This window comes from Coregonus clupeaformis, chromosome 18 (genome assembly GCF_020615455.1).
Source record: "Coregonus clupeaformis isolate EN_2021a chromosome 18, ASM2061545v1, whole genome shotgun sequence".
In the NCBI taxonomy this organism is placed as follows: Eukaryota; Metazoa; Chordata; class Actinopteri; order Salmoniformes; family Salmonidae; genus Coregonus; species Coregonus clupeaformis.
In genome coordinates, this window is record NC_059209.1 from 17,769,726 (window position 1) to 17,841,814 (window position 72,089).

At 44.5% G+C, this 72,089-nt stretch overlaps 1 protein-coding gene and 1 pseudogene across 1 annotated transcript; both read right to left on the reverse strand.

The window, feature by feature from the left end:
* Nucleotides 1-1,764: 1,764 nt before the first annotated feature.
* On the reverse strand, nucleotides 1,765-4,984 carry LOC121550697 (annotated as a pseudogene).
* A 1,403-nt stretch (nucleotides 4,985-6,387) lies between these two features.
* Nucleotides 6,388-51,380, reverse strand: LOC121551934 (neurogenic locus notch homolog protein 1-like). Its single transcript, XM_045226786.1, has 34 exons — nucleotides 51,098-51,380; nucleotides 49,180-49,261; nucleotides 36,905-37,167; nucleotides 36,365-36,703; nucleotides 30,301-30,423; nucleotides 29,731-29,964; nucleotides 29,284-29,439; nucleotides 28,875-29,060; nucleotides 25,597-25,710; nucleotides 23,652-23,765; nucleotides 23,288-23,521; nucleotides 23,041-23,151; nucleotides 22,054-22,246; nucleotides 21,679-21,824; nucleotides 21,425-21,538; nucleotides 20,452-20,571; nucleotides 20,126-20,278; nucleotides 19,645-19,873; nucleotides 19,156-19,357; nucleotides 18,741-18,894; nucleotides 18,413-18,597; nucleotides 17,850-17,982; nucleotides 17,062-17,319; nucleotides 16,583-16,695; nucleotides 15,837-16,408; nucleotides 15,149-15,580; nucleotides 14,710-14,858; nucleotides 13,478-13,691; nucleotides 13,031-13,121; nucleotides 12,445-12,610; nucleotides 10,801-11,099; nucleotides 10,511-10,658; nucleotides 10,112-10,209; nucleotides 6,388-8,921 (listed from the first exon to the last, which is right to left on the reverse strand). Exons 1-34 carry the CDS (start codon nucleotides 51,153-51,155, stop codon nucleotides 7,533-7,535), a joined length of 7,572 nt encoding a protein of 2,523 aa, XP_045082721.1. The 5' UTR covers nucleotides 51,156-51,380; the 3' UTR covers nucleotides 6,388-7,532.
* Between the last annotated feature and the right edge of the window lie 20,709 nt (nucleotides 51,381-72,089).

A 72,089-nucleotide genomic window follows, 5' to 3' on the forward strand; every position in this document is an offset into this window, starting at 1 on the left:
TCTGCTTTTTGTATTTTTACCCATTTATCAATAGGTGCCCTTCTTTGCGAGGCATTGGAAAACCTCCCTGGTCTTTGTGGTTGAATCTGTTTGAAATTCACTGCTCGACTGAGGGACCTTCCAATTATCTGTATGTGTGGGGTACAGAGATTAGGTAATCATGTTAAACACTTATTGCACACAAAGCAAGTCCATGCAACTTATGTGACTTGTTAAGCAAATTTTTACTCCTGAACTTATTCAGGCTTGCCATGACAAAAGGGGTTGAATACTTGACTCAAGACATTTTAAACTCAGGCTGTAACACAACAAAATGTGGAAAAAGTAAAGGAGTGTGAATACTTTCTGAAGGCACTGTATATCTGGATAGGCTGTAGCTCCCATACTTCACCATCATTCTTGTAAATATCTATTGCGAATGTAATATGCACATTTTCACTCTGATGATTCTATTTGTAGTGGTCTTTTATTTAAGAGTTTTTGAGACCACATTCAACATCCTAGGTGTATAGTGTGAGATGTAGTTTTCTTCCCATTTTGAATGTTCAGCTCTCCCCTCCTTCAGTGTTGTTTCACTTGTGCCTTCAACGTTGCTCTGGACAACATTATGAAACTATTTTGACATATCATTCATAAATTGCTGTTTTGTTATTGAAATGTATATAGTTGCTGTGGATTTTTTTTTTTTTTACATATTCAGTGTGTGGTTGTGGAATAAGCAATGTCATTTTCCAACAGTCTTTCAACCATGTGGATATACTTCCATAACTTTCAAACTATGCATAAACTTTATAGTACATATCATGAAACTAAGGGCTATGAGCTTCCTTTCCCTCTTTCACATCTCTGATCAGTTAGTATACTGCTGGTCGGATTTCTGATTCCTTTTTTAGAACTCAGATGTTTCTCAAAATGGATTCTAAACTTTTATAAACCAAAGATATACTGGTTATTACAATAACTGGAACCTGGAATTATTCTACCCATCATTCTGTGAGGAATGACAAAATAAGCCATTTTCCTAAGCCATGTTTTATAACAATGAAAATTAAATACTATTGGAGATTTTGATACAGCATCTGAAGTCAGCTGCTGCATGCTGACAGCTGTTAGTTAACCAAGGTCAACAGCGTGTTAATACTGTCTTGGTTAATCAAGTCTGCTGTTCTGATTCACTCAGCCCTCAAGCTGTGGAGGAACATTTTATTTCCAACCACTAATGCCATATACCCAACTGTGGCACCCGCCTGGGACCTCAAGGCAAAATAAGAAATAGAAATAAGTTATTGTATTTTTCTTGCAATATTGTAGATATTTGCAATCAATGTATCACTTTGGTCAGATTCTTGCAATATTGTGGACATTTACAATCAATGTATCACATTGGTCAGAATCTCTTCATTTTAATTAAACTATGCGCCTGTGTCATTTGCGACAGTGTATTTCGGAATAGCCTGTGTGATGAGAGACTGCAATACCAGTGACTCAGCTGGAAAGTAGTACACCCATGTCTTGATTTAATTATCTTTCAACTTGGGCATGAACATGCTAAACCAAGGGCTGGGAGCTAATGGGACCAGTGTTTCTGGGTCAATGAACTGTTTAAATCATGAACTTTCAAAATGTGTCACAAATCATGTCACTTGGTTTACGATAAAACGATGGACCTGCTTTAATTTTGTATATGTCAACATTAAAACACTTATTGAACAACATTTTACAACTCTGTCACTGTCGATCATTACAATCCATGTTGAAGGCATTTCATCTGTATCTGTCCCTCTCCATTTTCACCCACTGGGCGATGGTGTCTGACTCCATCTTACAGGCCTTTTATAACTGATGCCGGATCAGCGACATTGGCCTCTCTGGGAGGTAAGATCACATAGGATAATATTAGCATTGAATTGCAACCATGCCTGTGGTTGTACTGTATATTACTAAGTAATATTATAGAGTAAATAATTGTATACTGTTTGAATTTACAGTAGTTGATTGTGGAGTGGAAGAAAGTCAAGTGTGATTTTAATGACAAGTCCTCTCACCTCAAATCCAAATGGTGAGCCCCCTCTGAGATGTTGATTGCAATTAGTGATGAGCTCAAGGACTTTCTCACCTACAGAACAGAAATCTTACAAATTGGATTAATATCTTACCCTTCCATTTGCCCATGGGTCCAGATCTCCATTGGAGAAAAGGATGTTGCTGGCTGTGGAGAGGGCTGATCAAGGCAAAAAAGAACAGAAACATAAACTGAGGAAACCGTACTATGGAAAAAACAAGCAGACTAGGGTGGCACTACAGAGAAGTGTTCTAGAAGCAAGCCATGTGTACTGTGTGGGAATTTCAAATTATGTTGAAATGAGCAAGGCAGCAGGGTCGTTCCACCAATCAGGTGCCATCTCAAGAGGTTAAATAAAATTTTAAAAAGACTATAGTAAGTGCCTATTAAGTGCCAAATAAAGTAACAGGGTTGATGACTTCATCTTAAATCAGCCATAAATCCCCTGGTGACAGGGAGTGGCAATTGAATGTGGCAATTTTTTTTATTTAAATTAATTATCTGTGGGAACGGGGTTGACGTATTCTGCTTGACCCGCTCAGTTTTACACCAGAAAATTGCCAAAAAGAATAGAACCAGCTCACATGCTGAGCAAAGAGCAAGTGACAACCGTTTGGTGATGTACAGTGTGCCTGGTAGTCCCAGGTCAGACTATTGAAGTCCATAGCCAGTTGGGTCAGCACACTCCACATACAGGGTGTAGAGGTCAAAGAAGGTAAAATCTCCTGTAGAGTTGTACACTATTCCTGTAGGAGATTCAGCATAAAAAAACATATTACACCATTACAGTTGCTGGTAGACCTAACATAGAATTTTGATGAGGAAATGTGAGCACCTGCTATACAGATAATCAGTTCTACAGTGATTTCTGGGTTGATTGGGAATGATGCTTTATAGCCATTCTGCCTGAGGAGCAGCTGGGGGAAGTGTAGGAGGAGCACCCTCTAGTGAACACTGATATGAAATGCCTCTGAGTGATACAAAAGTCAAATGGTAGGATCCTTGAAGGATTCATTGAGAACTTACTGGACAGTCCTGTCGCCTACTTACCTGCAGTGTCTGAGGGAATGCAGCATATCAGCTCCACCCAACATGGTATCACAGGCCTCCCTACAATAATAACAAGCACATAGAGTTCTCACTTTAGTTCAACACAAACAACATAGTATGGGTTGAACGACATAGTAGGGGTGAAATTCCAATGAGTTGGTGTTAGTGAGCAACAGTACCTTGACTGGGTTGGCAGGCATGCTACCCATTAAGTGGGTGCTGTAGGGGTAGTCCAGTATGACCATAAGGGTGAAGGCATTACGTAGGAACCCATTCAGCTGGTGGATGTCCTTATGGGAGCAGGGAGTCTTGCACAGGGAGAACTCTGACTGGATACGACCATAGTCTGAAGTGGGACAAACATGGAAAGGAGACAACCATGCACCATTACTGTAATGATGGAAGATCACACAGTGCTTCTGTAGTTTCAAAGCTATACTGAACAAAAATATAAACGCAACATGCAACAATTTCAAAGATTTTACTGAGTTACAGTTCATATAAGGAAATCAGTCAATTGAAATAAATTAAATAGGCCCTAATCTATGGATTTCACATGACTGGGCAGGGGTGCAGCCATGGGTGGGCCTGGGAGGACATAGGCCCACCCACTTCGTAGCCAGGCCCAGCCAATCACAATACGTTTTTCCCCACCAAAGGGCTTTATTACAGACATAAATACTCCGGAGCAGCCAGAGCCCCTGCTACGATGTTGAGGTACCTCACCGACAGCATTCCTCCATAACTGAAGGTGAGACAGAGAAAAGACAACCTTTGTATGAGAGACTAGCCTATCTCTACTGAAGTTGATGATGTTGTCTCATTGAGTATCAGACTAATACTTAGGAAGCACAGAATTTGGAATTAATTGGATCTGTAGAGAATCATAATGCCTTTATTATTGGAGAATATATTTGGCACCGCAATTACTTAGGATTCTTATCTAAATGCATTGTAACAGTTTGCTTTGTACCAAAAAAGTGGAACTTGAGTTTAGCTATGAATAATAAAAATTACCTTAGATTTTAGATCACTGTAACCAATACTGAAATCATTCAATATGATTTCCAATGGCCTGTTATTGAGCTCTTACCTCCCACCAAAGACAACTGGGTATGCTGAGGCTCCTAGCTGCTGTTTCAGTTCTGTGATTATGACAGCATAGTCTGCCAGGGCCTGTTCCACCTTCAGTAACCCAACCTCTGGGATGTTGAACGAGTCCTGGCCAAACGGGAGTGATTTGCCATAGTATCTCTGGAGAGAAACGTGTAACATTATTCAAATATTCAAGGTAACTGTATGCATCATGTTGCAGCTACCAGCTCTGCTTGAGTTTTGTCCTGCCCTTTTCAAGTACATTCTGTAGTCTGGTATCAAAATGATCATAACAGAGAGAGGTTGACTAAGCACAAACTTATCTGATACCAGAGCCCATATCCATAAAGCATCTCAGAGTAGGAGTGCTGATCTAGGATCTGTACATACAATCTACTCTTGAGACGCTTTTTGGATACGAGAGCAGGCTATTTCTGTGACATAGTTGAGTAACTTCCACAGTTCTGTCATGGTCACAAGCTTCAACATGAACATGTGACACATCATGGCCTCTTCTTACATGCTCAGCAAAGTAAGGATCAGGGCAAGCTCCCAGATGTCTCCCTCGTTTCCTGTGTAGAGGAAGTTGGGTCCATAGCCTCTCTTCCAGTACTCATCTAGAAGGACACAGAGCATGACAATAGTCAAAAGTGGGCATGCAGGTTGGACAGAATAAGATAGGTCAGTATGAAGTGTGTGAAATGTCAATTGATGGATGCTCATTGCTCATTGCTCACCTGTGATTAGGTACTGCTGCTCATAGGTGCCATTGCCCATGCTGTTGAAGTTGAAGTGGTTCAGTATTTGGGGAAAGTATTTATCTTTAAACTGGGGTTTTGGGTAATTGCTGTGCCCATGATTCTTGACCTAATAAGCATGAGATGTTCAGAGGAAAACACCTGTGTGGAAGCCCCTGCGTCTTGGAGTAGAGGGAGAGCAACAAAACAATGCTAATAAACCACAGAGTTGGCATCTTGAAAGGCCTGTTTGTGAAAGCCTCTGCAAATAACTGTTTTTATGAAATGTTAATTGTCTGAATCACATAACATAGGTTTGTTTATTGACCTCTGAACCCAGGCAACGTATTGGGCCCTGTGCACACTGGGAGTTGTAGTTCTTTCAATCGACTCAGCTGTGAAGTCCTAAAAGGCACTATCACAAGGGAGACACACTACTAAATATTGCCCCACTAAGGTATCCCATTATGGCAGCTACAGCATCGGACTCATGGGGGAATAAATTAATTTTCAATATTTGACTAATTTGTCCAGATACTGTCAATAGATACCAATAAGATGTGAATGTTGGTGGGAAAAAAGTATAGTCTTTGAAGACAATGTGAAAATCTCTGTAATTCATTAGAGATGACTGTTGAGTGTGAAAACTCTCCTAATAACGTTAAGTATCAATTTGGAGAGGCATGTCATGATTGTTTGTCTCCCTCCCTCCCACACACACACACACACACACACACACACTGTCGCTTTCTGTTTTTCTGTAACAGTATATTCAATTGAGTTTGATTGTGCTTGCATGGTTGCAGAGTCCAAATTGGTCAACTACAGCAGACCGGGTTTAGTAGACCAATGTGTATATATTGAGATGAACTGTAAGACTTGGTATACTTTACAAGGTGGAGTTATTACCTCCAGTCAATTGATTTTCAGAAAGCAAAGACCACAGAGGACAAGTTCAAATCAAGATGCAATGATGTCTTTTATTATAAGATTTTTTTTATTTCTTTTTTTTTTTTACAGATTGACAGTCAGGTAGAGGAAGAAAAATACATTTTATGCAAATTACAACTTTGCAGGAAGGTAACATTTTATTGCAGTACTACAGCCTAGGATTTCAATGAATAAAATGGAGAACTTATACCATTCAGAGTGTCTCACAAAGTATCAGGGAAGGACACGATATAGAACCAGGACACCTCAGTCTTCCTTTTTACAGAGTAAAAATTCATCCAACAATGGTCCAAATAGTTATCTGCGAATTATTTTGTATCACAGAAACAGTCAATAAATAATACTTTTATAACGCCTCAATATTTCTGTTATTCTTTATCTGTAAGGGCTTAAAATATCTATATTTATGTTGTTTGTATACATCTTTCAGACTTCTTTTCCTCAGTGATACTGAGTAAAATATATGTTCTGTATGTATATATATTTTTTTATTACTGTGGATCATTGTGAAACCTCTTATCCGAATGGCATGCTTAAGACTTAAGATTTCTGAAACAAAATCCTGCTTACAAGGGAAATGCATATTCATATTTACATTGAAACACCAGCCACAGGCTCAAACAATTGGAGAGCGAGGGAAAGTTCATTTCCAAATGATCCCTCAGAATAACATCTGAAACATTTTGACCACCTGGCCATTTCTTGAACGACTAAAAGTAACAAGGGACACAAACTTACAGAGACTCGAGCCCAGTCTATTAACTGCCAATCTCCAAGCTTGCGTTATGCTGTACATTACCCCACCATACTCCCTACCCCCAACTTATACAAACACATGCACGCGCCACATACATTCAAACAATCAAATCAAGAAGCTTATGCTCCATTGATCCAATAACTACCTACACCTACGAGCACCTAATTTAGCTGAATCTTGCTTTTGGTCAGAGGACCTGTTTGAAATGTGAACATGGAAACCAGCTAATGTAGTATATATACTATTCATACATACAGCATCCCTGACCACAAATGGGAAAAATAAGACTGACGTCTATGAACGTTTGCTCTTTCGACAAATAAATGCAGTTCTTGAATTCACTAGAGTATTTAACAAAACTCAAACACATTGACATAACACTGGATTTAAGAATGTGCTCTATAGAATGCCTTAAATCATGGTTGTTTTTACAAGATTATATATATATAAAAAAAGTACAAATATAAACAAGATATTGATGAAAAATGTGATGAAAATTAAAAGGCAAAAATTCTACAAAAATAAATACCCAGTGTACGTCAGAATAACTTGGTATACTGCAGACAAAAGCACTACATAAAAAAATAAGCTAAGCTAGAGTATGCCTACAAGTTTCACTTTCTTTCCCCTGACTATGGCCTGACACCTTGGATCCAACATTTCTGTAAGCACATGAAAAAAAAAAGTATAAATAAGACATTAATAAATAAAAACAGAATGAATAAAACATAGGTAATTCTTACTGTTAGTATAAAAGCATTTAAAAAGATCCTTCGGTCAAATCAGTTCATAGCTCTGTCTTTTTGTTCTGTTTTCTCAAGAGTGCCTTTTCATACAAAAATATCAAAATCAGTCCATCTTGTCATAACGATACAGTTCTCTACTTAAACTGGTCGGGGATATGTCCGATCTGAGACTGCATGCTGCTGGTTGGTGGACTCGAGATGCCCTCCGACCAGTCAGACATGTTAGAATGCGGGGAGGAGCTGGACCATTGGTCGGGAGACCCGGGGGAAGGGGTCAGAAAGGGGTGGTCGGGGACCTGTAGCTGGTGGTTGGGGGTGTTGTCCATAGGGCCAGAGTAGCTGTGCTGGGAGGGAGGGGTGAGGTACTGGGTGCTGGGCAGGTTCTGGCTCATGATTTGGGTCTCCTGGGGTAGGATGGTGTGGATGGGCATGGAGCCCTGGTTCCCTGTGCCCTGCTGGAGCTCTGAGCCACTCAGCTCACTGCTGATGAAGTTCTGGCTGATGGAATTGCCACTGGTGCCAGTATTAGAGTTCTGGTGCTGCAGCTGGATGCTCTGTTGCTGTTGTTGGAGCTGCTGCTGCAGGTTCTGTTGGTGCTGCATCTGCTGCTGCATCTGCTGCTGGGCCTGCTGCAGAAGGTGGGGCTGCGAGACCAGCCGGGTGTTCTGCAGGCCCTGGTAGCTCATCATCTGGGACAGGCTGGTGGTGGGGAGCCCGTTGTGGAGAGAGGTCATCATGCCTTGCTGCCCACCCCCCTGGTGCAGACCGCCCTGCCCCCCGACAGGACCAACCCTCATGGGATTGAACTGGCTGGGCTGGCCCATGCTGGCGTGCATCCTGGAGAGCCAATCACACTGGCCATTCATGCCCCCCGAGCCGTTGGAGCCTGACACGGGAAGGTGGGTGAGACGGGGCGGCAGTGGGTCGAACTGCATGTGTGCCAGCTCCTGCTTGTTGGGCATGCCCATGTGGTTGACCCCCATGTGGGGGTCGGACATCCCCTGGAGGTGGTTGAGTGACATGGACGGGGACTGCTGGAAGGGGGACGTCATCATGGGAGGGGATGCCACGTCAGAGATATACCCGTGTGGAGACTCCAGGGAGTCCACAGGGGACAGAACAGCTGAGCTATCCAGCAGACTTCCTCCCTTACCATCCTGGGAGGCTTTCTTCTTGTTCTTCATGTCCTTGCCGTCCTTGCAGCCGATGCCCTTGGCACTGGGCTTGCGGGCCTTCTTGCCCTGGACCTTCATGCTGCCCAGATAGCCGTTGGGGGAGCAGAGAGGGGGGGACAAGGTGGTGCCCATGGAGCCTCCATGGGCATGGCTGTGCATGGGCGGGCTGCGGACCAGGTTGTACTCGTCCATGAGACGGACAATGTCGTGGTGCATCCTCTCTTGCGCAATGTCTCGGGGCAACCGGTCCAAGTGATCAGTTATCTCGCGGTTAGCAAAGTGCTCCAGCAGGACCTTGGCGGTCTCGTAGCTTCCTTCCCTGGCAGCAAGGAACAGAGGGGTCTCCTCCTGAGGAAGACACAGACACACAGTGAGAAACATGTTTACAGTGGGCCACAGACAGACCGCTCTCTCTTGCAAAATAGATTTAATCTCAGTAACCACGTTTCCATCCTTAGTTTTTATGCGAGTAAAGTCATACCATGTAAAAAAAAAATCACGACAGTTGTGATGGAAATAGGAAGTTTCGGTACAATTTGAGAAATGCCGACAGATAATTTGTTCGTTCGACATGGTGGGATATTTTTGTGTTGGTAAAAGTAATTATGCGAGAAATGGCGGTGGAAACGCCATTATAACCATCATATAGAAGTAAACTTCACGCAATGATATGGTGTGTGGTCCTCCCACTATGACTCGGGAAAGCATGCAGTTTATTAGGCTACAGATGAAATAATAATAATATAATAATATGCCATTTAAATAAAATAAAAAATTATAGCAGACGCTTTTATCCAAAGCGACTTACAGTCGTGCGTGCATACATTTTTGTGTATGGGTGGTCCCGGGGATTGAACCCACTACCTTGGCGTTACAAGCGCCGTGCTCTACCAGCTGAGCTACAGAGGACCAACAAGGATAAGATATAAGATATGATGAACTTCACAGGGTGGTGAATGTGCAAGGTGATGAGCTTGATGTTCCTTTCCAATAAATATCGAGGGTCTTATTCTGGGGACATGATGATCGATGCTTAGCTGCCGTTTGACAAATACAAATACTCTCGCTCTTATCCATAATAATCTCATCATGTAGACTAGACTAGCCTACCTGCACAGCCTACCCACACTGTATCTGCGAGCTGTTGGCTAGAGCGCACGTAACAAAACCAGATTAGGCACATTTGCTATTTAACGCAAAAGTTTTTGTGACAGAACTATCGGTAGAGTTGAACTTCCGATCTTTTTTCGGTAGATGAAAATGTAGGAGAAAAAGTACTGTACATTTGTGTGCACTACGTCATCACGCACTGATTTTTAATCGCAACAAGTCAGTTTGGTGGAAACACACCACTGGTGGGAAAATATGCATATTTTCTTAATGCGGATTTTAGAATATTTGCATGAAAATGTCGGCAATTGGATGGAAACCTAGCTACTGAGAATAACCTGTATAAATGAAGGTTAAATGGAAAAGGAATGTAGCTTATGGAGATATCTTATTCTATGGTAATTTATCAGGCGGCAGAGATTCCTTACCTTGTTGTTCTGCATGTCCTTGTTGGCTCCGTTCTTCAGTAGTACGATAGCTGCATCCACGTTGTTCACTGCTGCTGCCCAGTGCAGAGCAGATTTGCCTGGTGAAAGAGAGACATGGAGAGACAAACGTTCAGTCCACATCAACCCATGCCTGTCTAAACTGACCTAAAGGAACCTGACTATCATTATTTTTCCAAACCCCACGTTATTTAAACATTTTGTAAAAGGACATGGATTAGAATTACATTTCTTATTTTATTCTGCCCGTTTCCAATTACAAATGTAACGTTTGATTACATTTCTGGATCGAAAGTGCTTCACCTCTACTCTAGCTCTGATTGAAAGAGTGGATGAGGCCAAGGAGCCAATAGAGATACAACATTGATATAAGAGCCCTACCAAAGTCATCGATAGCGTTGACGTCAGCGTGGCAGTTGATGAGCTCCTCCACCATGCCCTCCACTGCCAGACGGGCTGCCAGGATCAGAGGGGTGGTGCCATCGTGCATGCGGGCATCCAGGTCTGTGGCACGATTTCTGATCAAAATCTACAGAAAGACACAATGAGTTGGTTAACCTTGTATGAGATTATCTATGGAGATACTAAGGAAGAAAGTGCACATTGCCAATCCAATACAGTAGATCTCTTCGCTACTCAAAAACACAAATTAATCTGCATTTGACCCCAACCTGGAAGACGCCCTGAGCATCAGCAGCCACGGCAGCATGTAGCGGGGTCTTGCCCATGTTGTCCTGGATGTTTGCATCTGCACTGGCCTCCAGGAGACGCTTGGCAGCGTCAGAGCGGGCGTAGCGGGCAGCGAGATGGAGGGCGGTCTCCCCTGTGCGGTCCGTCTGACTGTGGAGTTTGGCACCCTGGTAAATGAAATCATTGATCACGTTGGCAGAAGCATCTTCCTCCTCCTCGCTGTTGCCTGTTTCTAGACCTCCACCACTGCAGGAGGCGATCATCAGGGGGGTGAAGCCATCTGGGCAGAGGGAGGGAGGGAGGGACCATACTTTAGTACCAGGGGAGTTAACTATACTTCAGCATTGGCAGTCAGTGCACTAGTGCAGGGTCAGCATGAGACAGAGCCCAGTTCCTGCTACAAACGGTAAGAGTCAGTACTTCAAAGCATGGGGAAGATCAAAACAAAGCAACAAACAAATCGAATGTGGATTTGATGCGTTTGCCTGGGTGAATCATCACAGCTCTCTTTTCGATAACGGATTCTGATCGAGCCCGGCTTTGGGGAGCTTGGGGAAACGGGCCAGTGTATGTGAAACCTAGGCAGCTGGAAAACTGAGCATTATCATCTCTGAGGGGAGGCTCAGCCAGTCGACCTGGATGGGTTTCTCCTCTTCAAAAGAATAGCGAGCCCCAGATCTCACAGATTCGATTCAGGCTCATTGATCGGTTAGGGAGAGAAAACGTGTGTGTATGCTGTGCTTTAGTTCGAGGAGCGTGTTACTGTTGATTTTCTTAAACACTCTTCAGGGGGTTTGACACTTAATAAAAGTGTGTTCTTGTATTTTGGTCCGTTATTGGTTTTATTAATAAAGCATTTGAAGAAAAATGCCTATTAGTGGTCCAATAATGAATGTAAGCAGGAATGAGGAAGGGAGTTTTCCCCTGGGCTCAGGGCTTCAAGCCGCATGCTTTGATCTGGATCCTCTTACCCTGAGGACACAGGGCTTTAGCTACTCCTACCCACACACACACGCTCTCTCTCTTGCCATTGCTCACTCAGAGGTGTAAATTAATCAGCTAATATTTTAGGCAGAATAATATCTTAAAACATGACCATAAGTTTAGTTTGACGTCTATACAAAGCAAGATTTGAAGGTAATATAATACAATTAAATAGGAATAAATATTTAGTGAGTAATACAAATTATTATATTGATAATATTTGAATACTTTGTTAATATTTTTTTAAATATTTGTATCCACATTTTTCCTGCCACTTCTGATGACTCATAATTATGAAGACCTTTCATCTCTCCTTTTTCTAACTTTGCACTCTGTACCAGTACTGACAACTGAAATGTGACGCAAAAATAATATTGGAACATGAACCTTAAATATAAGAACAGCAATTCCACAAAACAGTTTTACTGAAGTCCTACACACCTGATACACACCAAATTAAATGGTCATACATTCTGTATTCACCCAAAATAATACAATTTCATGAAATGTAATAATCAACTCAATCCTTGTCAGTAGACATAAAAATTAAAATAGATTATAATCACCCCAAAATCAGTCAAGTTCACAGCTAAAATCTGTCCTAATTTCCCTAATGATGAAACGAGCGGCTGTGTACACACCTGGTCCCCGTACGTTGACGTCCATGCAGTCGTTCTCGATCTCCCCCTGAGGGGGTGTGGGGGCGATGGAGGGGATACGGAGGTCAGCCGCGTCCAGGTGCTGCTGGGTCCACTGGCGGTGGTCCGTCTGGTCATCCAAGTCCAGCATCACCTGCTCCTCAAACTGCTGTAATCAGACCAGGGGGTGGACGGACAATCAATTAGCTCACACCGCATCTAAAGCATTTAATCTCAAACCTATTTGAAAACTAAGGTTTAACTAACCAACTTTTATGTATTAAAATGCTGACATTCTGGACAATAAAACCAAAAATCAACACAAAGGAGACTCTACATTTTCAATATCTTAATATTGGTGGATATTAAATTAAAGCTAATTAAATTGAATAGCCTATGTAAATGCATAAATCTTGAAACAAAACTGGAATCAAGTGATATTTGAAGGCCATTATCAATGAAGAAAAATAGAAAATCTTCATATATTTCTTTACGTATTTCTTAAGAAGTCTATGTTCTATTCTAATTCCTGTCTTTCTCTCCAACAGTAGGTCCCAATGCCAGTATGTGGGGTCCTTAGACTCCTTACCCTAAAGCGCTTGGCGTCTGAAGGCTCCTCTTCTCCCCATTCATTCTGGTTGTCGTCCATCAGTGATATGTCCAAGGAGTTTTTCAGTGGCCTGTGGTCAGAGAGAAATCCCATTGAAAATCCTGATGCAGCAAGTGAGCTAGCCAACTATCCCAGCTGAGCCCTCTTCCTCAGTGGCAGTGCACCAACACCGAAACAAAAGCATTGATTGAGCCCCCCCATCCTGTCCCGTCCCAACACTATCACTCCGACAAGTCAATTAATGTGCCCGTTACCTAAACCTGCTGCATCATTATCATTAATGATCCGAACGAACGCCGTTTCCCCCTCAGCCCCAAAAACTCTCGTCACCGCTCCACACCCTGCTACGACCAAATCCATGACAAACAAACTGTGACCCATGGTGGGAAGACGATGTGGTGCCGCATGGAAACCCAGGAAACTTACTTCAATCCCACCGAATCCTCCCCGACGGGCTCCCTCCTCTTCTTCTTGTTGGGCTCACTGGTCTTGAAACCCTCCGGGAACCACAATTGGCCGTGCTCGCGACGACGCTTCCGTGAGGCGACCATCCCCACGCCCACAAAGGCCAGGAAAGCCAGCCCGGCTAGGACCACGTAGATGGGGTAGAGCTCCGACGGAAGCTGGGGGTCAACCTCACCTGGAGGGGAAAGGGACAACATGGTAAGGCGGACAGCAGCGGAGCCTGAGAACCCAGGCAGGCAGACAGGTGTTGGGTTGGTCGCAGGAGGACTGCAAGTCCAGCTCCTCTAGTCTAGTGCAACCCCCTCCTGGAGCCTAGTCCTAGTTGTCCACAGCCAGAGCTACAATGGGAATGAGGAGCGCCGTTTGTAAAACAAGGTTGGTCCTATTCTGTAATAATCAGAATTGCTAACCACTTCTCATCAAATATAAAAAACCACCACCACCTCCTCTCCCCTCTCAGCCCAGGGTACCAGGAGACAACTCTACCATTTCTTCTTTAAGGGGAAAAAAGGGAGGGATTAATGAACTTCAAATTACTGCACGCGCTTTAAGCTGTAAAGACCAAGGATTTATTAGGATTTTCAAGATAACAAAGACTCCCAACTTCTAGCACACTCCCGATCAATTCTTCCCCTTCGCTTTTTTTCCACTAACGATTTTGAAATGATAAACTCTCTCAACCCAAACCCTTAGAGATGCATTAAGTCCTGGTATTACATTCAGCGAGGTGAAGGTTGCAGCAGCCTCACAGTGTGGGATGAAGTGTGTGTGTGTGTGTGTGTGTGTGTGTGTGTGTGTGTGTGTGTGTGTGTGTGTGTGTGTGTGTGCGCATTAGAATGGTATGTGGATGGGGTAGGGGGCTGGATGAGTTGATTTACGACAATTAACCATTTTGGAGCCTGAAGCCATTGGATTTAAACACAGACTGCTGCATTGATTGTTTAGTCCATGTGATTCACAAGTACATTTGTTCCATTGTTGAATACCAAATACACAATCAAAGAACACCCCGTCATCCCTTTGTGGTGTTGGAGGGTTAAGACCTAGGGGATGAATACCTTCACAGTGTGTGTGTGTGTCTGTATGTAGGCCTGGGGTATGAGTAGGGTGGCATTAGGGGTGCAGTCCGGGGGTGTTGCAGCAGTACTCTTGGCCCCTGGTGACTGTTAGAATGGAAGAAGAGAGAAACTCACTGTGAACTGCCTCTATGATGTAGGGAACGTTGAGGTTTCCACTGGAGGCCAGGGCCCCTAGGAAGGCTGCTACATCAGTGGCACTCTGGAAGCACTCTGTGGACTGCTGGACGCACTGGCGGTTGTCAATCTCCAGGTACACTATGCAGCTGTGGCGGACAGAGTCACATTACACACATTAGACCTGATCTAAAACCCAGAGGGAAGAAAGGACAGCACCATGGTTTCTGTTCAGGGAACTAGCAGCAGTTCTTAAAAAGCCAGACACTGGTTTTCCATCACAACGGATGATCATACAACAAATCGCTACCGAATATGTGGAAGGGCAGTTTACTTCACACAGAAACTAGTTAGACTTTCACGTAAATGTGAGGTTTGCATGAAAATTCCATTGAAATCCAGATTCCAATGAAGATTGTTTCCAGAACATTTGTCTCACCCTTTGATCTGCATGGGGTCCAGCTCCCTGCGTCTGCGGCTGCTTCCATTGGCTATAGTATACATGCTGTTCTTCATGGAGTTGAGCACAGTGTCAGGGATCTCTGTCCAGCCCACCGAGCGCTTCATGTTGTGTTTCTTCAGCTCCTGCTCACTGCCGTAATACGGGTAGATCATCATCTGTCCCTTAGCGTCCTGCTGGAACACCACATTAGTGTGGATCACGCGGCTCAGCTCTCGCAGGAAGCCAAACGAGTTGTTCCGGAGCTGGTCGGGCATGATGTGGACCACGATGACCAGGCGGCCCACAGCGAGCTTCTCTGGCATGTTGTTGGCACAGTCCAGACCGTCCCACTCACACTCTGCGTTGTTGCAGCCCTGGTCACAGTGGCCGTCCGCATAGTGGTCTTTACAGTACTGGTCGTACAGAGGACTGGAGAGACAGAGTAAAGAGCATTATTCAGTATGGCTTTTAATGGGATGTATATTGTTTAAAGAAAAGCTCAGACTGTTGTTCAGGCCTTGAACTGCTACTCAGACTTGATGTACTATCTACAGCATTAGCGGAATCAGGTGAGTTAAAGTAGGTCTGGAGCAGAACCCTGCATAGCCAGTAGGTCTCAAGGTGGATTGGCCTACCCTTATCGATTATTCAGTATTCAGACCCTGATGGCAAGCGTCTCACTCACTTGCACTGGCCCTCCAGGCTCTGACAGTCGAAGCCATCGTAGAGACACCCGGCGTTGTTACACTGCTCGTCACACTTCCCGTCGTTGAAGTAGCGCCAGCACTGCAGGGATGTCGTGCAGTTCTTCCACGGGTCATTGAAGTTGAGCGAGCAGTCGCCCCCGTCCCAGCCACACGCGTGGTTGTTACACAAGATATCACAGAACTTGTTCCCCTTCCTCTCCTCACACTGGGGGATCTCACAGCTCACCTCCACCTCCGGCGGGGGCGTGATGTCACGGCCGAACCCGCCCAGGAAGCTGTAGTCCAGGATGTGACATAGCAGGCCGTTGAAGTTGGTGGGGCATACGCAGTGGTAGTATGGAGCCTCTGAGCTGTACTCACAGGTTCCCCCATTGTAGCAGGGGTTGGTGTTACAAGGGTTGTCTGTGGGGTATTCACACTCTGGCCCCGTGAACGAGGAGGTACAGAGACACTTTGGGCTCTTGTGTCCAGAGATGCAGGTGCCACCGTTCCGACAGTGAAGAGTGCCACAGGAGTGGGCATCGTACTCACAGGTGGAGCCAGTGTAGCCCTGTAGAGGAGAAGGAGAGGAAATGTGTCAATGTTAATATTCCTATGAAATGTATTACAGTATGTTGAATGAATGAAAACACAGTGCAACATCTGCTGAATGTCTTTATACATGTCTCTTATACAGTGTCTTTGGCAGAACTACGCCAGCAGCTGTGGTTGTGTGTGAACTTACAGGTGGACACTTGCAGATGAAGCCGTGAGGAGTGTTGCTGGCTACGGCACATGTCCCTCCGTTACGACAGGGTTTGCCCTTACAGCCGTCAAACACTGTGTCACAACGCTGTCCTGTAGGATCACATAGAGAGCAGGTTACATCAAGGACTGAAATGTTCCCTTATCAATAAGCCAATCACAGGTTAACATGTAATGCCATAGAGCAGGAGTCTCCAACCCTGTTCGTGGAGAGATACCCTCCTGTAGGTTTTTACTCCAACCCTAGTTGTAACATTTCTCCTGCAAGTCCAAGGTGATTCGTCTCGAAAAAGACAGGAATGTCAATTATTTAAAAAAAAGTCTACATTATTTTCCCCTAGTCTTTGCTTTCCCATACTCAACCCCATGAAATAACTAATTGACATGAAACTAAACCCAACCCTGCAGTCACTCTCCAGCCAGATCCAACATATCTGCCTCCTCTACGTTAAATGCTACCTGTGTATCCAGTGCGGCAATCGCAGCGGTAGTTGTTGGTGAGCTGGATGCAGTTGTGTGTCCCGCGGGGGTCACATGGGTTGGACAGGCACTCGTTGACGTCCCCCTCACAGCGCTCCCCTACGTAGCCCGCGGGACAGATGCAGTGGTAACCTCCCACCCTGTCCACACACTTCCCCTTGTTGAAGCACTTGGGCTCGTTGGTGACTTGGTCTGTGAAGGGGTTGCAGTCGTCTATGTTGATCTCACAGTGAACGCCTGAGAGGTAGAGGGGAGGAACAGTCAGCCTAAACACTCAGATGGGACACCATCAGGGGATCATAGGAGGATAGATGTATGACCTGCAATGGTTCAATACACATTTTAATTTACCGTTTCACAATGTTTTCTCTTGTTTGCTCCTTTTTTTGGCAACATTAATTTCAACAGTACTTCAGCTGACCTACAAGAAACACACCCTTTATGTCCAAGAGATAAATCAATCCTGCATTTGACGGGCAGGGAGTAGAGTTTCAGGCATGTGCTGGACGCTGTTAAGCCCTAATTAATGAAGTGTGGAGGATTGAGAGAGGTAGAGGTAGAGAGAGAGAGAGAGCGAGAGAGAGACAGATAGAGTGGGAGTGCGGAGAGGAACCTAGGAGACCAGAGGAGCGAGGGATAGAGAGTAAGAAAGAGTGGGAGGGTGGAGAGGAGCAGAGGAGATGGGGATAGAGAAAGGTAGAAGAGACCAGAGGAGAGGATAGAAGGAGGGAGAGGATGTGTGTGGAGGTGGGTGGTCGGGCCCTGACCTTGGGTTCCCCTGGGACAGGAGCATTTGTAGGTATTGATCAGGTCAATGCAGGTGCCCCCGTTCTGGCAAGGCTGGGAGAAACACTCATTGATCTCGTTGGAGCAGTTGGTCCCGACGTATCCTGGCACGCACTGAGAGAGGAGAGAAAAATCAACGACTGACATGAAACAAGGCAGTTTCTGTTTACCTGGCTGTTTTTGCCAGTTTTACGCACAGGTCAGCAAATTCTCTTTCATCAGAGAGCTCCATAAATGAGCAGTTTGTGGGTCTGTTTATAAACAGCCTTCATCAGTAGGGTTTTAATAGGGAGAATCATTTAGAAAGGATACCAACACACTTATTTACACTACCCAAAAATGTGACAATAATTTCAAAGTGAGAATGTCTGACAATGCTTCTACCAGACCAAGACCAGGAAACACTTATAAATAAACATGTTTGGGGGTGTAGAATCACTGTTGAGCCTAGGTATCGTTTCAACATTAGGCTACATTTGTTATGCGTTTCACCCAGGACCTGAGAAATAAGTGGAGCATGCTGTGTTCATAGTGAGCAGCCTACCTTGCAGGAGTACCCTCCTAGGAAGTCAGTGCAGGTGGCTCCATTCTGACACGGGTTGGGGGTGCACTCATCCACCTGCTCCTCACAGTAGCTGCCTGTGTAGCCCGCCTGGCAGTGGCAGTAGTGGGTGTTCCCAGCGTCCAGACACTGGCCTGAGTTAAGACACAGAGCAACTACCTCCACACCTGGAGGGGGGAGGGCAGAGAGATGGAGAACATGTAGTCAAGTGTTTTTGTTACAGGTATGAGATTGATACTAACACCAAAAAAAAACACACACACGCAGACGTTCACACACACACACACACACCCTCCTTAACTAGTGTTACCTCTTTGTTTGGCTGCCACCTCGCAAGAGACGCTTGGCACATCGCAGTAGAGCCCTGTCCAGCCGGTCTGGCACTCACAGCTGTAAGTGGTGCCAGTCTGCCAACAGGTGCCCCCGTTCTTACAGGGAGACGAGTCACACCAGCGTACCAGATTCTGAGGAGAAACACACACCATAGACACAGTTAGTCACTAGGTGAGTAGACAGGTGAAAGTAGCTAGAAATGTACACGTTTGTTTCACAGCTACAAACATCATTATAGCTACCGTTTGTAGTGCGTGTTAACTTAAATGTCTTCATACCACCTTTGTTTAGCCAAATATTTGATTAATAAAAGCACATTTTATATGACGATAGCAACATGGTATATTGCCTACAGCCAGTATAAAGTCAGTGTCACTGGGCATACACTGTACCTGGCAGTTGAGTCCAATGTAGCCCTGGGGACAAGTACACTTGTAGGTTCCATAGCTGTCCTGGCAGGTGCCTCCGTTCAAGCAGGGCCTGGAGTCACACTCGTTGATGTCGTGTTGGCAGTAGCTGCCAGTGAAGCCAGGTGGGCACAGGCAGGTGTAGGTGTTGATGCCGTCCAGACACGTCCCACCATTGAAACAAGAGCTGGGGAAAAAAGAACATCAAAACATCAATAAAGCAATACCAGATGTATCATGTTAAAGCCGGATTCAATGTTTTTATTAGTCCAATTAGTAAAGTGACTTAAGTGTGAATATCTTGGGCTATAATGGGATTGTCGTTTAGTGTTATTATACTTTCTGCCACAGGGGGCAGAAGTGGACAAGAGAACAGTGTTAGGTATGAGCTACATTCATCGTTTGTGACAGAGATGCAACAGGCCATGTGAGGAAGATAAATCAAAAAGAAATAGGAATTCAAGCTCTCTTCACCTCTCAGTGCAGTCAGGTGTGTTGTTCTCACAGTGTATCCCACCGAAGCCAGAGGGACAGGTGCAGGTGTAGCTGTTGACACAGTCTGTACAGTTGGCGCCATTCTTACATGGGTTACTGTCACACTCGTTGATGTCCTCCTCACACTTAGTGCCACGGAAACCAGGCAGGCAGGTGCACACAAAGTTGTCCACCTCGTCCCGACAGAAACCTCCATTGCTGCAGGGGTCTAAGGCGGAGAGACAAGAGAGAGTAGGGAGAAAAGTTAGCTGATAGCTTAGCACACTGGCTGCGGCTTAATAGTCTTGACTAGCTTCTTTCTTTTTTCCCACTGATAACAAGGCAGATGTTATAGCGATGTTTTCGAGGCCTATCTAGTCTTTAACCTATCAGTCATAAAAGAAAAGAGCCAATGAGAGGGAGCAACTTTAGAGTATTGAGACATGGCCACTGTCTCATATCAACCTGAAAGGAGACTTACTGGGCTTGCAGTCGTCAATGTTGGTTTCGCAGTTGCGGCCAGTGTAGCCGGCCTTGCAGCCACAGCGGTAGTTGCCTTTGGTGTTCTCGCAGGTGGCCCCATTGCGACAGGGGTTCTTCACACACTCATTAATGTCCACCTCACAGGTCTGGCCTATAGAGGGTAAGGCAGAGGAGGGAGGGGGAAGGCTTACTACACACACATCACTGAGATCATTTGGCCATTTTCTGAGATATTTTGCCTATTTTCATATATTGATATACTGACATATGTGTATATAAATGCATAAGAATGACCATTCTACTATAAAGATATTGCTCCCTCACCTTGCCAGCCCTCTGGACACACACAGGAGAAGTTCTCGTAGTCCTCAGACTCCTGACACACACCTGTGTTCTTACAGGGCTTGGTGCTGCAGGGTGCTAGCAGGGTCTCACAGTTCTCACCTATCTCACACACAAACAAACTTTTAGATAATGGACATTAACTATGCTCAATATTAATATTCTCATATTAATATAATGTCTAATACTATTGTTTTTCGGAACCAGAGTATCATGACTGGAAGTAGTGGGTGTCTGGATAGACTGCCCTACATACATAATGCTTTTATTGGACATTTAAACACACACTTCATTCAGGAGGATATCAGGAGGCTTCTTGACCACAGTGTAAAGGTCTGTGAGTGTTAGAGAGCAGAGCTGTTTGGGCCTGTGGAGACAATTCCCTTTCTGTTTTCACGACACCCAGCGCGGACAGGAAGCAGGCTGGCGTTTCCTGCTATTGTCAAGGCATTTGCTGTTCTGTGAGACAGGAAGTCTGCAAACAGGAAATGTGTCAAGCAGCCGGGCCGTTCGTTCCCCACCCCGTCCGTCACACAACCAAAGCCGCTATTATTCCAGCTCCCAAAGCTGTGTGGAGTTTTCCAAAAAGAAGACTCAGGGAATAAATAAAAAATGTGCTTGCCCAAAGGCAGTCCATCATTATCTGTTTTTTCAAATGATACGACAAGGGAGGAAAGGAAAGGACGTGAGGACTGCTGAAAAATATTGGGTTGTTATCAGGGACACTTGTCATGGAGGTCCAAGGTCAACACAACAGACACAAGAGTCTTTTAGCCAAGAGGAAGTATTGCTGCTGAACTTTCATCGACAGCTTGGTCTTCCGGAGCATGTTTTTCCTGTATGTCCAATGCCTTGAAGAAGATACAACTTAGAGCCCCACAGCAAGGGAAAACAAAACACCACACTTAGACAGACACTCAGACAACTATTTCACAATAGCCAAATATGTTCATACCGGTATATGGCAGTAGGCAGTTGCACTTGTAGCCAGCGACATCATCGATGCAGGTCCCTTGGTTCAGGCAGGGATTGGAGGCACATTCGTTGATGTTGGTCTGACAGCTTGGACCTGGAATCAAAAGGTCAAGAAGATATGAAGCACATGAGTTGGAGTTTGAGTCAGGGTCAAATAGATCAAAACAGTACAATGTATTGATGGTGGGAGTGCAATGTAGAGGACCACACACACACACAAACACACTCACTCACCAGTGAAGCCCACTCTACAGGAGCAGACGTATCCGCTGGTCATATCCTTGCAGGTGCCTCCGTTCATGCAGGGGTTGGACTCACACTCATTGTTGTTGATGTCACAATTCTTGCCACTCCAGCCATTGTCACACAGACAGTTGTAACTAAAGACAACATAGAAAAGCTAAATATTAGAGAAAGACATTAACTTTCACTTTGATTCCTCACACAAAATCCACACCTTTTATGAATGCTTAGGGATTTACTGTAGATACTGTATATTCATAGTTCCATACCATACATGTAGGGAAGATTTCTAGATGTAAATGAAACACAACTATGTAATTTTCTTGGCAGAGGAGCTATGGAGACAGATGAGAGAGGCAGACTCACCCGTTGACTTTGTCTTGACAGTGGCCATGGATACAGGGGTTGCTAAGGCACTCGTTGACTTGGGAGAAGCAGGTGGTGTCCTGGTAACCCTCTGGGCACATACAGGTGAAGCTGTTGGTGCCATCGATGCAGGTACCACCGTTGTGACACGGGTTGAGGGCACACTCATCAATGTTGATGTTGCACATTGTCCCTGTGAACCAGAACCCATGAACATGTTTACTTCTCCGACCCATCATACAGTAGTGTCTCAACTTTTTAGCACTAGGAACGTTTATAGTTTACAAACGCATTAAATTGGTTTAACAAAAATTATACAAATTAATAATACTTTATGGTTAGAACTAACATAATATTATTTGGTAGTCTTTGGAGTTTGGACTTGGTTAGATTTCTATGAAGATATCATTTTGAAGTAGAACGCAAAGCACAACCCATACTACACCAGACAACGGACCAGACAATGGCCTCTATATCCCCACAGTAAATGCATCCACCTCGAGAAACATGGGGTTTTTAAGTCTGCTTTTGTCGGTCAATTGAAGCACCGCAGCCATTCAGCCGGTGCCACGCATAACATAAAGAGAGGCCATCTAGCCCTAAAGCAGGGACCAACTTCTCCCCTTCTAAAAGATCAACTTTCGGGAATATTTCAGGGGATCTTTTCTCCTATAAAATCCCCAGTGAGTGTTGGTCCTTTCAGAGCCTGGTGAGAGAGGCCAGTTTGTGTGTCTAGGCAGCAGGTTGTGGACAGGGAGGGGCTGGAAAGTGACACCGCCACTGATGGCCTCAAAAGGAGTGCATTCGCTCACCATCTGTTACCCCTCCCTCTCTTCCATCCCTTCATCCTGCCCGCTACGCCCTTGTTGTCCTGCCCTCGCCTGAGAGGTCTGAATAGGAGACAGACTCGCGTGGAGGTAGGAGTACCCTCTTCAAACCTCAACCTGGGTTGCCACAGTCAGACAAACTGCTACAGTAGCTACTTACCGCTGTAGCCGGGCTCGCAGGCACACTCGTAACCGTTGATCTTGTCGATGCATGTCCCATAGTCACATGGCTTGCTCTTGCAGTCGTCCAGGTTGATTTCACAGTTTATACCTGGGAGCAAAGAAATTAGCATCAAAGTTTCTATAATAACATTTTCACAGATGAAAATACATCTGGGTGATTTTATTGTCAAGGACAATTTTGAGTTGAGAGGAGAAGTCTTTTAGTGTGTGTATGTGTGTCTGACCTGTGGTGCCCTTGGGGCAGGTGCAGATGTAGGAGTTCTCGCGGTCCTGGCAGATGCCTCCGTTCCGACAGGGCTGACTAAGACACTCGTTAATGTTGGTCTCACACAGCCGGCCTGTGTAACCAGGGCGACAGTAACAGGTGAAGGAGGCCAGGCCGTCCTTACAGGTACCATAGTGACAGGGGGCCGAGAAACACTCATTGATGTCAGTCTCACAGTGTTGCCCCGTGTAACCTGGTAGAAAGAGATGAAGTTGGTCACTTTTGTCTAATTTCTCCCCATTCTGTTCAGGATCCATAAAACATTCAATCAGTGTTGGTATATTTTTTTATCTTTGTTGTTGCTTTGTTGTTGTTTTGTATACCCTCAGTGCATTCGCAGGTGTACTTGTTGGGGCCGTCCGTGCACTTGGCGCCATTCTTGCAAGGCGTGCTGGCGCACTCATCAATATCTATCTGGCAGAGATTCCCAGCAAAGCCTAGAAAAACAAGAAGAGGTGGGGGTAAGTTTGTGTGCGTGAGTGAGTGTGTGTGTGGTGGTGCTTGGGGGGGTCGTTAGAGTGATCTCACCAAGCCCAAACTATTCCCACTCTTTCCCTGGAAGCCTACATACATTATGAGAGCCCTCAACGACAGAGGTGGCTGCATATTAATCAACATCCCCGTTTTCCCTTTTCTTTTCTTTCTACTCCTTTTCACCACTTCTCCCAAAAAGAAACTGCATCTGAGGGGGGGGTGAAAAGAAGGGGAGAAAAACTTCCAAGGCCTCATGACCAGGAGTGAGAGACAAAGGGGGGACTGTCTGCTCAATGCAACGCGAAGCCGAGCCGGTTGCCTCTTTTGTCCCCCAAAACTTTTCCATCACAATGTGCATTCTCCCGTCTTGCTTTCGCCCCTCTCCCCGCCCACCTCTCCCAAAAGGGCCAGCTTGACCTCTGAACTCAGCTATTCAAATCCCTCATCATTCAAAATCAACCAGCAGGCTCCCTTTTTTTCTCTAGTTATTCTAATCTGTATTTTTTTTTTCTTCTTCCAACTTCTGTCGCTGGAGCACATTTGAATTCTAAGCGGTAAGGAGATGGATTCTGTTTGATAAAGAGATGAAGCTTCCCCCCCCCCTATTGGAACACACAGGGGTTCTAAGCCAAGCAGCCAGCCAGACATCCCAGTGGTCACTAACCCAGATAGGAAGTGGCTACATGTCTAGCTGTTAGCTCTGCTCCCAGTGGATTCACAACACAGGGCCCCTTTCGCTTTAGACTGTCCATGTTAACGTTACCTCACACACAACACAGAGAGGGGATTTAGCCCAGGTTTCTGTAATCACACATTTCAAACCGCCCCAGTGGGGTTTCCATGGAGATGGTGTGTACAGAAATGAAAGGCGAGGACCCTACCCTACCCCAGCCTGGGCTTACACAAGAACAAATTTACATCTCAAGAAGGCAATTCCCCTCTGATCCCCCCCTAGAGCATAACCGTCTGTGTGTCTCAGTCCCCTCCAGTACCCCAACACTGCCTCCCACCTCCTTCCACTTTCACCACTGTCTCATTCAGGCCCCCCTCACCCCTGTCCCATATACATGGTGGGGGGGTGCTTTTCAGCAGCTAAGCTCTTGTGTTCTCTGCTGTACCTCCCTACAATTAATTCCTCAGCTTCCTAACTGCACTTTCTCAACACAAGAAGCCTCCTGCCTTTCTCTCTGAACTGTCTTTGATCCGATTCGACTGAGAACTGCACTCAATTCCTCCACAATTACTTCCACCTCAGTAGGCCTGGTGAAAGAGGGTGAGAAACCTTCCTCTGTGTCGGTCGGCCTCACGTTTTTCTATCAGAGCATTCCTCTGCTAACAAAACCCTCAATGCCTCTCGTCACATAGTCTAACCCCAATGGAACCCCTGGAGAAATACCTAATGAAATCATCTAAATTCAAAACTTCACTACACACAAAACTAGAGGCTCACCACAACAGCTTCTCCAACTACACAGAAATGCAATACGTGGAAACACAACACTATTTCAGCTGCTATTCTTAGTCCTTCTTTCCTTAGTTCTCTCTCAATTAACGTTATTGTGGCTAGCTACATCCAAACCAAGTTTAAGTGCACACTCATCAGAGTTGAGAGTAAAAACTTGTTCAAAGTGTAAACTTCCTCAAGCCCTTCTTTATGGATTTTCCTCCTCGTCGGGCGCTGGCCTGGTAAAGCCTGCCTGAGGCAAGGATTAGAGTCCGCCTCCCGCGCCCGTCCTGTCCGGGGGGGGGGGGTGATCGACCCCCCTCCTCCCGCTGCGGCGCACCGGGGCTCACCTGTGGGGCACTGGCAGTGGAAGGTGTTGATCTTGTCGATACACTTCCCATTGTTCAGGCAGGGGTTGTTGGCGCACTCGTCCGTATTGATCTGGCAGAACAGTCCCTCGTAGCCTGTAACCAATTAGCAAGGGAAACAAGGGCCGGTTAGTTAGTGTACAATAACTATGCCAGATTTCCTGACTTCACAGCTATACGTTTAGATTGTTGTCATCCTTTTTTTCTTTTTTAGGGGATAGAGCAGCTTGAATATTTCAGATAGATTGTAACTTCCATCAATGTAATTGTCTGCATCACTTCCAATCCCCCATATGGTTTTTTTCTCGCAAATATATACACTGCTCAAAAAAATTAAGGGAACACTAAAATAACACATCCTAGATCTGAATGAATGAAATAATCTTATTAAATACTTTTTTCTTTACATAGTTGAATGTGCTGACAACAAAATCACGCAAAAATTACCAATGGAAATCAAATTTATCAACCCATGGAGGTCTGGATTTGGAGTCACCCTCAAAATTAAAGTGGAAAACCACACTACAGGCTGATCCAACTTTGATGTAATGTCCTTAAAAGAAGTCAAAATGAGGCTCAGTAGTGTGTGTGGCCTCCACGTGCCTGTATGACCTCCCTACAACGCCTGGGCATGCTCTTGATGAGGTGGCGGATGGTCTCCTGAGGGATCTCCTCCCAGACCTGGACTAAAGCATCCGCCAACTCCTGGACAGTCTGTGGTGCAACGTGGCGTTGGTGGATGGAGTGAGACATGATGTCCCAGATGTGCTCAATTGGATTCAGGTCTGGGGAACGGGCGGGCCAGTCCATAGCATCAATGCCTTCCTCTTGCAGGAACTGCTGACAAACTCCAGCCACATGAGGTCTAGCATTGTCTTGCATTAGGAGGAACCCAGGGACAACCGCACCAGCATATGGTCTCACAAGGGGTCTGAGGATCTCATCTCGGTACCTAATGGCAGTCAGGCTACCTCTGGCGAGCACATGGAGGGCTGTGCGGCCCCCCAAAGAAATGCCACCCCACACCATGACTGACCCACCGCCAAACCGGTCATGCTGGAGGATGTTGCAGGCAGCAGAACGTTCTCCACGGCGTCTCCAGACTCTGTCACGTCTGTCACATGTGCTCAGTGTGAACCTGCTTTCATCTGTGAAGAGCACAGGGTGCCAGTGGCAAATTTGCCAATCTTGGTGTTCTCTGGCAAATGCCAAAGGTCCTGCACGGTGTTGGGCTATAAGCACAACCCCCACCTGTGGACGTCGGGCCCTCATACCACCCTCATGGAGTCTGTTTCTGACCGTTTGAGCAGACACGCTTAGGCCTCTACTTCTAGCCCATACATACTATATACATTTTATGGACACAGTCAAATTCTACAATAATTATGCACATTTGTGGCCTGCTGGAGGTCATTTTGCAGGGCTCTGGCAGTGCTCCTCCTGCTCCTCCTTGCACAAAGGCGGAGGTAGCAGTCCTGCTGCTGGGTTGTTGCCCTCCTACGCCCTCCTCCACGTCTCCTGATGTACTGGCCTGTCTCCTGGTAGCGCCTCCATGCTCTGGACACTACGCTGACAGACACAGCAAACCTTCTTGCCACAGCTCGCATTGATGTGCCATCCTGGATGAGCTGCACTACCTGAGCCACTTGTGTGGGTTGTAGACTCCGTCTCATGCTACCACTAGAGTGAAAGCACCGCCAGCATTCAAAAGTGACCAAAACATCAGCCAGGAAGCATAGGAACTGAGAAGCGGTCTGTGGTCACCACCTTCAAAACCAGTCCTTTATTGGGGGTGTCTTGCTAATTGCCTATAATTTCCACCTGTTGTCTATTCCATTTGCACAACAGCATGTGACATTTATTGTCAATCAGTGTTGCTTCCTAAGTGGACAGTTTGATTTCACAGAAGCGTGATTGACTTGGAGTTACATTGTGTTGTTTAAGTGTTCCCTTTATTTTTTTGAGCAGTGTATATACATACATATATATATATATATACACACACACACACACACACACACACACACACACACACATATATATATACACACATACACACATATATACATGCATCCATACACACACACATATCCTTTTTTAAATTATATTTCCCTTCATATACCACCACCCCTTCCCAAATTGGAGTAAACTAGTGAACAACAACGCTTAGGCCTCTACTTCTAGCCCATTCATACTATATACATTTTATGGACACAGTCAAATTCTACAATAATTATATTTTGTTTGTTTTTACTCCTGAACTTCCTCCGATCATTTTCATGATGTCCATCTGGTTTGCTTCTATATGCCATATTTTTCTAACTGTGCTCTTTCACAAAAGCTCTCAACCTATAACCTATATACTTATTATGGACACAGTATACTTTACATTAGTTATCTTGTTGTTATTAGTTGTTGTTATTAGTCCCATCCTTCAGCTCCATTCAACACCTCCCATCTATATCTTAACACCATCCATATTGGATTTCTATTTGCCATATATTTTTCAACTGTACTGTGATGTTTTACAAAAGTTCTGAACCTTTCTATTCTCATTGTTTCTACAGATCGTAAATTGAATATAAACATTTTTGCTAAAAGTATTATCATATTATTGATCGATTGACTATGACTTTTCAGATCACCCAGTAGTGCTATCTGCAGGGTTAGCTCCAGGTAAATATTGCAATCCTTTAGCCATTCCTGGACCTGTGTCCAAAAACAAGCTAAAAATGGACAGTACCAAAACAAATGATCTAATGATTCTGTCTCTTCGCAGCAAAATCTGCAGAGCTGGGAAGATTGTATCCCCCATATAAATAACATTCTATTGGTAGCAAGAATTGTATAAAATAATTTTAATTGAAAAATTTAGATTTTTAAATAAAATATTTTTGAATCCGGCGTCGTTTTGCATATCAATTCATAAACACTATGCCATGGAATCGGTACGTCAAAAATCTCTTCCCAACTATTTTGCAATCTATATGGGACGGCTGTCAATCCTTTGGTCCTTAAATGAAACTGGTATACTTTTTTATTTATCACAATTTTCTTTAACACATTATATTCTTTAATGCAAGGCCGACAGACAAGTTCCTTACTTTTTCCCCCTTCTACTTTCCTTTTCCATTTGTTGTCATCCTTTGATTAAAAAGGGGCCTTTAAACTTGCTAACAAGAAGAACTTATACTGATGTCGGTAATTAGCTGTGTGTGTGTGCTTGCGTGCGAGCGTGTGTGTTTGTGTGTGTCAGTTACCTGGCATACAGATGCAGTGGAAGCCTCCTATCTGGTCGAGGCAGGTGGCTTCGTTCTGGCAGGGGTTGGAAAGGCACTCATTTACGTCATGTTCACAGCGAGCCCCAGAGAAGCCGGGCTGACACCTACACTGGAATGAACCCTTGGTGTTCAGGCACTTCCCTCCGTGCTCACAGGGGTTGCCACCTAGACACAGAGGGAGACATGGAGTGTACCTTAAGTAACATGTTACAGGGCGTGCTCCTTCATGCTGCTGTGTAGTGGTTGCTACCTGTCTGTCTGTCTGTGTCTCTGCCCTCTCTGATGTTGAGTGATTCACATTTCTAGTTAATGACTAACAAAACCTATTCCTGTAATGATCTAATGTGTGTTTATGAAAAGCATCCCTCACTGGTCTGAGTCTACTTACCCAGCGAGCACTCGTCAACATCCTGGTCACAGGCGGCGCCAAAGTAGCCCAGGGGACAGGTGCAGATGGCCTTGCCGTTGACGGGGTTGGTGTCACAGTTGGAGCCTTTCTGACAGGGGTTACTGATACAGGCGTCATCCAGGTGACACAGCAAACCTGGCACAGCACAAGAACAACAGGAGACCTTGATTGGTTCAATCGTTGCAGTTATTTACTTCGTTAAAGGTATTTATTTAGTTGTTGCTTTTCAACCATATAATAACTAGCTACTGTTAATGCAGTGAAACTATCTGTGCTGCTGGCACTGGACAAGGAAACGCTATTTAGTATCACTAGTGACCACAAGAGATTTAGCATAAATTAGTAGATATACAAGTGTGCAAAGCTCAGGGTCAGATAAATGGAAAATCTATGAGAAATTAAGAAGACCAAAGTTCATCGGCTCACCTGTGCGACCATGGGGACACTCGCAAAAGAAGGACGCCACACGGTCGTGGCAGATGGCACCCTGATTGCAGGCAGCATTGGCGCAGTCGTCAATATTCTCTCCACAGTCATCCCCCGTCCACCCGTTGACACACACACACTGGTAGGCACCGTAGATGTTGTGGCACGTTCCTCCATTCTGGCATGCATTGGGCATCAGTTGGCACTCGTCAACGTCCTCTGTACAGAACTGGCCTATAGAGGAGAACATGGGTTAAAATGCACTTGTCAACAGGCCACAGTGCACACAAACAAGTCAAAAGAGTCAAAGAGAGCAAAATATTAATAGTAATCATAAGAGTCAAAAGAAAGGAGGCTTCCATTATAGAGATCGGAGTCGGGTAAAAGTTACCCCCTAATCACTGATGCAAGGTCAGATATGTTTTTATTCGCCCAATGGTCTTGGTTAGGATCGAGGGTTAGAAATCTGATCCTAGATCTGTATTTATGAGAAACTTCTACCATGAGCGTAGAAATGAGTTGGTTGGTGGTGGGGTGGGGTGGGGTGGGGGGGGGTTACTGTATAGTTACCTGTGAATTCAGGTTTGCATTGGCAGTTATAAGTGTTAACCCCGTCCACACAGGTTCCTCCATTCTGACAATCGTGTCTTGGACAGTCATCAATGTTGGCGTCACAGTTCTGACCTGAGAAGCCTGGAGAGGACAGGACATAATGTTAAATGCACATATATTACACACTGTAGTTTTTAAATCAGCCCCATCTCAACAGAAGGGGTCATGTTACATTTTCATGAACAGAGGAGCAATATTTCCTTGGCTTCAAGTTCCTTGTTGTCCACATCATTAAGGACCTATCATGGTCCAAACACACCAACACAGTCGTGAAGAGGGCTCGACAATGCCTATTCCCCTCAGGAGGCTGAAAAGGTTTGGCATGGGACCTCAGATCCTCAAAAAGTTCTACAGCTGCAGCATCAAGAGCATCCTGACTGGTTGCATCACCGCTTGGTATGGCAACTGCTCTGCATTCGACTGCAAGGCTCTACAGAGGGTAGTGAGTACAGCCCAGTACAGCACTGTGGCTGAGCTTCCTGCCATCCAGGACCTCTGCCAGGCGGTGTCAGAGAAAGGCAATAAAAATTGTCAAAGACTCCAGCTACCCAAGTCATAGACTGTTCTCTCTGCTACCGCACAGCAAGCGGTACCGGAGCGCCAAGTCTGGGACCAAAAGGCTCCTTAACAGCTTCTACCCCAAGCCATAAGACAGCTGCACAGTTAATCAAATGGTTACCCGGACTATTTGCATTGACCCCCATATTTTATTAGTATTTACTCTTATTTTTTTCACTGACTCGCACAGGCTAGATGTACACTCACTTGACTCTAACCACACACTCACACATACTACACTGACACTCCAACACACACACGGACCACACACACATGCATATTGACGCCACAAACACACATTCCTTCACGCTCTTCACATATACTGCTGCTACTCTCTGTTTATTATCTATGCATAGTCACTTTACCCCTACCTACATGTACATATTACCTCGACTAACCCATACCCCTGCACATTGACTCGGTACTGGTACCCCTAGAATATAGCCTCATTATTGCTATTTTATTGTGTTACTATTTTTCCTTTAGTTTATTTAGCACATTTTTCTTACTTACTTTTTAAAACCTCTGCATTGTTGGTTAAGGGTTCGTAAGTAAGCATTTCACGGTAAGGTAAACACCTGTTGTATTCGGAGCATGTGACAAATACAATTTGATATCAAGGAAGCTTATTCTATATCTGAGTATTTTTGTCTCTTTGCATCACTCTCTCACACAGCCCCGCCAAAATTGCTTTGTTTTTCCTAGTTTCAAAATTGCCTGGTTGGATCCTTTCAAAACAAGGGGAAACTATTTTACAGTTAAAGCAGTCAACGGCCTCCTTCTTCAGAGGGGAACGAATGGCAGCGGCGGCAGCCCTCCTTTGGTCTGTATCAGTCAGAACAAACAGCCAGCCAGACCACAGCTTCCCTTCATATAACAGCAACAATCCTGCTCTGGCATTACACAACACACCACCACAGTATTGTCTGGACATTTAGGAGGTTATACTGCCAATTTTGTGTAGGTAGAATCTGAGCACCATTGGATTGTTGACAATGCTACTACTTCTCTTGATTCACAATTATTTATCTTTGGCAGTGGCGTTTCTGTGAGAGCCATGTTTAACGGCCAAAACAGTGTGTGAGGCACAAAGAGAGTGGAGCAGGGCAGGTTGGAAGTGGTGACGTGTGGGGAGTAGAGAGAGGGGAGAGGACGACCAGTCGTGGTAACCCTGTCTACAGGACTAGAAGGCTCTGTTCCGAGGATGTTTTCATTCAGCCATTTCCTCACGATAAGGCCCAATGGCTTCCTGCTCCCCTCTGTTCACACAACTCGCACTGTGGAGCCACTACAAACAGCTCACTAGGCCTGGGTGATCTATCAAATTCATTTGAATGTATGTTTTTGCGCGATATTCCAAATGCCTGCATCGGAAGAATCTAGTTCTGTAAAAAATGTTGAGCGTTTATGTCCACTTGTTCTCATGTTGTCTTTTTGGTCTCGTCTCCTTCGTTCCTTCTGTGCCATGTGCAATGACTGTAGGCTGTGCGCACCTTCCCATTTACACACGCACACCAAGCCCCTCCACCTGCCACTCACAACAACAAAGATGAGAGATCACTTCTTCCTCTCTGGCAAGCGGTTTCAACTCGCTATTTGCATTTGAGGTTTGGTCCAACAGAATCGGTCATATGGACACCGAAACACATTGAGACATAATTTTACTGTAATAGAGGAGAAGTTAACCTTTCTAACGATAACCTTTTTGTGTTTCAACTCTTCAAATTGCACACAGGGCAGACACCACTAAAACAGGACAATCAATGAACATTGATTCAGGAATATGTATCCTCAGTTTGTTGCGTGTGGCATTGTGGTACCACTAGCAGCATTTTAGCCAAAGACTGTTATACTAGCAGTCTAGTCTGTGTTTTATAAATGTGCAATAAGCATAAAACACAACTATATAAGGAATTTGCAACTCATTCTCATTCTGAGAAATAAGGTAGGCCACTTGATTTCAACATCATAGCATGCTGTTCAAACAGTTGGAGACGGCCATAAGGGTGTGTTCATAATAATTCAACTATTCTACCTTGTTAGCTAGCAAATAGATCCAAGTTAGCTAAACTTGAAATATAAAGATTAGCTGGCCACTCACTAGCATGTGGGCTTGTGCTTGAGAGAGAGTTTATGAGACCTGTGTTAATTTTCTATAATACCCGTTATAAGAAGTTAGTTATTATTAGTGAATGTGCATTATGCATGGTTCTGGTTACATTTGTAACAAAAAGGGCATTTTCATAGACAGACTTGAAAGCCAGATCGGTGATTATTGCAAAAAAGCCGGTTACACTATTTTGATAAAATAATTACATTATTAGTGGACCTTATGGTTGTGGAAGGCTTATATTTATATAATTTCACAAGCGGACTGGGATATGTTCCGGGTAGATGGCGAAAATAATTTGGACGAATACACTGAAACGGTGACTGAGTTTATCAGGAAGTGTATAGGAGATGTTGTTCCCACTGTGACTATTAAAACCTACCCTAACCAGAAACCGTGGATAGATGGCAGCATTTGCGCAAATTTGAAAGCACGAACACACCGCATTTAACCATGGCAAGGTGACTGGGAATATGGAAGAATACAAACAGTGTAGCTACTCACTCCGCAAGGTAATTAAACGGAGAAAACATCAGTATAGAGACAAAGTGGAGTCGCAATTCAACGGCTCAGACACGAGACGTATGTGGCAGGGTCTACAGACAATCACGGACTACAAAAGGAAAACCAGCCACATCGCTGACACCGACGTCTCGCTTCCAGACAAGCTAAACACCTTATTTGCCAGCTTTGAGGATAACACAGTGCCACCGACACGGCCCACTACCAAGGACTGTGGGCTCTCCTTCTCCGTAGCCGACATGAGTAAGACATTCAAGCTTGTTAACCCCCGCAAGGCTGCCGGCCCAGACGGCATCCCTAGCCGCGTCCTCAGAACATGCGCAGACCAACTGGCTGGTGTGTTTACGGACATATTCAATCTCTCCCTATCCCAGACTGCTGTCCCCACATGCTTCAAGATGGCCACCATTGTTCCTGTACCCAAGAAAGCAAAGGTAACTGAACTAAATGACTATCGCCCCGTAGCACTCACCTCTGTCATCATGAAGTGCTTTGAGAGACTAGTCAAGGATCACATCACCTCAACCTTCCCTGTCACCTTAGACCCACTTCAATTGGCTTACCACCCCAATAGATCCACAGACGATGCAATCGCCATCACACTGCACACTGCCCTATCCCATCTGGACAAGAGGAATACCCATGCAAGAATGCTGTTCATTGACTACAGCTCAGCATTCAACACCATAGCACCCTCCAAGCTCATCATTAAGCTCGAGGCCCTGGGTCTGAACCATGCCCTGTGCAACTGGGTCCTGGACTTCCTGACGGGCCGCCCCCAGGTGGTGAAGGTAGGAAACAACATCTCCACTTCGCTAATCCTCAACACTGGGGCCCCACAAGGGTGCGTGCTCAGCCCCCTCCTGTACTCCCTGTTCACCCATGACTGCGTGGCCAAGCACGCCTCCAACTCAATCATCAAGTTTGCAGACAACACAACAGTAGTAGGCTTGATTACCAACAATGACTAGACAGCCTACAGGGAGGAGGTGAGGGCTCTGGGAGTGTGGTGCCAGTAAAATAACCTCTCACTCAACGTCAACAAAACAAAGGAGATGATCGTGGACTTCAGGAAACAGAAGAGGGTGCACCCCACTATCCACATCGACAGGACCGCAGTGAAGAAGGTGGAAAGCTTCAAGTTCCTTGGTGTACACATCACTGACAAACTGAAATGGTCCACCCACGCAGACAGTGTGGTGAAGAAGGCGCAACAGAGCCTCTTCAACCTCAGGAGGCTGAAGAAATTTGTCTTGGCACCTAAAACCCTCACAAACTTTTACAGATGCACAATTGAGAGCATCCTGTCGGGCTGTATCACCGCCTGGTACGGCGACTGCACCGCCCGCAACCGCAGGGCTCTCCAGAGGGTGGTGCGGTCTGCCGAACGCATTCCCGGGGGCAAACTACCCGCCCTCCAGGACACCTACAGCACCCACAATAACATCTGATACACACGTGTATGTGACAAATACAATTTGATTTGATTTGATTTATTTGACCTTTAATTGTACAACAAAGCTTATTTAGAGAAAACATTGAGATATATATTGTGAATCGACCATATATTATTTTTTTTTGCAATTATTTTTAGGCCATATCACCCAGCCCTACAGCTCACACACACACATCACTGTGGAGCCACTACACACAGCTCACACACACAGCACTGTGGAAGCACTACACAAAGCTCACACACACAGCACTGTGGAACCACTACACAAAGCTCACACACACAGCACTGTGGAGCCACTACACAAAGCTCACACACACAGCACTGTGGAGCCACTACACAAAGCTCACACACACAGCACTGTGGAACCACTACACAAAGCTCACACACAGCACTGTGGAACCACTACACAAAGCTCACACACACAGCACTGTGGAGCCACTACACAAAGCTCACACACACAGCACTCTGGAGCCACTACACAAAGCTCACACACACAGCACTCTGGAGCCACTACACACAGCTCACACACACAGCACTGTGGAGCCACTACACAAAGCTCACACACACAGCACTGTGGAACCACTACACAAAGCTCACATACACACAGCACTGTGGAACCACTACACAAAGCTCACACACACACAGCACTGTGGAACCACTACACAAAGCTCACACACACAGCATTGTATAACCACTACACAAAGCTCCCTCCGCCCGTACTCACATCATAACATCATCCTGACCAGCCACTAGAGAACCGTACCACTAGTTTATTTCACAGCTGTTTTAGATGTTTGGCTTAAGTTGGATAGACTGGTGGAGAAAACACTAAAGCAGCCCCTAAGTGGAAATGGATTGCACAACTTGAAAGTTCATACATGGTCAAATCCTAACTTAATATAATCTCACATAACTCAAAATGTCCCATAGTTAAATGGCCTGATTGTTAATCGTTCTGGATACAATCGTCTGCTTAATGACTAAAATGTAATGTACAGTGCCTTCAGAAGGTATTCATACCCCTTGACTTATTCCACATTTGTTGTTACAGCCTGAATTCTAAATGAATTAAATATATTTGTTTTCTCACCCATCTACACACAATACCCCATAATGACAATTTGAAAACATGTTTTAGAAATGTCTTGAAAATGAAATACAGAAATATCAACATTTGCCCAAAACATAATTCCACTTGGACATTATGAGGTATTATGTGTAGGCCAGTGACCAAAAATCTCAATGTAATCCATTTTAAATTCAGGCTGTAAAACAACAACATTTTGAAAAGGGGTAGAAATACTTTCTGAAGGCACTGTAAATGTAGGCTTCGGCCCATAGTGGATCAGATGGGACAACATTAAACAGAACAGTACCTGGAACACAGGAGCATTCATAGGTGGTGTCTCCCTTCTGGACGCAAGTGCCCCCATTGTGGCAGGGGGAGGGATTGCATGGTAGGTAGCGGGTATCGCAGTGCTTGCCCGTATACTCCTGGGGACACTGGCAGCGGTAGGTGCCCACCTCGTTCACACACACGCCTCCATTCTTGCAGGGTGAGGGGCTCTGGGCACACTCATTGACGTCCTGCTTGCAGGTCTGGCCATAGAAGAACGGGGTGCAGGAGCAGATAGAGTGGGACTCAAAGGGGGTGCACTGCCCGCCGTTGGCACAGGGATTAGAGGCACAGGGGTCTGCCTGCTGGCACTGCTTCCCTGAAAGAGACAGACACACATCTTGTAAATAAAATCATGATTTTGATCTTTATTTACATAGACAGCTCCTTGTTTTGTTTTATGTGCTACAATTAGTTGTAACCATGGTCAGTTTTAATCTTTTAAAGAACAGAAGACCGGTTAGTAATGCTATTTGTTACTACTAGAGTATTCAGCAGTAGTAAATATGACAGTGTTTACCTGACCAGCCAGGGGGACATCTACACTTGTACTCTCTGAGGTTGACCAGGTCGCAAGTGCCACCATTCCGGCAGGGTGAACTGAGACAGGTGTTGTCGATGGGCGTCAGACATAGGCGGTCCGTGAAGCCTGGCCGGCAGAAACACGTGAAGTCCACTGAATTCCCACGGGGCACCACGCGACACGAGCCGCCATTTTTACATGGAGAGTAGGTGCAGGGGTCCCTGTGCTGACAACTGTTCCCCACGTAACCATCCCGACACCTGGAAAGAGAGAGAGAGAGAGAGAGAGAGAGAGAGAGAGAGAGAGAGAGAGAGAGAGAGAGAGAGAGAAAGGCAGGGTGAGTCAGCAAATAATAATAGCACTAAGGGTTAAGGAAAAGTTGTATTCAACAGGTATGGACTGACAACAAAACCCATAGCGCTAAATGTATTTTTTTAAGTTAACACGAGTCAAGCATGTGTGGCCAGTGCAATGCAACCTGTCTTTGTCTGTTTTAGCAGATGGAAGATATGGGAAAGCAGCAAGAGTGAAAGCAAATACGTACTAGTTGGCATCCACTTTATTACTTTCACCTCTGATGTTTTCAGAGGTCAGTGCAAACAAGGAGAGGAAGCCACTTTAGGCTATTGAGATGTTCCTATTGTGTGCTCATCAATATAAACCTTCAGCAGCCTGGGAAACAGCATCAGCCTGATACTAACTAAGTAACTAACTAGTCCCTAAGTAACTAACTAGTCCCTGCTCTCTGTGAAAGACGATCTGAGGGCTCAGTCAGGATGTTCTCTCTCTCTATCCAGCCCACTGTTTTTACAACGCAGCCATGAGAAACTATGCAGCTAAACAGCACATTTGCCTTTTCACTGTTGTCCTTTCAGACAATGTGTTTTAGGCCATAAAACATTGACTGCAGGACATGGGGGGCAGGGGGTGGGACAGGAGGCATCATCCACCCCTGTGATGTTTCTCACAGGTCCTCTTAGAGTCGTAAAGTGGCCCCCAGCAAACGGTTCCCAGAGAGAATGAGAGAGGTGAAATTCCACAGTGTGCCATCACAGCAGCAAGATTTGTGACCTGTTGCCACAAAAAAACAAGCAACCTGTGAAGCATAAACACCATTGTAAATACAACCCATATTTATGTTGATTTATTTTCCCTTTTGTACTTAAACTATTTGCACATCATTACAACATTGTACATAGCCATAATATAACATTTGAAATGTCTCTATTCTTTTGAAACTTTTGTGAGTGTAATGTTTACTGTTAATTTCTGATTGTTTATTATCTATTTAACTTGCTTTGACAATGTAAACATATGTTTCCTATGCCAATAAAGCCCCTTGAATCGAAATTGAATTGAGAGAGAGAGAGAGAAAGAGAGAGGCAAAGAGAGAAGAAGAGAGGGAGGAAGAGAGTGGGGGACAGCGTTCTCCGCGTCAGTGGAGATGGATTCACACATTTACTATTACAATGACAGGGCATGGAGAGTCCCCCGAGGCGACACAAGGTCAAATCCCAACAAAGGGCCACACACACAATGTGCACACAGACTGCACAGACACACAAGCACACGCACACACAGAGAAGTGGTCAGAGAGGTTAGTGAGATCAGGGAGGTGGTCAGGGTCAGTGGAAAGAGATAACCCACCACTGTCAGTTTGGAACCTCACTGCTACCAAATGCTCCCATTTGTCATCCAGAGGGTTTCTGTACTGTTTTCCACATGGTTGGAGGGTGGGGGTTGGTCATTATGGATAGACTGACTCCCTTCATCAACACTACACAACAACATTGAACTGGACTCTGACGAGCTGACTGAATTTTTGTACATATTCCAGTCTCATTTTTGACAAAAGTAGCCACCATGGCTCCCTTCAACAGCTCTTAGCGAGAAATATGCTCCACTCCACTTTTTTCAGGCTCATTCATTCAAAAGGACAAGGCAGTGTCTATGCCTGTCTTTGAACTCAGAGATAACATTATGGAGACTTCAAAGCAGTGTTCCTCCACCTCAATGCCCTGTATTCTTCTACTGTATAGTCTCTTTCTCTCTCTCGCTCTCTGACAGCCAGAGACAAGGGATATAGAGAGATAGCACTGCAAACTCTAGAGCCACACAGACACTTTTGGTATCAGTCATCCTCCTAGTGAAACTTTCACTAATTCCTTGTCAATTCCTCCAAGGCAAAACAAAGAAAAATTAAACACAAAAACAATGTTTTAAGTGAGAAGTAGGGATTGTTCTGAAGCCGAAAAAGAAAGGAAACTCAATACAGTCCCTAAAAAGCTGAGTCATTTTTATTGGAGGTTGTTGATTATAGCTCCTGTGTCTCATTCTGGGGGATTCCATAGTATTAGAATGTCTCAGCAACCTTTAAATACCGTTAAAAGTTCTGTCACTCCAAAATACTATAACATAGACAGCTATGAGTCTATTACTATTAGCCTTAATGGGGCTGACTAAATCACCTCCCCAAACATTCCCAGGGGGCCGTTGGTTGTGTGAGCGGGGCTGGGGGCCCAGGGCCAAGCAGAGGCCCCCTGTGGGGACAGACGTGTGTTTAGACAGGGTCTCTCTCTCACGGGATTAGGGTGGCCAGGGAAAGAAAACATCACATGCTAGGCTGGGCACTAGCTACACAAACATTAAGGGCCCGATGGCATGTCACGCTGCTTTAATGGTAGCCTAGGCTACCTCTAGTTTCCAAGCACTGGGATATACTATGGAATCATCCCTCTTGGGTTACAGGGAGCATGTTTGTCAGGTTTTTTCTAGAGAGATCTGGAGTGCAAAGGAGGAGAAAAGGCCATCTACTAATGTCCCAACATCACCATATGCTATTTTAGGACTATTCTAAATCTAAACATGATCAAATGTATTTTCCTGTGGTGAGAAGAACACATGCTCAGTTCATCCTTGCTCTCCAGAGTTTCACTACAAGCCCTTTAATTGTTCAGATAATTCACTATCTTTTTTAATTATGACAGAGATGTATAAGATTGTAGAAGCATTCTGCCAGGCAGCATTCATAGCAATGCAGTTCTGAAATAGTGAGAGTCTATAAGCCAATCCAGGTCTCCCAGAGAGGGGGACAGTGCAGACATAGCGGGAGCCTGGTGCTGGGGTCGTGAGGCAGAGCATGCGTCACACCATCGTTCCCAAAAGGCTGCAGCCACGGAGCAGGTGTTCATGTAAATGAGGGGACGGCAGCTGCTGCCTGGCCACCGCTCACTCACCCCTCCCTCCATCACCCATTTCTGCGCCCTCCATGCCCCTCTTCATCCCCCCAGGAGAATAGCTGGGGACTGGGCTTCAGGCATCTGAATGCCCCCCCTAACCCTCAGCCCTGGAGCAGTGGAGGGGGTAGGATGAGTGGCTCCATTGTTTCTCCTCCTCATTCAGATCTGACCACAGGCAGGCCGGGAGCCTCCAAGCTGAGAGTGTGCATTCAGCTGTTAAACCTTCTCCTCTCTGTTCCTTCTTCCCTCTGTCCACAAACAAGTTTTTCCTCTCTCCTTTCCATCTGGCCTCTCTCTCTCTCTCTTTTTTTGGTCCTTCGTTCGGTCTTCTTTTCACTTCCTCCTTATGGAGCCTTCGTACGACTGACCGTCCTTTTACTCCCCCCTCCTCCATGTACCTTTTTTCACTCTCTTTCCCGCCAACTGTTCCCCCCCCCCTCTCTCTTTTCATGGCGTCCATAGGGTTGACTGGTTTTGTAAGCCACCATATTAGGATTTATGACTCTCTCTCGACTGGGTCTTGGCTTCAAAAACCTCAGTTTGAACCTGGGTGTTACTTTTCACTGGTCAACCCAAACACACTTAAACGACGCAGAGAAACACAAACAAAAGCTGTCTGAAAGAAAGTAAATTGAACTGGTTTTGGAGGGGAGGGGGGGATGGAGGGTTAGTGGGAAGCCAGTGAAGAGAGGAGGTTGCTGGTTTGGGCTGTGTTGTGAGGACAGGCAGGTCTCTTGGCCCCTGCTTGTGTGTTCGTGTGTGAGAGACGTTGGGCTGTTTGTGAGAACAGGCAGGTCTGGGCCTGGTTTAAAAATCTGGTGTGAGTTTTTGCAGAGCTCCGTAAAGTGAGGCTGCCAAGAGCCCCCCCGCCCCACTCGTCTCCTGTACCTATCCCTGAACCACTGGACTTCAGTCCTCAATGGAGGCTCTTGGCAGCCTCACTTCACGGAGCTCTGCAAAAACTCACACCAGCTTTTTAAACCAGGCCCAGACCTGCCTGTTCTCACAAACAGCCCAACGTCTCTCACACACGCACACGCAAACAGGGGCCAAGAGACCTGCCTGTCCTCACAACACAGCCCAATGTCTCACACTGGGGCCTCAAAGACAAATACATAAAGCACCCACTCCTCTGCCTCGGTCCACGTGGCACTCTGGCCCTGGCGTTTGAACAGAGTCAACCTCAGCGCGCACTAGCCAAGAATGCTAACAGTTTGCTCTTTAACTTAGCGAGAGGTCGACGAATAGGCAGACAGCACAAAATACGTTTTACAGGACACACACGGCTAACCGTCTTAAATGGCTCACACAGACTATAAAAGGGCAAAACAAAAGACACACAGCTACTCTTTTATGGAGTCTTTAGTTTGCACCGTTCAAAACAAACAGTGAAAAGCAGCTGCTACAACAGACTCCTGGCCCCGTCATCTAGAGTATGCTAATCTTGGCAGCAGGTAAACTATCTGCTAGAAAGTTAAATAAAGAAAACCTGAAAAGAGGAGAAGAATCAGAAGCTGTTCAAATATCAGGTGTGTGGCGGGCCGGAGTGGTGTCGTATAACAGGGGAACCTCTGTAATCAGGCTTATACTGTTGTTGTTATCCTGTGACTGTCGTTCCTCCCTGCCTGCCCCAATAGTCTCCATTGTCCTGCTGAGATTGCTTTTCTTCTTGGCCACAAGTAGCCCGTGGCAAAGGGTCTGTGTGTGTGCTCGTGTGTCTGTGCTGCAGTGTGCAGCGGGCGGCCGAGGATCAGCCCAGGCGGGGAGCAGATGTTGTCATAACATCTGACCTCAGGAGCAGACACCACTCTGGGGGTTTCCCCACTTTTGGCCCAATCTGCCATCTGTCACTCTCTGAGGTCACCACGCACAGAAAGGCACTGTGCTTTGAAGACACACAGGCACGCAGGCGTACACATGAACACACACACATATACACACACACACACGCACAGAGACGTACAGGCTCCACTCCTCAATACAGCCTACAACAGCCATGGAGCTGTGTTCACCATTCACCTACAGTATTGTACTGTAGTTTCTCTAAAAGGGTCAATCAGACCACGCTGACTAACTGTAATTAGCACAGGGTGGCCGTCCATTCGCATCTGACCACTGAACATCAGCCGTCATTTTCTATTAATTTCCTGACGATTCGGGAAATGTTGAATCGCAAAACTCGTCGACACCCAGCAGATGATTAACTGCGCACGGCAGATGTTTAGGTTGGTCTGTCTGTGCTATAAGACAAAAAGACACTTGACCGGTTCCAATAACATTTTCACAACAACACCATGAATCATTTTGAGAATTTAACCTCTTCTTTTTCCAATTTCAACACAGAATCGAGAAAGTGACAAACTTGACCATTTTGGGCCTCGAGCTAATTAAGTGTTTTTGTTTTTTTACAGTCTGTCTCTCTTTTACATGCCTCCTCCACCTCTCTCTAAACTGCCTCCAGCCTGGAGTCAAACTGTGATAGGAACACTGTTTTCCCCTGCCTTGTTCCTCTCCACTCTCATTTCCTGTCTGTTTGGTGTCTGTGCCTCTGCTAAGTATCCTTTAGTCTTGTCTGATCTGTTTAAAAGCACTCCCCCAGGGCCTGCTGTGATGCTGTGCCTCAGCCTCTCTCTCTCTAATCGTAGCTTCCCAGCCCACATCTGGTAGCGTTCATTAGAGGCCTGTTTATTTGGCCCTATTACTGACAGAGCCCATGGGAAAGGAACCACTCCCCCAGGGACAGGGACACAACACAGAGCAAGGGGCAGGAGGAGAGACAGGGGGAGGCAGGAGGGAGACAGGAGCAGCAGGGGAGTTATGGAGAGAGACAGGAACAGGGCCAGGGAAGGAGGCTGCCTGGAGGACTTCTGACTCATGCTGCCTTCTCCTAATGACTAGTGGTGGTGTTGCTCCTGTTTAGCCTGCTGCTTTACAAGGCTAGGAACCTCTTAAGTGATTAAAGGTGGCTGAAGGTGTGTGACACGGAAGCAGACCCTGACGAGGTAGTTCCTGTACAGCGTACACTAAGCTCAGTGTTGTGTTTGGTTGAGGTCTACCTATGAGAAAATGAAGTAATTCTAATTCATTTTATGAAGTTTAGGTGATTCAAACAGATGCCCTTGGCTTTAGTTTAGACATCATTTCAGACTGTTTGTTGCCATTTTTCAAACTTTTTTAAAGCACTCCTTATCACTCCATCCAGAAGAAAGCCATTAACTTACATTTTGTGATCTCTTTGTGAAGAGTATCCTGTGTGAATTTGTGTGTGTGGAAGTTCATAGAACACCTGCCACTGTGAGGCAGAAGTATTCTGTTTGGAGTTGAATGGCAAAACCACAAGTAATCATGGGTATTATGGAGCGTGCTGCCTTGTGGGTAATGCAAGTCCCTTTCAGTTGTTCGGTTATGATCCAAAGACAGGTGGTCGGGCTCAAATTCATCAAATCAGGAAATGTTCCTCTATTGTTGTTTTCTTTCCTGCCCCGCTGCACTCACGTACACGTACATGCACACACACAGACTGCCTCGCTGTCAGTCATATTAGTCGGTGATCAAAGTGTATGTGAATTTTTTTCTTTGTCATGTGTCACCCCTCAGGCTCAAATACTGTATCTCTAATCCAGCGTTGAAGTTGCCCAACATCAAGTCACTTCAATCAGTCAGAAGTCAGAACAGAACAGAACAGAAAGCGGCTCAGTTCAGCTCCTCCTTCTCTCCACTGAGGTTTGTGCCAAAGGGATGCCGACCCAGGCCCGGCGGCCCATGAAAGCCCAGGGCCCTGTGTGATGATATGATCACATACAATACAGCACCTTTTCTTCCCCCGGTCCTTCGAGGCTGTTTCCTGTGTCTGAATGAAAGGATGGGTGTGGGGGGTGGGGGACTAAAATGCAGGGACTCATCTGCCTCGTAGCAAACAGAGGTTGCATTGAAGCATCTCTGGCCAGGACCAGGGCTGGCTTTCATTCATGATGACTATACTATATTCAGTCACCACCACACCACTCATGCCAGGGAATAAATGGGCCTGCTTCTTATTTCACTTCAGTCAGAGAGAGAGTTTTAACACACACGTAGCTAGGCCATCTAGCTAGCTATCCAAAGGGGAATTCATTAAAGCCTGGACAAACACTTGAGACATTGATTATCCGAGGTTATATCAGTTCCAGCTCTTTGAATACAGTGCCTGCAGATTAGAACCTGTCATGGAAACCTTCGCCTCAGGCGCTAACTGGGCTATTTATGTCTTTCTGAAGGAGGGGAGACTGGCTGTTACTGCAGAATACTTATTTCCCCAGGCAAGCAGGCTCACAGAAAGGCAGCACAGGGGACATCTATGCTAAGGTGTGACTCTCCAATTACTGAGGCCTCAACTTAGCATGCATCATCACATCAACAGCAAGCTGGGGACTATAGTGACATATTGGAGTGGCGGGATGGAGACAGGCTGTTACTGCAGAAAACTTTTCATCAGGCAAAATTAGTGCACTACATAGGGAATAGGGTCCCATTTTGGACACAGCCTGAGTGAATGGGTCTATCTACAGTACAGGACAGGTTGATGAGTGACGGACAGACAGCAATATTACCCAAAATGCCCTGGCTCAGTCTCATCCATACCACATCACCTCCAAATCTCCCTTCTCCAGTGTGGGACTAAGCCCTCCTCTGAAGTACAAGAGGTCACGTGACACACTGTATCAATGGCCGGTCCAAAACAATTAAGACATTTTGAGGCGTCTCTTCTGTTTGCCTGCCGAATGAGGTACAGTATGTGAACCTTGGGCACGGCAGCCCTCTCCAGACCGTGTACCTCTCATCTCTCTGGCTGAGGCTCTGAAGCTAAGCCCCTTGATTCTAGCCATCCCAGAGAGTGGATCATATCTCTCTCTCTCTGGCTTTTATTGGCCCTACACTGCACTGCTTTCTGTTACTGTCATGTCAGCTTACTAGATGAGAGGCCTCCTACAGATAAACTACCCTTGCCTGCCCTGATCCCAGTGGCTCTCACTCACCAGTCCAGATATGAGGGAGGACCTCGGTATTCATGGCATGGAATGTAAAGTAGGCATCCCTGCAGTACTACACTGAACAAAAATATTACCGCAACATGCAACAATTTCAAAGATTTTACTGAGTTACAGTTCACATAAGAAACTCTGTCAATTGGATTAAATTCATTAGGCCCTAATCTATGGATTTCACATTACTGGGAATACAGATATGTATCTGTTGGTCACAGATACCTAAAAAGGTAGGGGCGTGGAACAGAAAACCAGTCAGTATCTGGTGTGACCACTATTTGCCTCATGCATCGCGACACATCTCCTTCACATAGAGTTGATCAGACTGTTGATTGTGGCCTGTGGAATGTTGTCCCACTCCTCTTCAATGGCTGTGCGAAGTTGCTGGATATTGGCGGGAACTGGAACACGCCGTCCTACACGTTGATCCAGAGCATCCCAAACATGCTCAATGGGTGACATGTCTGGTGAGTATGCAGGCCATGGAATAACTGGGACATTTTCAGCTTCCAGGAATTGTGTACAGATCCTTGCGACATGGGGCCGTGCATTATCATGCTGAAACATGAGGTGATGGCAGTGGATGAATGGCATGACAATGGGCCTCAGGATCTCGTCACGGTATCTCTGTGCATTCAAATTGCCATCGATAAAATGCAATTGTTGTCCGTAGCTTACGCCTGCTCATACCATAACCCCACCGCCACCATGGGGCACTCTGTTCACAACGTTGACATCGCCCACACGACACCATACCACCATGTCTGCCATCTGCCCGGTACAGTTGAAACCGGGATTCATCCGTAAAGAGCACACTTCTCCAGCGTGCCAGTGGCCATCGAAGGGGAGCATTTGCCCACTGAAGTCGGTTATGACGCCGAACTGCAGTCAGGTCAAGACCCTGGTGAGGACGATGAGCACGAAGATTAACTTCCCTGAGACGGTTTCTGACAGTTTGTGCAGAAATTCTTCGGTTGTGCAAACCCACAGTTTCATCAGCTGTCCGGGTGGCAAGTCTCAGATGATCCCACAGGTGAAGAAGCTGGTTGTGGATGTCCTGGGCTGGCGTGGTTACACGTGGTCTGCGGTTGTGAGGCCGGTTGGACGTACTGCCAAATTCTCTAAATCGATGTTGGAGGCGGCTTATGGTAGAGAAATTAACATTCAATTCTCTGGCAACAGCTCTGGTGGACATTCCTGCAGTCAGCATGCCAATTGCACACTCCCTCAAAACTTGAGACATCTGTAGCATTGTGTTGCATGACAAAACAGGTGCACCTTGTCCCCAGCACAAGGTGCACCTGTGTAATGATCATGCTGTTTAATCAGCTTCTTAAAATGCCACACCTGTCAGGTGGATAGATTATCTTGGCAAATGAGAAATGCTCACTAACAGGGATGTAAACAAATATGTTCACACAAGTTTAGAGAAATAAGCTTTTTGTGCGTATGGACAATTTCTGGGATCTTTTATTTCAGCTCATGAAACATGGGACCAACACCTTGCATGTTGCGTTTATATATTTTTCAGTATATATAAAACTAAAGCATTGGATAGCACTTTACCTGGGAATACCACTTGTCTTGACTTCAGAATGGTATGGTTTTAATTGAGGTGAAGGAAGGTCATAATCCTGTCAGGAATGGAAACATGGCCGTGGAAAAACACTGTCTGCTCAGGGAAGGAATTTTGTAGCCTATATTATTCAGACAGGCTGTAACACAGACCTCACCACCCTGCTCTCTCTCTCTCTCTCTAAACATAAATATGAGTTGTATTTACAATGGTGTTTGTTCACTGGTTGCCCTTTTCTTGTGGCAACAGGTCACAAATATTGCTGCTGTGATGGCACACTGTGGTATTTCACCCAATAGATATGGGAGTTTATCAAAATGTGATTTGTTTTTTAATTCTTTGTGGGTCTGTGTAATCTGATGGAGATATGTGTTTCTAATATGGTCATCATTTGGTAGGAGGTTAGGAAGTGCAGCTCAGTTTCCACCTCATTTTGTGGGCAGCGTGCACATAGCCTGTCTTCTCTTGAGAGTTAGGTCTGCCTACGGCGGCCTCTCTTAATAGCAAGGCTATGCTCACTGAGTCTGTATCTCTCTCTCTTTCTCTCTCTCTCTCATCAAACCTCCAATATGAGGACTTGGGTCTACTGTATCTTGTGGGTTCATGGGTCTTCATTAGGCCTAATGAAGACCCAATAAAATGCCTAACTTATAACCTGAAAAGACTAAAGGGACCATGTCAATTATCCACAGAACCCACCTAGATGTGGTTAGTCCTCCAGGCATTAACTTATGTTGACATTTGTCAACAATTCAGTAGGACCTGCCACACAATTCTTTGATTTTGAAAAGACAAAGCAAGCCAGGTTAGCCTACATGATGAGAAATGCTTGTTGAAGGTTTAGTGGAAGAATTGTGGAAAGAGACTAGCAGCGTTGTTGACACTAGGCCACAGTATTAGTATTAGATTAATCTGATAGGCTGCACTTAGCTTGCTCTGCTAAATGTTCCCATTTTAGTTATCATTTTCACATCACAGCACTGTTTAAAGTTTGTCCAAACATACTGTATATCCATAAACAAACATTTCCAGCATTGAACACTAGAGAAGACACAACACAACCTCTGACCTCTGCCTGTTCATTCCAGACACATTGTGTGATTGTCAACTCTTGTTACCGCGGGATAATACAAAAAAAGAAGGCATAGTAAAAGATACACAAAAGGAAGGTCTAGTAAAAAACAAATATCAGCCCTCTCCAAAAAACATGGTGCTCCAGTCTAGCAGGCCACTCATCACAATCTCCATGTTTAATTAGGAGAGTCTGAGGACAGTGACAGGCACAATGATGGCTTTGTGGCCCAACAAGGGGGGTGAAACACTGCCAGACAGAATTAAGATGTGGCCCAGAGCCAAAATGGCTGCCTGGGCCTGCAGGAGCCAAGAGCCGACCCGGCCTGATTGAGCCGCCGTGCCAGCCCAGTTTCATCACACTCCACTGCAGCTCAGTAAGGCAACACTGGCACTCCGATTACAGGCTGGAAACAGCCAATGTTCAGGTAGCCTTTGTGTAACAGGGGGTAAGAGGGGTCAGGGGACAATAGAAGTTCTACGTGTCGTTGATGTAGAAGAGCTACTCAACGCTTTGTATTGACCTGCTCCTTTCACTTTAAAAATGGAGAACAACAACAACAACAACCTCAGATATGCATTACAACTTGTTTACTAACTTCCAGTCTCCTTATGTATCGGCTCCCAATTATAAAACCATCCAGTCTAATTACCCTCTACTGCCATCTGTCCTTCTGATGAAAATCTCTCAGAAAGAGAAAGCCCATTCAACAGGGGGACAAAACCCTTGAGCATGGGGAGCGGGGGAAGGACAGGGGGGAGTAGGGGGTAGGACGGAGGAGAGACGGTAGGACAGGGGGGAGTGGGGTAGGACAGAGGGTGCAGCCAGCACTCACTGGGAAGCCTAACCCAGATTAGTCACACAGAATTAATCTGAATGGAGAACAATGGCCACCGAGCTTCTGGCAAACCCCAGCTGTCGCTCCGTGAAAGAAAGGAGAAACAAGATTTAGGACTAAGAGTGAGTGTCTCCAACGGAGACTTCTGCTGGAGAGAGGGGAGAGGGAGCCTGCATTCAGTAGCAGTCGGCTGGGCTGGGCTGGGCTGGGAAGGCTGCAAGACACACAGACATAGCAACCCCCCGGTGCAGTCCTCTTCAAAACCCACACATCTCATTCATTGGCTGGCCCAGGCTTGGGTTGTATTTGTCTTCCAAGAATAGGCATGTGCTGCTGTCTTAGAGAACTGAAAATGCCTTCAGAGGCCCAAGCTGGGCCTCAGCTCAACATGATAAAATTAAACAACTTCACTTTCTTGGATATGTCATTTACTAAATGATCTCTGGAATGTATAATATGTGTTTTATGCAGGTGTTTGCTGTGCATATTTACCTCATGTAAAATAAAGGGATTTGAAACTTACTTGCACTCTCCATTTCCATCAGCCGTGGCCTCACACCTCCCCAGGTTCAAACATGACTCGGTGGACATAGAGCATCTTAGGCCTGCAAACAGAATGAGTCAATACAACACACACACACACACACACAACCCTAGTTCTCTCTTCTTTCTTTTCACAATTGAGGAGAAGATTTTGATATACACAGTCATCCCCATTCTCATCGATGGATGATTCTGGAAAAGCAGCTAGACGTGAACAAAATAACATCCAAATGCTTGAGTAGTAAATGACAGAACTATCCCTCATGATGATGATTGTATGGCCTAGGTGTGACTTCTGCCACCTTGAAGTGCAGTTTGTGGTGAATGGACTTGACACACGGGTAGGCGCATTCTTCCCTTTGCAGCTGTCCCAAAGAATGTACTATATTTGGGGAGTAACATAGCGCTGCAAAATGGTTCTGTGTAACTCCACTCAAACCTGCCTCAATGGCTAAGGCTTGAGTTTTGATATTCCTGTGAAGTTATAGGCTGAACAGTGAACTTTCTGGCAAAAGCACAGCGATTGGCGCCAGCCGAGAGCGCAACGGTTAGTGCTATCCGGGATCCTATGATGACAATACAATGTCCTGCCTGGCTATTTGTGAATGCAAAATAAACGTGAAGGTGCAATATGCAGAAATCGCTCCGCCATTTCCTGGTTGCTAACATTTTAATAGTTTGCCTAATTTCAGTTTGTGACAAAACAAGAATGCATAATGTAGAAAATCATTTTACCATCTAAACCGCTGTGAAATATATTTTCAATAACCAAAAATATTGTGTGCAGCTGGTGTATAAAACCGAATGTAAAACAAGGTCAAAACTAAACTTAAGCACGAGAAGCATAGAAATAGTGCACATAGAACAGATTTACCGCTTCTCAGACTTGCTTTCATTGAGCATGGCGGATCTATATCTCACAACTGTATGTCAATTTGGTGGGGTCACCCAAAAAGTTACATATCCTCCTGAGCTCCATCATTTTTGTCCTCTAGTGGACATCAGATCTTGGTCTGTATCTCTGAGGCCATACAAGCCACTATATTATGTCCTGTTGTCCCCTTGAGAGGACATTTTGGGCATTTCAATGATGTCACATGTGTGGGGGTGTGACTTTGCCAACTTTATCTTCCCGGTTCTTAAAGAAATGTCTGCATCATATTTTATGGAATTTTGAAAAGAAGTGTGTGTAATTATAAATTATAATTTTTGTGAGTTTTATATTCAAATTGTTTCTAGTAAGTGAATATCTCAGGAATAGTTAAGTGAGTTGTCAGGACTGTTTAATCATGTTTTCACATTAAACAATAGTTAAATAAGAGCTTATCAAGAAATGTCCGCTGTAGTGGACACCCGGACACCGCAACTATCTTTTTCACCCACTGTACCCCCATTGACTGTAATGTAAACGTTTTCATATTTACGTCCAAATGACCACTACAGAGGACAATTTTGCACTTACAATAACCGATAAACAATATTTAAATTTGTTTTTATATAATCGGGTCTCAGGAGCATATTGAAAAGAAAGAAAACTGATGCAGGAATAAAAAAGAAGCCGACATTGTGTAGATTAAATTCTGAACTGTCACATCTAAAGACGCAAATGTAAGCAATTCCCTCCTGTCAAGCTATCCTCAAAGATAAACTGCCTTTGAAAAAAGGCTTTTGAAGTTCGAATGCAACAAGTGCAACGTTCTGAGATCGTTCTACATCATAATTGCCACTTCTTCCTATTTGTTCTTCCTTCACATCAGCATTTACTGTACACTAATGCGATTTTATATGAGTGAATTCATGAAAAACATCTCCGTAATAAATGTACAATCACTTATTTTATGAATATTTATCCACTGTGTATCGAACCAAACATGGTTGAATATTATTATTGCACTTACCTCGTGTTAGAGCAACCAGCGACAGCAGGAAAGTTAGTTTCACAAAGAAATGATGCATTCCTTCTTTTCTGATTTAAAATTGATGTATAATTCCACTTGGAGTTATCATATATGCTGTTTATTTTCCTCTTCGACAGTTAAAAAAAAATCAAATTCATCATTTCATAGATCCAAAAAAGTAAACGTTTGCGGCGCGTTTCTGTGAACTTCGTACATGCGATGCTGTCACTCCAGCTTCCGAGTTGTAAATGACTCCATTCCCGTATCCACATCTAGGGGCGTTAGGGTTCCGCGCCACTAGGTCTACTTCACCCACGACTATTCATTATTTGAATCCAGAAATGTTCTGAGGAGCAGTTTGAAAATACGCCCACCCTGTAAAACTATCAAAGTAGCACATAAAAAATTAAAAATAAATCCCAGGCGTTTCCTGTAGTTAGGCTATGCAATCACTGACAAAACACATACTTTAAAGCGACAGTATGTAGAATGTCCAGTAAATCTAGGCTAATTTCTATGAATAAAAACATAAATAACAGAATGAATCCTCATTTACCCTTAGTTTGGAAGAATATGTAGTTTGTGTTATGTATGTCTTATGTAATAACCAAATTATAACCAATTCCTACATTGTTTATCTTTTTGTTGGGCCCACACTTTGAATGTATGCATATCTTACAGTGTGGCTTTCACATCACTAAAATACAAATGTAGAAGAGATTATCTTTAAGCAGCCCAAGTGAAGGTGTTCTCTGGTGACAATCATCTTCACATACTCAACATAATCATTCTGTTTTGCTCTCACACTTGTAGCTCTCACAATCTCCCAATCCCCATGTGTTGGATGTATTCCAATTCTCTTGAACAGCTAATGTAGAGCATCACAACCCTAGTTCTCTCAGAATGTATTTGTTTTTCACAGAGGTATGCATGATTAAAAATATGCCATCTAGCATGTGAACCATGATAACAGATCTAATCCTCCATAGCTGATAAGTAAATGCTGACAGTAGGCCTGAAACACAGGTAAATACATTCTGGTTGTGCTGAATCAGCAAAACAGAGGTCAGATTTCCAGTTTATTCCATCCGATGACACAATTTATTCCATCCAATGACACAAAGGATTATATATATATATATATTATATTATATCCTTTGTTACATGTACAGGCTTTGCAATGCCTAAATATCATGGGTAAAAATCAAGAAGGCCCTCAATGAGATTGTTTTAGTATTTTTATGGTGACTTTTGTTTCTTAGGCTTGTTAGTACAAATGTCAACTTCCACTCACAAACAACATTCATTCATTTCAAAATTTTGCAATAATTAATTTGGAACTGGTACAAACATTTTCGAAGTATCACTACTCATAACCAAAAAGAAGGGAAAAGATTAGCAACTGGTGGTTTTTATGCCTGCAGGGCTTCATTTGTTCAGTGGTGAATCCATATTTCTGTATGGCATTTAAAGGAGCTGCATACGCAACAGGACCTCCAGGTAGAACAACAGCCTGGAGTGTGGCATGAGGTAGACTGAAGCAAACTCTGTGGCCCTGGGGCCTGAGAATGGAGAGAAGGGTTGGAAGAGGAGATAATGGTAAAGGAGTGAAGGGTTGGGGGAGAATATGATGGAGAGAAGGTAAAGTGGTTGAGGTGGCGATGATGACAAAAAACAGCAATAACAACCTGTTTTTCTAACTTTTACAGAAAAACATAGATAAAAATAATGTAAATGATATAAACGGCTATGGTTTTATGTCCAGTGTGATAAAAATATACATCTGTATTGTGTCACATTCCAAGGCTGAGTGTAAACAGGATTTGTGTTGCCATGCTTCTCATTGTTTTGACCTGGGCCATTTCAATGCCCTCCATTCCAGATGCAGGACCATCATATTCCACTTAGCAAATCGTTTTATCCAAAGCAATTTACTGCTCAGAGTACACACATTTTTATTTAAAGTTGAAATACGTAAATGGGGAAACAGTGCCACGGTTCAACCCAGCGATTGTTATTGTTTTTGTTTTGATGATGAAACGGAGGAGAGGAGTGTCCGGCAGAGTAAAACAAATAAAATAAATCGCATTACCTATTCTGGTTGTCAGTGTGCAGCGGTAGGACGAAGTCAGGCGCAGGACACAGAACTGAGTAACAGACAAACGTTACTCGGAAAGAAACAAATACTAATGCCACGCAGGGAAATACACCAGCTCACAGCAGTCATAAACACCAAACAAAGAACAATCACACACAAAACCATGAGGGAACCAGAGGGTTAAATAGGGAAATAATCATAACGTGATGGGAACCAGGTGTGTACAATCAAGACAAAACAAAGAACACAGAAACGTAGATCGGTGGCAGCTAGAAGACCGGTGACGACGACCGCCGATAGCCGCCCGCACAAGGAGAGGCACCAACTTCGGCTGAAGTCGTGACACTGGTGTTCTATCCCGTGTGCAATGATGTCTGAGTGGGAAAAAAACCTGTGTTCATTGTTTGAAGTAACTTCTTTGTTGTAATATCCCAAATGGACGTGGCAGTTTCACCAAGTATGGATTCCACCTTTAGTATATGTGATCCCTACGGAGATTGAACTCTCTTACCAACTATCAACTCAAGCCTCTGAAAACAGACTACTGTACGGTGTAGAATCTCACTATTTTGATCACTTCCTGGAAAATAATTGTGTTTTTCTACCTGTTAGTGCCTGTCCTGTTAAAGTTGTTTTTGTTAGCACTCCAAATTGAGTTTATCACTGTTGGGAGAGGCTCTAGTTTCTGTTTGTTTTAGGTTGAGATTTATTATTGCTGAGTTAATCTCAGAGCAATAACTGCATGATCAAACATTGACATGGTTTATCTAAACAACGTGGTCTCAGGGCAATTCGTTTATTCTGTAATTAAATCTGTGACACTCATTAGGTTACATTATGAATGGAAGCTGTCATATATACAATATCATACGAATTATAGGATGTATAGTATCATACGTTTTATCCAGTCGTACAATAGCATAAGAATTGAATGACGAAATGTATCATATTTCTTGAACCAACACTTTAGGCTTGCTTAGTAGTCATTCAATCTTCTCAGTGTAACAGTTGGGATAATGGGACAATTCGGAGTACAAAGCACTTCTCATCCCTGGATTGAGGTATGTTTTCCAAGCCTTATCTCGTGACGGTTCTGCTGGGTCTTAATTTAAGCAAACGTCCTGTCCGACCCTATTGTGCAGCCGTAAGCAAGCCTAAGGTCTCATATCTATTGGTTTACTTCTTGGGGGACGTATATTATTATACGTCTTTCTCTGAGACCAGGTTGCTTGTTGCGCCATAACAACAAAGGATAATTATGGGGATAATTTACGTTGGCGGATAATTTACTTAAAAGGTTAGGAGAACTAAAACGACAAAGGTTAGGTGAATTTACGTAGCAGGTTAGGGGAAGGGTTAGCTAAAATGCTACAGTTGTCCCCCGACCCGACTCGAACGCGCAACCTTTGGATTGCCAGACAGTCACGGATTACAGTCACGGATTACGCCCCCCATCCGTATTACGCCCACCCATCCACCCCGACCAACCAAATGCTACAGTTGTCCCCGACACAATTTGAACACGCAACCAGGGACAGTCATGAATTAAACCCACCCATCCTCCCCGACCAACCTCCTTACTTTTGCTTCTGACTAAAGTAACTAGATCATTAGTAGGTATCATACATCTTGGAGGTGCTCAGAAATACACTACATGACCAAAAGTATGTGGACACCTTCTTGTCAAACATCTCATTTCAAAATCATGGGCATTAATATGGAGTTGGTCCCCCTTTGCTGCTATAACAGCCTCCACTCTTTTGGGAAGGCTTTCCACTAAATGTTGGAACATTGCTGCAGGGACTTTCTTCCATTCAGCCACAAGAACATTAGTGATGTCGGGCACTGATGTTGGGCGATTAGGACTGGAATTGAGGTCAAGGCTCTGTGCAGGCCAGTCAAGTTCTTCCACACCGATCTCTACAAACCATTTCTGTATGGACCTCGCTTTGTGCACAGGGGCATTGTCATGCTGAAACAGGAAAGGGCCTTCCCCAAACTGTTGCCACAAAGTTGGATGCACAGAATTGTTTTGAATGTCATTGTATACTGTAGCGTTAAGATTTCCCTTCACTGGAACTAAGGGGCCTAGGCCGAACCATGAGAGACAGCCCCAGCCCATTACTCCTCTTCCACCAAACTTTACAGTTGGCACTATGCATTCGGGCAGGTAGCGTTCTCCTGGCATCCGCCAAACCCAGATTTGTCCGTCGGACTGCCAGATGGTGAAGCATGATTCATCACTCCAGAGAACATGTTTCCACTGCTCCAGAGTCCAATGGCAGCAAGCTTTACACCACTCCAGCCGAAGCTTGGCATTGCGCATGGTGATCTTAGGCATGTGTGCGGCTGCTCGGCCATGGAAACCCATTTCATGAAGCTCCCGACAAACAGTTATTGTGCTGACGTTGCTTCCAGAGGCAGTTTGGAACTCGGTAGTGAGTGTTGCAATCAAGGACAGACGATTTTTACAGGCTACGCGCTTCAGCACTCGGCGGTCCCGTACCTGTTTTTTTTTATTTTTTAACTTGGTTCTTTAATGATAGACAGAACATAATGGTAAAGACCAACAAAATCCAACTAATCACATGGAATGTGCACGGACTCCATGATGGAGAAAACAAGCATATGGTTCTAGAACTCAGCAGAGAGTTACATTTAAAAAAAATTAACTTGAACATTTAAAGAGGAGCTGGGTTGGCGAGGCCTATGCTGCTATCTACTGTAGTAAGAGCAGATCCTGATAAATACGAATACACAATTTTCCCTTATATCTCAGCACATTGACCAAGAAGGCCATTTCGAATGTTGAATTATACTGTACCTTACATGGTGAAAAAATACACATTGATTTCATTTTATATCCCACCAGGATGGTTTTTAGATAGAATTAAAACTTTATTAGATCAAATCCAGACAGGAACTATTATTATAGCAGGGTATAATACAAAAAATTAATAAAAGTTGTAATAAAAAAGGCAAATTTAGGGAGCCCCCAAAGAGGCTGAAAAATATAATCTGTACAAAAGATTTACAGGACGACTGGAGATTATTATTCCCAACCTCAAAAGACTATTCCTTTTTTTTCTCAAAGTCAGAAAAGCTATTCAAGAATTGACTAAATGTTTATTTCCAAATAATGCACTCAACAATTTACTGGATTCAAAAATTCATGATATAGTAATATCAGATCATTCTCTGGTTTCATTCTTAATCACACCAATAGAAAATACACTTAGCGACAGAGTTTGGAGAATGAACAGAGCGCATCTTCTGGACCTGAAATGTATTAAATGCGTAAACGAAAAAATAAAAACCTTTACCATTACAAATGTAGACATAGAGGACAGAGAAAAGCCGACCCCCGATATAATTGGGGATGCCTTTATGGAGTATATTAGGGGGATTAAAAAATTGAATAAAAATAAAAACAAATCACTATCTTAGAAAAAGCCCATAAAAAATAACATGTCGGAATTTAAGCAGGAATGCGATCTTTTACTTTTGAAGAGAGCCAACAACTACAGGTTCAACTCAAATAAAGCATTCTACTTAATGGCAAATAAACCTGGTAAATATCTCGCAACTCTCACAAAATGAATACATGCTAAACCAGTTATAATTTTAAAAGATAAAGATACAAAAGCAGTAATTAGAAACAACAACGCAATTAATATGAATATATGAAAATGTATATACAGTTGAAGTCGGAAGTTTACAAACCCCTTAGCCAAATACATTTAAACTCAGTTTTTCACAATTCCTGACATTTAATCCTAGTAAAAATTCCCTGTCTTAGGTCAGTTAGGATCACCACTTTATTTTAAGAATGTGAAATGTCAGAATAATAGTAAAGCGAATTATTTATTTCAGATTTTATTTCTTTCATCACATTCCCAGTGGGTCAGAAGTCTACATACACTCAATTAGTATTTGGTAGCATTGCCTTTAAATTGTTTAGCTTGGGTGAAATGTTTTGGGTAGCCTTCCACAAGCTTCCCACAATAAGATGGGTGAATTTTGGCCCATTCCTCCTGACAGAGCTGGTGTAACTGAGTCAGGTTTGTAGGCCTCCTTGCTCGCACATGCTTTTTCAGTTCTGCCCACACATTTTCTATAGGATTGAGGTCAGGGCTATGTGATGGCCACTCCAATACCTTGACTTTGTTGTCCTTAAGCCATTTTGCCACAACTTTGGAAGTATGCTTGGGGTCATTGTCCATTTGGAAGACCCATTTGTGACCAAGCTTTAACTTCCTGACTGATGTCTTGAGATGTTGCTTCAATATATCCATATAATTTTCCTTCCTCATGATGCCATCTATTTTGTGATGTGCACCAGTCCCACCTGCAGCAAAGCACCCCCACAGCATGAGGCTGCCACCCCCATGCTTCACGGTTGGGATGGTGTTCTTCGGCTTGCAAGTACCCCCTTTTTCCTCCAAACATAACGATGGTCATTATGGCCAAACAGTTCTATTTTTGTTTAATCAGACCAGAGGACATTTCTCCAAAAAGTACGATCTTTGTTCCCATGTGCAGTTGCAAACCGTAGTCTGGCTTTTTTATGGCGGTTTTGGAGCAGTAGCTTCTTCCTTGCTGAGCGGCCTTTCAGGTTATGTCGATATAGGACTCATTTTACTGTGGATATAGATACTTTAGTACCTGTTTCCTCCAGCATCTTCACAAGGTCCTTTGCTGTTGTTCTGGGATTGATTTGCATCAAAGTACGTTCATCTCTAGGAGACAGAACGTATCACCTTCCTAAGCGGTATGATGGTTGCGTGGTCCCATGGTGTTTATACTTGCATACTATTGTTTGTACAGATGAACGTGGTACCTTCAGGCATTTGGAAATTGCTCCTAAGGATGAACCAGACTTCTGGGGGTCTACAATTTTCTTTCTGAGGTCTTGGCTGATTTCTTTTAATTTTCCCATGATGTCAAGCAAAGAGGCACTGAGTTTGAAGGTAGGCCTTGAAATACATCCACAGGTACACCTCCAATTGACTCAAATGATGTCAATTAGCCTATCAGAATCTTCTAAAGCCATGACATCATTTTCTGGAATTTTCCAAGCTGTTTAAAGGCACAGTCAACTTAGTGTAAATCAGAATTAAACAACAGTTGGACAGATTCTATAGCCTTCTTAGACTCAACAACTCTGAAGAAATTATCAGCAGACAAAAAATAATCACTAAAAACAGAGATCACCCAAAAAGAAATATTAAATACTGTTAAAACATTCTCACAGAGAAAAGCACCAGGAATGGATAGCTTTCCAATAGAATTATATTTATCATTTTGGGACAAAGTAGCCCCCCCCCTATTTAGACCAATGACATCACACGTCACTAAATTCAGTACTTCCTAATTCCATGTATTAAACAGTTATTTCAGTTATATTAAAACCAGGAAAATCTGGAGAGTCCCCTGCGGATTATAGACCCATAAGTTTAATAAATTGTGACAATAAAATAATAACAAAGCTTATAAGCAGTAGAATGGCAAAAGTCTTACCAGACTTGGCACATATCAATCAAACTGGGTTTATTAAAAATAGAGACTTACAAAGAAATACAAGAACATTTTTCAGTTTAATACAATACGAAGAAAAATCATATATAGATTTATCAATATTGGCTGTTGATGCCAAAAAGACTTTCGACCATCTTGAATGGCCTTTTCTATTAAAAACTTTGGAAGCTTTCAACTGTCCAGCTGAAATCATACATTTTATAAAAACTGTTATATAAATATCCTAAAGCACAAATATACACACACAATACATTTTCTGATGGAATTGCTTTAGAAAGGGGCACAAGACAGGGATGTCCTCTCTCCCCCTCCTGTTTGCACTGGCAATTGAACCGCTTGCAGAAAGAATTAGACAGAACCCCAAACGTAACAGGTATCAGTATTGGTAAACATAAATATAAACTTATTTGCAGATGATCTCCTGAAATATAGCTGACCAATATTGAAAACTCTATTATGCCCCCTTTGCAGAAAATATTTTCAGAATACTCAAAAATCTCAGGATATAAAATTTATGTGGGAAAAAAACTAAATAATGGCAATAGGAAAAAGAAAAAGAGAACTCACAATCTACAGCAATCCTTTAAGTGGACCACAAAAAAATTACATACTTAGGATACTTAATAAGTGACAACAAATGAAGATAACTTTATTCCATTACTCAACAATTTGAAAGCAGATCTAATTAAATTGAATAATCTTCCCATAAATCTAACAGGTAGAATAAGCCTCTTTGGAATGGCATGGCTACCAAAGTTTTTGTATTTATTTTCGGCAATACCAATTACCCCACCGAAGGCAATCTTTTAAAAAGTATACTTGGTCATACCATACTTTATATGGGCAAATAAAATTCATAGAATAAAAAGGAAAGTTTTACATCTTCCTAAATCTGAGGGTGGTTTTAACCTTCCAGACTTGGAATTGTATCAACTCGCTACCCAAGGCTTTTATTTGCAACGTATAGTTAAACACACTAAAGAGGAACAATGGGTACATATTGAAGATGTGCATGCTCATCCCCAGAATAGTTTTCCGTGTCTATTTTCAAATGATAAAGGTAAGAACATTAACAACTTCATAGTTAAGAACACTATAACGATATGGAAGAAAATTAAATGTATTCTACAAGAAACAATATCACTTCCTAAAAACACAACCTTATGGAACAATCCTTGGATAACTTTTCAGAATTCACAGATACATTTATCCACTTGGAAAACTAAAGGCATAGGAACCATAAATAACCATAAAGGAATTACATTTATTTCCATGACAGATTTCAAAAATCATTTTTGATTGACCAATGTAGATAGTTTCAAATACAGTACATGCAACTTAAAAGTTACATATCACAAAATTTCGATTTGAAATCTTTTGAACATCAGAGCAACCTTGAGGGAATCTTATTTGAGTCCGAAAAATATGTTAATATGTAGGGAAGATATACAAAACCTTGCAGAAAGCATATCCAACTGACAACTCTTAGAAAAAATTAACTATTAGAACCAAGACTTAAAAGAACTGATGTTGGCACAAGATGGAGGGAAAGTTGGAGCATAACTAACGAAATTACAGTTAACGAAAATGTACGCTTAATCCAGTATAAAATCAAATCAAATCAAATTGTATTGGTCACATGCGCCGAATACAACAGGTGCAGACATTACAGTGAAATGCTTACTTACAGCCCTTAACCAACAACAACAAAAGTGTTGAGAGAAAAAAGAGCAGAAGTAAAATAAAGTGACAGTAGGGAGGCTATATATACAGGGGGGTACCGTTGCAGAGTCAATGTGCGGGGGCACCGGCTAGTTGAGGGAGTTGAGGTAATATGTACATGTGGGTAGAGTTAAAGTGACTATGCATAAATAATTAACAGAGTAGCAGCAGCGTAAAAAGGATGGGGTGGGGGGGCAGTGCAAATAGTCCGGGTAGCCATGATTAGCTGTTCAGGAGTCTTATGGCTTGGGGGTAGAAGCTGTTGAGAAGTCTTTTGGACCTAGACTTGGCACTCCGGTACTGCTTGCCGTGCGGTAGCAGAGAGAACAGTCTATGACTAAGGTGGCTGGAGTATTTGACAATTTTGAGGGCCTTCCTCTGACACCGCCTGGTATAGAGGTCCTGGATGGCAGGAAGCTTGGCCCCAGTGATGTACTGGGCCGTACGCACTACCCTCTGTAGTGCCTTGCGGTCGGAGGCCAAGCAGTTGCCATACCAGGCGGTGATGCAACCAGTCAGGATGCTCTCGATGGTGCAGCTGTAGAATTTTTTGAGGATCTGAGGACCCATGCCAAATCTTTTCAGTCTCCTGAGGGGGAATAGGCTTTGTCGTGCCCTCTTCACGACTGTCTTGGTGTGTTTGGACCATGATAGTTCGTTGGTGATGTGGACACCAAGGAACTTGAAGCTCTCAACCTGTTCCACTACAGCCCCGTCGATGAGAATGGGGGCGTGCTCAGTCCTCTTTTTTTTCCTGTAGTCCACAATCATCTCCTTTGTCTTGGTCACGTTGAGGGAGAGGTTGTTGTCCTGGCACCACACGGCCAGGTCTTTGACCTCCTCCCTATAGGCTGTCTCATCGTTGTCAGTGATCAGGCCTACCACTGTTGTGTCGTCGGCAAACTGCAGTCATGTGTGAACAGAGAGTACAGGAGGGGACTGAGCACGCACCCCTGAGGGGCCCCCGTGTTGAGGATCAGTGTGGCAGATGTGTTGTTACCTACCCTTACCACCTGGGGGCGGCCCGTCAGGAAGTCCAGGATCCAGTTGCAGAGGGAGGTGTTTAGTCCCAGGATCCTTAGCTTAGTGATGAGCTTAGAGGGCATTATGGTGTTGAATGCTGAGCTGTAGTCAATGAATAGCATTCTTGATAGCATGCTACAGGGTCGGTAGTCATTTAGGCAGGTTATCTTAGAGTCCTTGGGCACGGGGACTATGGTGGTCTGCTTGAAACATGTTGGTATTACAGACTCAGTCAGGGACATGTTGAAAATGTCAGTGAAGACACTTGCCAGTTGGTCAGCACATGCTCGGAGTACACGTCCTGGTAATCCGTCTGGCCCTGCGGCCTTGTGAATGTTGACCTGCTTAAAAGTCTTACTCACATCGGCTACGGAGAGCGTGATCAATCAATCAATTTTATTTTATATAGCCCTTCTTACATCAGCTAATATCTCGAAGTGCTGTACAGAAACCCAGCCTAAAACCCCAAACAGCTAGTAATGCAGGTGTAGAAGCACGGTGGCTAGGAAAAACTCCCTAGAAAGGCGAAAGCCTAGGAAGAAACCTAGAGAGGAACCAGGCTATGAGGGGTGGCCAGTCCTCTTCTGGCTGTGCCGGGTGGAGATTATAACAGAACCATGCCAAGATGTTCAAAAATTTTAATAAGTGACAAGCATGGTCAAATAATAATCAGGAATAAATCTCAGTTGGCTTTTCATAGCCGATCATTAAGAGTTGAAAACAGCAGGTCTGGGACAGGTAGGGTTCCATAACCGCAGGCAGAACAGTTGAAACTGGAATAGCAGCAAGGCCAGGCGGACTGGGGACAGCAAGGAGTCACCACGGCCGGTAGTCCCGACGTATGGTCCTAGGGCTCAGGTCTCTCAGTTGGCTTTTCATAGCCGATCATTAAAGAGTTGAAAACAGCAGGTCTGGGACAGGTAGGGGTTTCGTAGCCGCAGGCAGAACAGTTGAAACTGGAATAGCAGCAAGGCCAGGCGGACTGGGGACAGCAAGGTGTCATCATGCCCGGTAGTCCTGACGTATGGTCCTAGGGCTCAGGTTCTCAGAGAGAAAGAGAGAACGAGAGAATTAGAGAGAGCATACTTAAATTCACACAGGACACTGGATAAGACAGGAGAAGTACTCCAGGTATAACCAACTAACCCCAGCCCCCCGACACATAAACTACTGCAGCATAAATACTGGAGGCTGTGATCACATAATCATCCGGAACAGCTGGTGCTCTCATGCATGCTTCAGTGTTGCTTGCCTCGAAGCGAGCATAGAAGTGGTTTAGCTCGTCTGGTAGGCTTGTGTCACTGGGCAGCTCGCGGCTGTGCTTCCCTTTGTAGTCTGTAATAGTTTTCAAGCCCTGCCACATCCGACGAGCGTCAGAGCCAGTGTAGTACGATTCAATCTTAGTCCTGTATTGACTCTTTGCCTGTTTGATGGTTCGTCGGAGGTCATAGCGGGATTTCTTATAAGCGTCCGGGTTAGAGTCCCGTTCCTTGAAAGCGGCAGCTCTACCCTTTAGCTCAGTGCGGATGTTTCCTGTAATCCATGGCTTCTGGTTGGGGTATGTACGTACGGTCACTGTGGGGACGACATCATCGATGCACTTATTGATGAAGCCAGTGACTGATGTGGTGTACTCCTCAATGCTGTCTGAAGAATCCCGAAACATGTTCCAGTCTGTGCTAGCAAAACAGTCCTGTAGCTAACATATACAATGTATTATACAAGAGACAAAATTCACAAATTGGCAGAGTCTTGTCTTAAGTGTAAAACTAATAATGACTCAATAATCCATGCTTTTTGGGAATGCTATAAAGTTTTCATAAAATATAAAATACATGTTTCAATTTTTTATTATTTTAATTCCTCCATTATACAAACATCAAGTATTTCTCTCTCTCTCATTATATACAGTGATTGTTTCTGCCTTATGAAAACCAAATTCCTCATCACCCCTCCACATGCTAATAGGACTGAGGGGGAGGGCGATGACTGCAGTAGGAGATGTGACTTCAGGCGACATGTTGGAACGTGTCTCACTACAGCTTCATAAAGGACTCAATGGCTGCCTATTTTATCCATATTAATATTTGACAGCATCCCCTTTGATTTAAACAAAACTTTCCATACATGCCCATGGAAGAAGTGGTCAAAAGTGACTTTTTGGACCTGAATGCCAAAACATTCAGGAGATAAAGGTGCTCAGAGTTAACCCATTTTGCATACCCCACCATACCATGAGACATCTATGTCTTCACCACTGGAAAATATAAATGGTTGAGTTTGATATTATCAAACAGTGTTTTCAAACTATTTGATTATTTGTTAAAAAATATAAAAATGACCTTTAACGTCAATTATCTAAAAACTCGTAAACTCCAATATTTCTTTCATATTCGCATATGTTGTATCTTAGACCCTATTTCACACATCATTTTGTGTTGTGCCCACCATCTGTTGAGAGACAACATGCTCTGGAATTTCAATCATAAAAATAGAATTAATAGAATGGACCGAGCCAAGCTGGCACATTTGGTTCCTTGGAAGTTGTGGGAACGTACTGTATGTTTTTGGTTTCCCATTGGTTCTGTGAACGAAGCCATACGTTTCCTGACTGGTAAAGCAAAACGTTTTTAAACATTATGAGAACGGAAGTGAACATTTTGCCTGTTCTAGGAATGTAAATTTTTTGGTTGTAGGGAAGTTCTGAGAACGTTTTACTATGGTTCCCAGAAAGATCTCCTGGGAGGTTTTATTGACGTTCTGAGAACGGAAAATATAGGTTATTTCTAGTTTTTTTAATAACTCCCTAAAAACTTTCACTGAATGTTTGAATAAGACTTTTAATAACACTGCTAGCTTACTTTTAGTTAACTTTTTTAAACTCCAAGCACCGAAACAGTAGGACACATGGGAATTCATTTCCTTTGGCATTAATCATGCAAACACATTTCTTTTTTATTGTGACGCGGCATCAGTGAGATTTGAACCTATAATCTTCTAGCCATGGAATTAGTCCACTGCGCCACCAGAATGGCGCTAGCATGCAATGTTTTTTACGCATACAAAGCTGTTCATTTTGTCTATTCAAACAGACCCCATTTCAAAGGAAAAAACATTAATTAAGCTCAGGTGTGGCCAATTAGTGGGCGCGGTCAACACACCTGAACATACTTAACAAGATAGAGGATAGAGAGAGTTTTGTTGATGCTGATAATGTAATGTATGTTTTTAAATGACGTTCTTAGAACGTTCTCTGAATGTTACTAACATTTTCTTGTGGTTTTTATGGAAAGTTTTCTTAATGTTCTCTGAGCAATTTGAGAACATGACTTTAAATAGAACCATGAGGAAACCTGTAGGAAAAGTTTTGCTGAAGTACTGAAATTCCCACAGAATAACATTGTTAACGTTCTCTGAACTATTTGAGAGCCTTCCCAATGTGAAACCAGTTGGAGAACGTTCCTAGAACATTACCCAAAATTTTAATAAAATGTAACCATGTTTTAACTTTTAGGAAACGTTCTGTTAATGTAATGAAATACCAAGAAAATAGTTTTTTTGTGAAGTACCTTAAATGTGCTGAGAATGTTCCAAAGACAAGCAAATATCCTGCACCATTCCCAGGAAGTTAGCGTTGTGCCAGTAACCGAAAGGTTGCTGGTTCTAATCCCCGAGCCAACTAGGTGAAAAATCTGTCGATGTGCCCTTGAGCAAGGCACTTAACCCTAATTGCTTCTGTAAGTCGCTCTGGATAAGAGCGTCTGCTAAATAATGTAAATGTAAGTTGTTGGAAGGTTGTACGCAAAATAACCATAGGACAACCACGCTCTCGCCAAGCTCTAAGAAACATATGGTTCTCAGAACGTTATGTGTTAGCTGCGATTCCTACAGACCACTACAATTTAGCTGGTACACCATTTACATTTTTATTGAATTGAAATTGTAACTTCTAATTACTACCACAAAGATGACCGCTGGTCCACCCATCGTCAAATGTCAACTTAAATGGTCATGTCTATTCTATTATCTATATTTCTATGATTTCAATAGGTTTCCTATGGCGGATTGACAGTATAATTTAAAACATCAGATAATCCCATTCAAGTCTTTGTGGTACCATTAAAATGTAAATGATATTCCTATTTTAGAACATTTATCAGCCAAAACATGACACCCACCCTGTATTCAAGAGCATGATGTGTCTCAACCGATGGCGGGCACAATACTAAAACCTTAGATGATGTAAAATAGAATCTAAGCTACAGCATATATGAATATGAAACAAATCTGAGTTTACACGTTTTTTAGATCATTGACGTTAAATAAATAAAAAAGGACATCATTTTTATTAAAAAACGTTTTCCCCCTGTCACGACTTCCACCGAGGCTGCCTCCCCTCCTTGTTCGGGCCAGCTTCGGCGTTCGTCGTCACCGGCTTACTAACCACTGCCGCTCCCATTATCATCACTCCACTTGTCTTGTCTTGTTTATCACACACACCTGGTTCTCATCCCCTCATTAGTCTGTGTATAAGTGTTCCCTCTGCTCCCTTGTCTGTGTGGGTGATTGTTCCATGTGAGAGTAGAGTAGCTCGGTTGAGCTACTCTCTTATTGTATTGCCGGGGTAGATTTATTCCCCTATGCTTGTATATCGTTTGGAGTATTTCCGTACCGTGATTGCCAGGGTAGAGAGTTTCCCCTGTGCCTATGTTTGTATGTCGCTATCCAGCGCAACTGTGACGGAAAGGAATAAACTCTGTATTCTGTGATTTACCCTCCTGCGACTCCTTCTATCACACTCATCACACCCCAATAAATTATAAAATAGTTTGACAACCCTGTTTGTAAGCTTTTCAATTATATCAATCTCAACCCTTTATATTTTCCAGTGTTGACGACATGGATGTCTCATGTCTTAATTTCTTGTTCTTTTTTTACTTTTGGATAATGTGTGTATTGTTATTGAGTTTCTGTTCCCTAACTCGTGGGGGCTCCCGAAGGAGTCCTCACTGGAGGAGGATTGGGCGCGGAGAGAGAAGGACTGGAACCGTCATACATCTCCAACGCCAATACCCAGCCCGGTACGCCCCGTGCCTGCTCCTCGCACCAAGCCAGTGGTGCCTGTTCCCAGTCCAGAAACACGCACCTAAAGTGGAGTCGGCAGGTACAGTCGGTCCGTCCGGATCTTGGGAGGAACGTATCCAACGGCAGGCGAGCAGGATCCAAGCGCTCGGCAGCACAATGGTGCGCGTGGTGAGTACATTGGAGCGATGGGAGAGAGGTGGCGTTTCTACACCTCCTCCAACCACACAACTCACCCGACCTCCAGCGACGGTCCCCTGCAGGGAGAACTTTAGCGTGTCGATGCCCAGTCTGGGGCCGGCAACCAGCCCAACTACAGGGTTGGAAACCACCTCTGCGTCGGTGCCCAGGGTGGGCACGACGTACAGCCCCGATTTAGAGCAGGAGCTCCTAAACGTGTCGGTGCCCAGTCTGGGGCCGGCAACCAGTCCTATTACAGGGCTGGAATTTTCCTCTGCATCGGTGCCCAGGCTGGGCACGGCGTTTAGTCCTGCTCCAGAGATGGGGATGGATACGGGTCCGGAAGTTTGCTCCACTCCAGAGCCAGAGCAATCCGCTCCACCGGTGCCTGATCCAGCTCCGGTCGGTTGCTCCACTCCGGAGCCAGAGCAGTCCGCTCCACCGGGGTAGTCCTGCTCCGGTCAGCATCTCCACTCCGGAACCAGAGCAATCCGCTCCAACGGTGCCCAGTCCAGCTCCAGTCAGCGGATCCACTCCGGAGCCAGAGCAATCCGCTCCACCGGTGCCTGATCCAGCTCCGGTCAGCGGCTCCATTCCGGAGTCAGAGAATTCCGCTCCACCGGGGTCCAGTCCTGCTCCGGTCAGCGTCTCCACTCCGGAGCCAGAGAAATCCGCTCCATCCCCCGCACCAAACCAGTGGTGCGCGTATCCAGTCCGGTATGGCCCGTGCCAGCACCTCGCACCAAACCAGTGGTGCGTGTATCCAGTCCGGCACGGCCCATGCCTGCTCCTCGCACCAAATCAGTGGTGCGCGTCTCCAGTCCGGCACGACCCGTTCCTGCTCCTCGCACCAGAACTGTGGTGCGGGTCTCCAGTCCGGCCCGGCCCGTTCCTGCTCCTCGCACCAGCCAGTGGTGCGTGTCCCCAGTCCGGCCCGGCCCGTACCTGCTCCTCGCACCAGACCTGTGGTCGGGGCCTCCCACACCAGGGTTCAGACAGGGCTTGGTGCATCGTGGGGGGATTGCCGATCCAGGCCCAGACGTCAGCTCCTCTCCAGGTTCGGGGTCTCCCACACCAGGGTCCAGACAGGGCTTGGTGCATCGTGGGGGGATTGCCGATCCAGGCCCAGACGTCAGCTCCTCTCCAGGTTCGGGGTCTCCCACACCAGGGTCCAGACAGGGCTTGGTGCATCGTGGGGGGATTGCCGATCCAGGCCCAAACGTCAGCTCCTCTCCAGGTTTGGGGTCTCCCACACCAGGGTCCAGACAGGTCTTGGTGCATCGTGGGGGGATTGCCGATCCATGCCCAGACGTCAGCCCCTCTCCAGGGTCGGGGTCTCCCACACCAGGGTCCAGACAGGGCTTGGTGCATCGTGGGGGGATTGCCGATCCAGGCCCAGACTTCAGCACCTCTCCAGGTTCGGGGTCTCACACACCGGGGTCCAGACAGGGCTTAGTGCATCGCAGGAGGATTGCCGATCCAGGCCCAGACGTCCGCCCCTCTCCAGGTTCGGGGTCTCCCACACCAGGGTCCAGACAGGGCTTGGTGCATCGTGGGAGGAAGGAGAGGGGAAGCATCGCGCCGAGGACCAGACCAGGGGCGCATCGGAGAGGCAGAGAGGAAGAGGTCGTCACGCCCGGAGCCGGATCCGCCTCCGAGGCTGAAAGCCCACCCGGACCCTCCCCTAATGAGCCAGGTTGGTGCGGCCAGAGTACGCGCCTTTGGGGGAGGGTAATGTCACGCCCTGGCTGTGAGAGGCCTGTTGTCTTTAGTTGGTTTGGTCAGGGCGTGAATTTCTATGTTATATATTCTATGTTTACGTTCTAGTTAGTCTATTTCTATGTTTCAGTTCTAGGTTGTGTGTCTATGGTTGGCCGGGTGTGATTCCCAATCAGAGACAGCTGTCGCTCGTTGTCTCTCATACTTAAGTAGCCTGTTTGCCTACCTTGGTTGTGGGATCTTGTTCCGTGTTTAGGCTTGTATGTGTATAGCCTGAGGACTTCACGTTACGTTGTTTATTGTTTTGTTTATGTTTGTTGAGTTAAATAAACATGTACGCTTTTCACGCTGCACCTTGGTCTGACCCGTCTCTCAACGTTCGTGACAATCTGCATAACTGTGTACACGACCAATAAACTAAACAAAACAAGTATTATTGTATAGTGGGGTATGCAAAATGGGTCAGCTTTGAGCACTTGTATCTCTTGAATGTTTTGGCATTCAGGTCCAAAAAGTAACTTTCGGAGCACTTCTACAATGGACAAATATGTACGGAAGGTTTTGTTCAAATCAAAAGTGGTGCTGTCAAAAAGTGATTGAAATCAAATGCGTTTACCCATATGGTTTATTGTCCATGTAATTGGTTCCAGTGTTGACTCATGACACTCCACTGGATTATATAGCAATGTGCTGATGTGTGAACAACAGAGCAACTAACAAAGTTTGCTGAAGTGTGAACAACTAACAACTTTCTCTCCTGCTACTCTCCTCATCTTCGTCCATCACACACATACACACGCAAACACGCACACACACACACACACGTACACACACACACACACACACACACACGCCCACAGGTGTGAGTATTAATTTTACACTAATTGTTGAAACACCTTGTGTGTAGCGAAATGCTTGTGCTCCTTGCTCTGCACTGTTGGAGCTAGGAACACAAGCATTTCACTACACCCGCAATAGCATCTGCTAAATATGTGTATGTAACCAATACAATTTGATTTGATTTGTCACATTTCCCATTGACAGTAAAACGACCCTAAAATACAACTGATCTATCTAATCCTTTGAACAATCAACTGATCAGTTTCCTCTTGTGAACATGGGAGCTGATATCCACACTAGTCGTGTTGTGTCAACTTCTCTCACCTTTTTGTCTCTGAGCTTCCCTGTCACACCAAGAGGAAACATTTAGGCTGTGGGGGCAGGGAGGGCCAGGAGACTCTGTCACCTTGGTTACACCACACAAAGTGTGAAACCTTCCAACCCAAACACCCAACTCTCCACAGAGCACCTCAAAGGGATCCAATGGTTCCAATGACGCTGTTTCAGGGGTTGTTTGGTTTGGCGGTTCCCACCTAATGACAGTCTTACCAACCTTTTGTCCTGCTTCTTGTCTGGGGGACACTGATGGTTACGTTAGCCTGGCAATTACCATGTTGAGTGCATACCATCCTCTTGTAAGAGGCTATAGGATCTCCCCTCCTAATCAATGTAACATATGACATGACTGTAATGTCACCTCCAGGCCACTGAGCTTCTAAAACATCCAACCTGAGAACTATGGAATATGGAACTATTGAATATAAGAAGTGGACGAACACTGACATGAACTTTCAAAATAATAAACAATAATCTAAGTGGCCAATTCACTGAACCTAGCTGCTTCTAAGGCAGAGCGCCTTCAAACTAGGCAGAGCGCCAATAACTTTGACAGTGTCAATAACTCCTCACACAGCTGAGGTTAAGAGCCCTGGGACAACATGTCACTCCAGTTTAAGCTCTCCTGAAATGAGTAACCTGAACGGGTTAAATGCCCAACCCCTATCACTGGGATATTCCAAAATGCACCGTCCCAGTTAACAATTCTAGGGAGAGAGAACGTTTTTGTAATGTTACCCGTAATGTTCCCCTATGTTTGAGTGTCCAGTTTTCCTTTAGTTATGGGAACATAATATGTATGTTAGCAAAAACCTACTGAGAACCTATTTAGCATGTTTTGGCGTTCGAGTTAGGAGAACATTCCTTTAATGTCAAACAGAACATACCCAGAACATGGTTACCATGTTCTCAGAATGTCCCATATTAATGTTTGAGACATGATTCATGGGGCGTTGCAAGAACATTCATGTGTCCAACTCTGTACAACAACAAATCCCATTGTTAGGGCAGAGTCATACAGTGCATTCGGAAAGTATTCAGACCCCTTGACTTTTTCCACATTTTGTTAAGTTACAGCCTTATTCTAAAATGGAATAAATCGTTGTTTTCCCCTCTTCAATCTACACACAATACCCCATAATGACAAAGTAAAAACTGGTTTAGAAATGTTTGCTAATTTATTAACAATAAAAAAAAAGGAAATATTACATTTACATAAGTATTCAGACCCTTTACTCAGTACTTTGCTGAAGCACCTTTGGCAGCGATTACAGATTCGAGTCTTCTTGGATATGACGCTACAAGCTTGGCACACCTGTATTTGGGGAGTTTCTCCCATTCCTCTCTGCAGATCCTCTCAAGCTCTGTCAGGTTGGATGGGGAGCGTCGCTGCATGGCTATTTTCAGGTCTCTCCAGAGATCTTAGATCGGGTTCAAGTCCGGGCTCTGGCTGGACCACTCAAGGACATTCAGAGACTTGTCCTGAAGCCACTCCTGCTTTGTCTTGGCTGTGTGCTTAGGGTCATTGTCCTGTTGGAAGGTGAACCTTCGCCCCACTGTGTTCTTGGGGACCTTCAATGCTGCAGAATGTTTTTGGTACCCTTCCCCAGATCTGTGCCTCGACACAATCCTATCTTGGAGCTCTACGGACAATTCCTTCGACCTCATGGCTTGGTTTTTGCTCTGACATGCACTGTCAACTGTGGGACCTTATATAGACAGGTGTATGCCTTTCCAAATCATGTCCAATCAGTTGAATTTACCACAGGTGGACTCCAATCAAGTTGTAGAATCATCTCAAGGATGATCAATGGAAACAGGATGCACCTGAAATCAATTTTGAGTCTCATAGCAAAGGGTCTGAATACTTATTTAAATCAGTTTTATATATATATAAATTTGCAAAAAATTCTAAAACCTTTCTCTTTGTCATTATGGGGTATTGTGTGTAGATTGAAAAAAATAATTTAATCCATTTTAGAATAAGCTATTACGTAACAAAATGTGGAAAAAGTCAAGCGGTCTGAATACTTTCCGAATGCACTGTAAGTATCTCATCATTATATCCATATCTCTGATAGTGCTTTATCCACCTTCGCCATTACTAAGCGCGTGCACCCGCTGGATAACTACGCAGATGTGATTGGCGAGCTCTCTCCAAATGAGTCCACAAACAATCCGAGGTGGTGAATAGGCCTACACGTTGGTGATACAATGTAGGCCAACTTTCAACTCTAAACAATGTGGTCTTTTATATAACAACTGCAATGCATGTTAGAAAGGTTTTAGAAACAGGGAAATGGCTTACATGCTAGCAACTGAGCAGGGGTATAGTCAGTTTTTGAACAACTAATTTCCTGCATTTTAAAGGCCCAATACAGCTGTAAAAAAACAAACAAAAAAAGCATTTCTGGGTTACAATTAACTACCTTACTGTAACAGTTTTCCATTAAA

What these genes read in the sequence shown, in the direction of transcription:
- LOC121551934 (XM_045226786.1), bottom strand. Translation starts at nt 51,155, where the DNA reads ATGCATCATTTCTTTGTGAAACTAACTTTCCTGCTGTCGCTGGTTGCT. An exon ending in CCACTGCATCTGTATGCCAG is followed by an intron (nt 25,711 to 28,874) that starts GTAACTGACACA and finishes AATTGGTTACAG; the next exon opens with GCTACGAGGGACTGTTCTGC. An exon ending in CAGACGCCAAGCGCTTTAGG is followed by an intron (nt 12,611 to 13,030) that starts GTAAGGAGTCTA and finishes GTCTGATTACAG; the next exon opens with CAGTTTGAGGAGCAGGTGAT.